General features: G+C 44.8%; 1 protein-coding gene across 2 annotated transcripts; it reads right to left on the minus strand.

Annotated features, from left to right (window-relative positions):
* Positions 1–6,185: 6,185 nt before the first annotated feature.
* On the minus strand, positions 6,186–56,245 carry nucks1a (nuclear casein kinase and cyclin-dependent kinase substrate 1a). 2 transcript variants are annotated; one of them, XM_086011155.1, is made up of 8 exons: positions 56,114–56,245; positions 54,447–54,490; positions 41,221–41,326; positions 40,581–40,663; positions 38,894–39,037; positions 25,039–25,194; positions 11,947–12,102; positions 6,186–8,185 (listed from the first exon to the last, which is right to left on the minus strand). In XM_086011155.1, exons 1-8 carry the CDS (start codon positions 56,128–56,130, stop codon positions 7,944–7,946), a joined length of 948 nt encoding a protein of 315 aa, XP_085867281.1. In that variant the 5' UTR covers positions 56,131–56,245; the 3' UTR covers positions 6,186–7,943. The 2 variants fall into 2 exon arrangements, with proteins under 2 accessions (XP_085867281.1, XP_085867282.1); XM_086011156.1 differs by lacking the exon at positions 56,114–56,245 and having other exon boundaries at positions 54,424–54,448.
* Positions 56,246–72,089: the final 15,844 nt, after the last annotated feature.

A 72,089-nucleotide genomic window follows, 5' to 3' on the forward strand; every position in this document is an offset into this window, starting at 1 on the left:
TTTCTGCAGAAACCACAATGGGGCAGATTGATAGTTCGGAGGATAGCAAAAGGACTAGAATTAATTAGGTGGAAGCACGACGGTTCAAGATGTAGAGTTAAGCTCAAGAGTCCACTTGAATACTCGCACCACTTAAAAAGCCCATCGGAGACTAAAATTATAACAAAGTTAATTATATATAATCTTTTCTTGCATTCACTTTTCTCTGACTGCTCCGTTTGTTTCGCTGCATATCTCCTGATAGCTTCTTGGATGTGGAATTTGTTGTTTTTCCTCCACCCTCCATTAATAATGTTCCTTTACTCCCATTTCTCAATGTTTCTTGACTTCCATCTCTATTTCTGCAAAGGCACCTGCAGCAGTGCTGGTAAATGACACTTTACTAAATATCCTGTGTCAAGTAGTTTTTCCAGCTTTGGCAAGTCAAACAACAACTTGCATTTATACAGCACCTGTAACGTAGTAAAACGGCCCAAGGCACTTCACTGGCATTAGCAACCAAAATTTGACACCGAGCCACATAAGGAAATATTAGGGCCAAAAGCTTGGTCAAAGAACATCTTAAAAAGGAGGAAAGAGGCGGAGAGGTTTAGGGAGACAATTTCAGAGCTTAGGGCCCAGGCAGCTGAAGGCACGGCCGCCAATGGTGGAGCGATTCAAATCAGGGATGTGCAAGAGCTCAGATATCTCAAGGGTTGTAGGGCTGTTGGGGGTTACAGAGATCTGGAGGGGCGAGGCCATGGAGGGATTTGAAAACAAGTCAAATGCATTAGGCACCATGGCCCACTTGTAAGTAACGTTTTTTCTTTTCCCCCCATGACCTATAGTCTATTTCTTAGTTTTTTTTTTAGTGTAACTACTTCCAGCTCCACTTGTTCCTAATGACCAGTTCCTAGTTCATAGCAAATAAAGGATCTTTGTTAAAATTCAATTAATAGCTTTTAAGTGAGTTACCCAACTCACCTAGTGACAAACCTCACATTTCCCAGCACCAAGCATAAACAATGCCATTTTACTAACACATACTTTAATAACAAAAATAGAATTAAAAATGCATAGGGTAGGGAGAAAAACCCTTTTATAAAGCAGATCTTTAACACAATGTAAATGGGATGAATACACAAAATGAACCCCATTCATCATAAATGATCTCATCGTCAAAGACAAGTCCAAAATGCGGAGTACATTTAGATTTATAAAGCACAAAATAAAAAGACGAGGCGACATGTACAGTAATTAGCACTAAAATGCAAACGTGTTCCAACTTAACCCTTTGAGCAAAAACAAAATCAGTTTTAGCACAATTAAGAGCACCTGGTCATGTAAGCCCTCAAAAGGAGACAGTCCTGTTCCGAAATGACTAAAATATAAAACGCTGCCATGCTTGTGATATTCCTCCTTCCCCACCCCATCATTGACTTCCATGACAAACCAGTGCAAAGAAACAGGATGCTTAGGAATTCATGTTAATTAAGGCAGGCAAGCAGTTCACAACACTTTCCTCACTAAAACCATTTTCAAATGTGCACATGAACATTACCCAACACTGTTAGCAAGTGGATGGCAGCTACGTTATTGGCTGAATCCTTCCTCTGTGAATGTACAAAACCATTCCTGGGTGCACAACCCATTCAAACATAGTGACTTCAATAAATCACTCGTCTTTTTCAGATTACGTAAAAGTAATGGCTTTGCACAGACGCATAACACAACAATTGTTAAGGAATTTAAAAAGTTATTTGGCCCAGCCCTCGGCTCATGAAAATAGGACCTCGTGTAGTTAAAAGCCTGTTAATGGTGATGTTAAGCTAAAAATCTAAACCATCTCCATTAGCACAATCCTCTATTGCACAAAACTGTAGGGGTATTAAATTAAACACATTCAAAGCTACCTGTATAGTCACCTCTCCAATAACCAAATGCTTTCATTAACCATGTGCCAATTAACTGGCATCAGCTACATTTCAGTCAGGCATTTGCTCCTCAAATGTGCAGCATCACTTTTAGTGAAGCCTACAATTGAACGGATTTACATTTTGCCCTGATCCATTTTCTTTCAAGTGTTACATACATTATTGCCTTTACCTACTTGGCAGGTCAAATCCCACTTTAAGCAGCGTTTGCTCCTTTGGATACATGCATAGTAACAGCTGATTGTAAGTAACTGGTCCAACACAAAAACTACACAGTGCACGGCTGCCACAGTTCTGTGGAAAGTAGTTTTCTTAAAGCTGTAAGTTCCACAGCATCCAAGACGGCAAGGCCACAGGATTCTCTTTATAGGAGCACTCCCTTTATCCCAACATTCCCAAATCAGGAAACACCAGTAACGTACACGTCGAGCTCCGTTAGTTGCAACATGTTTTGGATCTACTCCAGATCTCAAAAGTCTGAAACCCTCGCGTACATTTTCACACGGTGGATAGAATCATCTGTGCCATTAAGTTGCTCAAGACTATGCACAAGTTTTTAATATAAAAGTTACCTATAAATTAATCCATTTATTTTGGAAAAACACAATCAGCCCCCATTACAAGGGATCACCGTGTTTACTTTGTTAGAAAGAAAGTCTTACTGTTTTTGTCTGAACTACACAAGCCACCCAGCCGATAATGGATTGATTGCAACACTGGCTCAAGAGCCATTTCTTCCACCACCTCACAGAAAGAACACGTTTTCGCCAATCCTATAAAGCAAGTGTTTCAACTCTAAAATACACCGGGTACTTTACAGTCCTGTAATATTCAGTGAAATTAGGCCCAGTATTATTGTACAACAGCCTTTCAGTGGCAACCTTGCAAAAAACCATAACCTACTATCCATTTTTCGTGATTTCCACAAAAGAAACTTGTGAAAATTGAATGAAACCATCCTATATTTTATGTATGCAACAAAATACTTGTTAGGAGTATAATGTGAAGATACAAAACCTGATGATACCAACAACCCCATCACAAGATAAGTTCTCAGTTTATGGTTATCTGAATCTCTCAGTACAGGAAACTCTTAACTGGCACCTAAATATCCGGTAATCTTTCTTAACCGGCAAAATTCAGGAGTAGGTTCAGGTAAGTTTTACTATATATTAGTGGCCATGCAACCGGGGCTCTTGTACATTGGTAAGTATACCTCTCTGTAATCCGGACTTTTTGATCAACCGGCACCACGCCGGTCCCATCGGTGCCGGATAAGAGAGAGTTTCCTGTATATTACCAATGTATTCAAGCCTATGAATTATCCTACATTGTTTTAGTGTCGCACACAGACTGTCATTGCAAATGATCTGGCTAATCAACGTGGGCTGCAGACGGATACAAAACTCGCTCACAAGGGTCTCAGAAATCAACATCAAGTAAATATTTGGCCCAAAATACATTTCCCCTAAAAACAAGAGGAAGATTGAAAAGCCTTTACCAGCATCTTTCTGCAAATGGCACCAAGGGAAAACAATCCTGGTTATGGACTTGAACACCTTTACCAGCCAATGCCATTCTCGGATATAGATAATTAAAAGCCACAAATTTAAGAAACCAGCAAAAAAGCATGGTCTTTCTCCCAATGAAATACTTGCCTTCTGATCAGAATAAGCAGTTTGTGGCAGTGGATCTCAAATTAGTTTCCGTGGAGGGGGGGGGGGGGGGGGAAACAATTAAAAAAAAAATTATTTTACCTTTTCTGGATGCTGTTTAAATTAAGATAGAAACCCACATAAGGGGCACCGCACCAGGCGAAAAAATGTTACTTTATCCTTTTTACATATAAAACACTAGATAAAAATTAAATGTTCAACACACACAACTGAGGGAAATTACTGCAGACAGTCCTGAGCAATAGAACCAGAGGATACAGCCTGTGTTTGAAGGGGGGTAAATTCAAAACTAACAATATTTAAGTGAGCAAGTGGCCAATCTATGGAACAGGCTCCCTAGGGAGATGGTAGAAGCAGACAGTATCGATTCATTCAAATGCATATTAGAGTGCTTTCAGAAAATAATTTCAGGTACAGTACAGGAGTAATTTGAGACATGACATATGGCAAGTGCAGCATGCTTGGGAGGAACAGGTGACTTCGGACCGATGGTTCTCTAGTCCTCCACCACTTGGGTTTTCCCTCCAATCATGTCTGGGTCTGTTGTAGACATTAATTGCTATGATTGGTCAACAACCCCATTACTGTATCATGCGACTACCAGGATGGTAGAAAGTAAACTAGATGGATCTTGGTCTTTTTCATCTAGCAATTCCTATGTGCCTATTCAAAGGGTTAAATCAATAACACTAAGATTACAGCAGTTTAAAATTGTCTTATCTGTCCATATTTTCTTTCTAAATGTACAGCCAATTCTCTTCAACATGCTTAGAAACAACGATTGCATCACACAGTGAACCGTACCATAAACTTTAACTCGGGTTTATTTTGTCCCCATTGCTCCAGGAATGTAGAGTTGTGAATCACCCAAACACCTGTCGTTTCAACAAAAACATCTGATTCCAATTCTGATATTTAGTTCATTGCAAAACTGAATCATTAATAAACTGAATCTTCAATAATCTATTAGAACAATATGCAGTGAAAAGAGTGGAAAAGTGGGGGTGGGGAAGGGGGAAAAGGGCAGGAGCATATAGACGAGACTAAACAGGAGCGGCTGGCTAACGTGGGAGATCCAAAATTAACCCCGTTTTTGGCAATTTCCACAGGCAGGAAATTAGAATGAAATGCAGCTGAATTCAAACATAGGCACTTACCATTTCCCCTTTTTTATCTTGCTGATATGAATGCAAATTCTCCAACATATGTCTCAAAGTCCCAAGAGATTACACCAGTTTTGTTCTTTATATCAGTACAGTTCTGGTCCATTGTTAATATGCAAGTAAATGGTTAATATAATTTAAACCTTGACACAATAATCATCATCAAGGGAGAAAGAGGGAAATCCCCTCAAGTAGTGCTAGTGGAACCAATGTAAGTTCACTTTTACAGAAGTTAAATAACTACTTCTCCTTGGAGGACACTACAGCAACTGCATGGTTTCATTTACATTATAGGAATGTCAAGCATGCCATTCACATTAGCTTCATCTAGATCACTTAAAGGGATTAAATTATATCCAATCCAATCAGGTTTCTGCCCTGCCACAGTACCAAAACGGCTCTCATCAAAGTCACAAATGACTTCCTTTGTGACTGTGACAAAGGTAAACTATCCCTCCTCGTCCTTCTAGACTAGTCTGCAGCCTTTGCAGCTCCTTAAAACCTACCTCTTTGACCGAGCTTTTGGTCACCTGCCCTAATTTCTCCTTATGTGGCTTGGTGTCAAATTTTTTTTGTCTTATAACACTCCTGTGAATCGCCTTGAGACGTTTTACTACATTAAAGGCATTATATAAATACAAGTTGTTATAGTTACAGACTCCAAGTCACCAGATCACTGTCTTTTTTTTTAAAGAAAAAGTAAAAACAATCTTGCAATATGTCATGAGAACGTTTCAGTTCAAAAGTACATTCCTCAATATACTGGGCAATGATACATTTCTCCCAATAACACTATTTCTGGCAAGACGCAACTGTTCAGTTGCTCACAATCTACTGCAAACAACAACATTTCATCATATATCTAAGAGTACAGATGGGCTCAGTCTATTTAGATGATACAATACTGTATTCACCTGAACTACAATAGATTGTTAAAAAATTATGAAACAAGTTGAGGCACTGAAATATTGACTGACCACTGGGTTAGAATGACGTTTTTTTAAAAAAATGTGGATAGGTTACACAGTCAAAGCTAATTACAACAACCACCCCCACCCACCACCAAATATATGTACTTTATAATCTTCCACAAAGTATTCGACAGCAACATACCCATGGCTGAAAAAAATTATGATCTCTGAAATGGAAATGGGAAGGGCGGGGGGGGGGGGGGGCGAAGAAATTGATATCTCAACATGTACCATGTAACAGAAAGCACCCGACAGCTGCAAACAGCATTCCAGGGATGATATAGGTCTAAAAATCCGTGATCTCACACATCCTATGTAATAGCATGCGCAAAGATTTTTTAAGCGCTGTTGCAAGCAACAGTTACATTTAAGTGCATTGCTCTGAACACATCGTTGTGTTTCAAAAATGCTCCTCCCTCCCACCCCTTTAACAGCCTCCAAAATAATTGCTCGAAGAAACCATTTTACACCAGCAGACATTTAATGTTCTGTAGCGAAAATAAAAACAAAAGAAATTGAAAGCCCACGTGAATCGGATGTTAACATCGTAAGAATTGGCTGTACAAGTTCTTTTTTTTTTGTAACTTACAAAGATATGGCTGCTTTGACAAAATGCTGATACAGAAACAATTGCGCAGTTTTTCAGGATTCCATCACATTCATTTTTAAACATTTCAATCTGCAAAAAAAAAATACAATTCAGTTCACAAGATCAGACCTGATGACTCGGCGATTTTTGGTGGTGTGCAGCTTTTTCTTTTCCCATCTGGCTTTCTTTGTTTTTCAATATCGTACCTCTAAAGTATTGACGGTAGAACTACCAATGACAAGTTTGTGATAGCTTTTCAGGATTACAGCATCCCACATCACCACTCATTTACTTGGAACAGCTTGACCGTACTATTTTAGATACAATCATCACTTGCAATGCAACATTTCCCATGTGTGAACGGGTTAGATTTGCAATACAAAAGATCGTGCCCATTGAAATCCCAGGGCGTTTATTAAAAAAAAAATCTAGGCTGACCCAAAAAGTTTAAGATATCTTAAAAATACAATATTCAATCAGTTTTTTTTTTAAACTTAACATATATAACACTAAAATAGTTGAAAGAGTGGACCAAATAAATCTTAAATTTGGACTGAAATAGTAGACTGGGGACGATTAATTTGTGATCATTTGATATTTAGTTATGCTGGAAGGATGCAACAGGGGTTCACATTTTCAATTAAAATGGATGGAATTGTTTTAAGACAACATTAGTTTTATCTACTTAACCGACTTATGATTCACATGTGAAAGACTACAATGCTATTGAGACAAATTTTAGAAACTGCTTAGATAATATACTGGGAGACATAGTAATCAGTTAGCATTGTTGTAAATGGCAGATGCTTTTCCTTAAAAGACACCAGAAACACTTTTATTTACTCTTAAGGTTACGATTCAAAATGGTTATAAGCAAAATCTACAACTATTTTTAAAATGAAGCTACATCTAAACTTCTAGGTCATTTGGCTACGTGTATGTACAGCACCTAAATTTTACAAGGCCGAGATAGTTAAGCTGATGTTTTATTTACAGGAGTCTTTGATCTTGTCCTTTGTTTAAAAAAAAACACTTTGCAGTCAAACATTTCAGACAAAGGAATCCACAGGAAGGATTCATTCAACACCGGAGACCAAGAAAATGTGCAGTTTTTTTTTTGCGAGTATGCAAAAGATGAATCGTTTGTTATATAAACTGTACTTGTACGTTACAAGTTTGCATCTGGGTTTGCCGTTTTGCACGCAACAATTCAATGCTGTAATGGAAAGATGGTAGAGTTAGTTTCCTGAAAGGATGAGATCAAATAGGCCGAAGGGTTTGCCTTCATCTGAACATACTGCGGGCATATTTTTTGCTGCTAAACTACTTTTGTAGTGTTTTTGTCAGATTTTTCACAGCTTCACTTGAAATTGCCATTATAAAAAAAGACAAAAATACTAGCAATTCGCACTAGGTTTGCAGTTCCTAACTTTGAAAAGATCAAAGCAACTCCCATAAAATACCAAGCCAAATTTAAATGATTTGATTCTGTTAATAACGTCTGCAGGACACAAAGGGACAGTCTCTAAAAAAAAACACACACAAGTCCTGTGTCTAAACCTTGTGAACCGAGCTGTCAGTGAAGTCATTTTCTAACTCTACTTATATAAAAAAATATCCCCTTGTATTGTTCAGTCATCCCCAGAATTAACTTCTTCCTCTTCCTCCTCCTCCTCCTCCTCCTCTTCTTCCTCCTCCTCCTCCTCCTCTTCTGGTTCTTCCTCCTCATTTGTTTCTGGTGGAGGACTCTTCTCCTTCTTTGACTCTTTAGCAGGGCTTTCGGGTGGTTGCCCCTTAGAAGGTGGTGATGCCTTTGTGGCAGCAACCCGCCCCTTTCCTTTGCCTTTTACCGGACTAGGAGTTGCAGGGGTGACTTAAAAAGTAAAAGATACACAAATCAGTAATTATATGAAAACATACTTCAGAATTGCACTACAACAAATCATCTTTTATGCTACAAAGATGACCATTTCAAAACAATTCAAGATTCAAATAGACAAGAGTACAATTAAAAAGTCAAAAGGAACGAGATATTTAAATGCAACTGTAAAAGAGATTACAACACTTGAACACTGCATAAAAAGCATAGGAAATCCATTTTTTTTTTTTTTTTTTTAGAGCATAAAAAAGACAGGTGAAACACTTCATTAGATACAGTAAGCAGCACGCTGGGCACTGAAAGGTCATAAATCAGCACCCGAGCCTTTCTAGACTTGGAAAACATTAGAAATCAAAACATCCACATATGATTGAAGTAGTAGTCAAATGAAGGAAACACTGAGGGAGCGGGGGAAATTGGTACTAAATTACTGATGCAGGTCACCACATTGCAGCAGACACCAAAACAGGAAGCTCCGTGTGTGCCAGGTCAGATAGAAGCACGAGGTAGGGAGTGAGGTTTATACCTGAATGTTGAACTACATTCAACAATGAAGCATAATCATATCGGAGGTAATTTAAAAAAAAATCGTCCACAGTTGTTAAACCACCACATAGAAATGAACTATGACAAAACATTATGGAAAACAGAGGCATGAAACTCGATGATGCAAGGCCAGCTTGGAGCACGGCAATGCAAAGGCACTGGCTTGATCCATCGAATGTCTCTGGTTGCAGCTGCATAGAACCGCACAGCTCTGAACAAAATGGTACTTCCATTCTGGGAGGTGGAGGCATGTAGTTGAAGTAAATATTGCAGCAGAATTCCCAAGACACATTAAACTCAAATTTTTAGTATAAACTTTGTAGATAGGCCAATTTTAAGACCCATCGACGTACCAAATAATGGCCATCCAAACCCAAAGCTTCAATAATAAATAAAAGCAGAAATTGCTGGAAATACTCAGGTCAGGCAGCATCTGTGGAGACACCCTATTTTTTCACATGGCAGCGGTTGATGATTCTGCCTTTCCCGTTTACACCGCTTCTAGACTTAGCTTTTGCTTCTTTACTAGTCCCATTACCATCTCTTTTTGCCGTGCACCATCATCCCTTTTGTCTTTTAATCTCTCCTGCCTTCTATCCCACCACAGACCTTCCTTTTTGTTCTTTCCTCCCCTGCCCCTGCACTTGCTTAAAAACCTGTTACATCTCTAACCTTTTCCAGTTCTGACAAAGGGTCATCGACCTGAAACGTTAACTCTGTTTCTCTCTCTCCCCACAGATGCTGTCTGACCTGCTGAGTATTTCCAGCATTTTCTCTTTTTACTTTGGATTTCCAGCATCCGCAGTATTTTGCTTTTGCCAAAGCTTCGATGGCTGCCTGCAATCTACAATGAGCTGTGTGATGATCACAAGAGGAATGCCTCCAAAATAAGGCCATGTAACAACAGGAGTGAAGGAGGGCCACATTTCTGACTGTTTTGCGATAATTTTTTTTTATTTTTTTAAAAAGGGAACCGTGTCCCTTTTCGCTTTCCATCCAATTTGAATGGCAGCCCAATTACTTGCATTTGGAAGTTGAAAAGGAAAAGCCAATAGCACGCAATAATTTTCAAAAACTTGTATGTAAAAATACAGCGTACTTAAAAGTTTTGCTAAAATTTAATGCTTGTTAATTTCTACAAAACTGTATAAATGCAGGAAACTCTCTCTTAACTGGCACCTAAATAACCAGAAACCTCTCTTAACCAGCAAAATTCAGGAGTAGGTCCCGGTAAGTTTTACTTTATATTAGTGGCCGTGTAACCGGGGTTCCTGAATCTGTGGCCGTGCAACAGGGGCTCCTGGATCTGTGGCTGTGTAACCGGGGTTCCTGAATCTGTGGCCATGCAACAGGGGCTCCTGGATCTGTGGCCGTGTAACCGGGGTTCCTGAATCTGTGGCCATGCAACAGGGACTCCTGGATCTGTGGCCGTGTAACCGGGGTTCCTGAATCTGTGGCCATGCAACAGGGACTCCTGGATCTGTGGCCGTGTAACCGGGGTTCCTGAATCTGTGGCCATGCAACAGGGACTCCTGGATCTGTGGCTGTGTAACCGGGGTTCCTGAATCTGTGGCCATGCAACAGGGGCTCCTGGATCTGTGGCCGTGTAACCGGGGTTCCTGAATCTGTGGCCATGCAACAGGGACTCCTGGATCTGTGGCCGTGTAACCGGGGTTCCTGAATCTGTGGCCGTGCAACAGGGACTCCTGGATCTGTGGCCGTGTAACCGGGGCTCCTGCACCTGTGGCCGTGCAACAGGGACTCCTGGATCTGTGGCCGTGTAACCGGGGCTCCTGCACCTGTGGCCGTGTACGGGGCTGTCGTATCTTACTAAGTATACCTCTCTGTAATCCGGACTTTTTGATCAACCGGCACCACGCCGGTCCCGGATAAAAGAGTTTCCTGTACATGCATAAATAAAGTAATACAGCTGGTCAAATGTTGAAAGGAGCCAAGAATTAGGTCATGGGAAATTTGCTCAAATTGGGTGAAAGTTAATTAAAAGTGCTTCAAAGATCATGGAGTGATAATGTCTCAAATACTGAGGTGCTGCATCAATTCTTGGCCGTGCAACTGCACAGTTGGACATTATTGGGCGCAACTATTTTTCCAAAGAAACCTAGTATCAAGATTTAAATTCTGTTGAAATCTGGAGAAGCATTACTGAGTAAGATTTTTAGTATTAGTGGATAGATAGACTACCGTAAATCCATCCCAAATTCCAATCCAGCAGAATTGAGGAAAGAGAAAAGAAAAAGGCTGCTTGCATGTTACAACTGTGTTTATTCTGAAGCTTTGTGACATGAATTCGGTGTTCATAAAAGTTTAGAACCTTTAAACACGCTTGAGCACACACCTGTAAAATACACAACAATCACATTAGAGATTCTTCGAATTCGTACTCCTTTCTCAAATTTAGTTTTTGTATCTTGACTACCCCTGCTAAAACATTAAAAAGGACGTTTGAGTAGGTGTTCTAAAACTTAGGGGGCGGATGCAAATCGATGAAAAGTCTTAAGAACATAAGAAATAGGAGCAGGAGTAGGCCATACGGCTCTGCCATTCAATAAGATCACGGCTGATCTTCTACCTCATCTCCACTTTCCTGCCCGATCCCTTGATTCCCTTAGTGGCCAAGAGTACAGGAATGAAAAACGATCGCAAATGCAAATAAAACCAGCAAATCACTTTCCCAGCAGAGCAGCTTAGCATGAATATTTTTAAACCACGAGAATGATTTCAACGGTGACCATTCACAACAAGCACCAATGCCCCAGGACACACCTGAATTAACTTGCAACCACTTTCTCTGTTGCAACCTTTTTCATCTCTCGTTGATCAATTTGATTGATACTCTGAGTCAGTCAATGTTCCTTTTAACTTTCCCTCATGGCTCCAAATACACCCGTCTTACACGTGTAGAAATGAAAACTTATCGCAGTTTCCTACGCCAATTCAGTTTTCCCCCTCAGAACCTAAAAACGGTGGAATCTCGTGCCTTGTCGAGTCATTCCTCCTTTCTCTAACCTGCATTCTTTTAAAAGCCCAGCTTAGCATCACCCAAGTACTTGATTTCCCTGGCCTTCTCTTTTACACTCGCGGTGGTGAACTACACTACGATCCTTTGCCTTTAACCTTGGTTTAACAAGGAGAACTTGAGCCGATCCCCTGCATGGTAACTTCTCCATCAACAGTAGCGTGCAGCTTACCTGTGGCGCTGAGCCTGGGCTTGGGCGTCTTCTTTTCTTTCTTTTCAGGTACTGTTTTAGTCTTCCTTCCCTTTTTGCTTTTCTTCAAAGAGCTCTCGTAGTCGCTGTCATCATCATCTTCCACATAAAAGTCTGCATCACTTCCAGAATCCCCTTCTATAATAATATTGAACAATTGTGAAATTCAGCCATACAACCATTACGCATTTTCATGTTGGTCCCAACTAAACACAATTCAGGATTTTTTTTTTTTTTTTAATAAAAACAGCGCTGTATTTTTTTTTAAACAAAGTTTAGGATTTTAAAAGCATTTTGTGCTCCTTCATAAACACGAACATGAAATTTGTGCTGATGCTTATTAAGCGCACACGGTGAGGCAAGCTATATGACATGACGGTAGAGCAGTTACAATACTAGACTGGAAACCCAGATTGTGAAGTCAAAGACCACCACGACAAGCGGCGAAACTGAATTCAGTACATCTACTAGTTTATTGACCATCACCAGAAAAATCTCAGATTGCCTAAAAACACAACTAGATTACGAATGCCTTTCAGGGACGGGAACCTGCAACTGCTACCTGGTCTGGCCTACACCTGATTCCAGTCCAATGTGGTTCGATGTTAATGCCGTCAAGGCAAGTAGCAATGGGCAACAAACCAATAAAAAAAGGTGCCTCAGCCGAGAAGACTCTAGTGTTATTTATTTAATAACACCTGGATACAAAATGTAGCCAAAGATTTCCTTCTATTTGCCAGTGTATCCGTGAACCAACTGCCCTAAACTCACACTAGAAATCAAACAGGACCATTGGATCTTTTCCAACATTAGAGACATAACAGCACACCCTGGGACTTTTTAATGCCTCTACAAGTCAAATCGCTCAAGAAACTTAAAAAAAAAAAAAAAAAATTTTTAGTTCCTGGGATGTGGGCATTTAAAACCCATCCGTAATTGCCCGCGAGAAGGTGGTGGTGAGCCGCCTTCTTGAACCGCTGCAGTCCGTGTGGTGAAGGTGCTCCCACAGTGCTTAATTATAGACTTTTGCAATTTCTCGACAACAGGCTAACTGGTCTATAATTCCCTGGTTTCCCCCTCTCACCATTCTTAAAAAGCAGAGTGACATGTGCAATTTTCCAATCTAAACGGACAGTTCCTGAATCTCGAGAATTTTGGAAGATTATAGTTAGGGCATCTGCAGTGTGCTCACCTACTTCCTTTAAACCCTGGGCTGGAAACCATCTGGTCCTGGGGATTTGTCACTCTTTAGTGCCATTATCTTCTTTATTACTGTTCATTTACTTACATTGGTTTTATTCAGTCCCTGTCCCCGATTCAATATTAGTTTCTTTGGGATTTCCAGCATGCTATTCTCTTCTACTGTAAATACTGATGTGATGCAAAGTAATTATTCAACAACGTTCGCCATTTCCACATGGTCATTGACAATATCGCCACTTTCAGTTTTTAAGGGGCCAACATTGCTCCTGATCACCCTCTTTTTCCTAATGTAACTGTAAAGTTCTGTGTGTTGATTTTGATATCCCTTGCAAGTTACTTCTCGTACTCCCTTTTTGTAGCTCTTGCTCTCTGTTTTGTGAACCTTTGCTGTTCTTTGCATCTTTCCCATTCGCCAGGATTGGTGCTATTTCTGGCACCTGTCAGAAAGGTAGTGAATTTCTTGAGTGTCCATACATTTTTGAATGCCCTTTCCTTTAGTTTTATGCTGTCCCTTACCTCTTTAGTTGTCCGCTGTCCCTTACCTCTTTAGTTGTCCGCTGTCCCTTACCTCTTTAGTTGTCCATGGCTGTTTTTTTGGGCAAGTAGAGCTCTTGCCCCTCAGGGGTATAAACTGGTTCTGTATCACCTTAAATTCTTTTTTGAACATCTCCCACTGATCTGCTGTCGTTTTACCCATTAACAGATTCACCCAGTTTACTGTGGACAGTCTCTGCCTCATCCCATTGAAGTCGGCCTTACCTAAAATCTAGAATCTTTTCAAAAGCTACGTTGAACTCGATCATGTTATGATTGCTATTGGATAAATGTTCACGCAGTTAGGCCGTTGACTAAATCTGGCTCAGGGCTCATTACTAAATCTAATATGGGTTGCCCCCTTGTTGCCTCTAGGACATATTGTTGTGTGTGTCCGGGATAGTTTTCTACAAGAAATTAACTACCTTTCTGACAGGTGCCCGTCTACTTTTCCCAATCTATATGAAAGTTAAAATCCTTCATTAAAACCACTCTGCCTTTGCTACCCGCTTATCTAATCTCTGCATTTATACAATCCAACACTTCACAGCTGCTACCAGGGGCCTATACACAACTCCCACTACACTCTAAGATCCTTTCCTATTTCTTAATTCAACCCATAAGGTCTCCACTGGCTGCTTACCTCTCTTTAAATCCTCTCTTATCATTGAAGTGATTTCAGTCCCGTGATCAGCTTTACTGATTCTATCGGAGTCAGAGTTTCACAGAAGGAATGGATTAAGTAGCCTCACTACTGTACAGCCCACACGGATGGTAAAATGGTCATCATTGTGGCCATATAGGTTTTGTATCCATAGTTGGGGTTAAAAAAGTTAACCCTCAAATCAGCAACAATCCTCTTAAGCTCTTGTTCCATCAATATTTTAATAAGCACTAACTGTTGAACATGCACCTTACACAATCACACCAAACAGGAATACCTAACGGAGCCTCCCTCAAAAATGCTTTTAATGCAATCAGTGCATGCCACTCGATGAATTGCTCGGTGAAGTTGAATGGCGATACTGTACAACTCGAGCATTTTTATGGCTACAACTCTTGCGTTATAAACTGGTTGGATTTTAAGCGTAGAATGTTACAACACAGAAACTGGGCCAAATGGCCCATTGAGTCTGCACTGGTACTATTCTTTGAGCCACCTACTCTAACCCTCTCCTGCTTGCTCCATATAGCCTTTTCTTTTCCTCTTCTATGAACAATCTGTACATATTTGCTTCAACTACATTGTGTGACAGAAAATTCCAATTCTAACCCTTTAATTCTTTTGGTGATCATCTTACATTTGTGTCCTCTCATTAGTGTCTCGCTGACCTAGTGAAAACAATCACTATTTACCTCATCATAACTCTTTACAAACCCGAAGACCTCCATCAGGTTACCCATAACCTTCTCAGCCCTGATTTAAAAAAGCTCTTCCTTCTCAAGTGTCTCTTCATAACTATAATCCCTCATTCCCGGTAACATTCCAGTAAATCTATGGTGCAAATTTTCTACTGCTTTTATCTCTTTCCTACCTATAACAGACTTAACTAAAATAAATGTTTTGCTACACATCCTTACACCTGCCATGCAACCAAGGGATAAATAAACTGAGTGATCAGATTCCAAAACAGGCCACGTGCCTCCGACCAGGTGCATTCCTTGCAGACGGGAATCTCAGCTGCCAATCAGCAGATTGAAGATTAGAGTAATTTAAGTAACAAAAATCAGCTAGAAGTTAACTTTCTGTAAGTGCTTGCAAACAATATGCTGGCCACGTTTTGCCTTTGGGAAACTTCCTGAACTTTTGCCGTCAAAATTAGTGGAGTCCAGATCAAGTATATTTAGCAAATGTACATGACATAGAAACATAGAAGATAGGAGCAGGAGTAGGCCATTCGGCCCCTCGAGCCTGCTCCGCCATTCAATGCGATCATGGCTGATCATCCAAATTCAGTACCCGGTCCCTGCTTTCTCCCCATATCTCTTGATCCCTTTAGCCTTAAGAAATATATCTAACTCCTTCTTGAATATATTTAATGAATTGGCCTCAACTGCCTTCTGTGGTAGAGAATTCCACAGGTTCACCAGTCTCTGGGTGAAGAAATTCCTCCTCATCTCAGTCTTAAATGGCTTACCCCTTATCCTTAGACTGTGACCCCTGGTTCTGGACTCCCCGACCATCGGGAACATCTGTCCTGCATCTAGTCTGTCCAGTCCTGTCAGAATTTTATAAGTTTCAATGAGATCCCCTCTCATTCTTCTAAACTCCAGCGAGTATAAGCCCCATCGACCCAATCTCTCCTCATACATCATTCCTGCCATCCCAGGTATCAGTCTGGTGAATCTTCGCTGCACTCCCTCCATGGCAAGAACGTCCTTCCTCAGATAAAGCGACCAAAACTGCACACAATACTCAAGGTGTGGTCTCACCAAGGCCCTGTACAACTGCAGCATGACTTTCGGACACCAACCAGCCAGATTCATCAAGAAAGGATAAACAACCACCACGTTTATTTTAGCCACCTCCAACTGTACCCCCAGAACTGCTTAAACTGCAAGTGAACCAACGTTCCTGCAAAGCTGCTCGGCCATCTGGAGGTCCCGCGCAGGTCGCTTACCAGCTTTTGAATGGGAAATTTTGAATGGGCCGTGCAGCCAAAAAAGAGAACACACATTGATTTGGACTGCAGGTGAAAGGAGTTCCCTCATGCTCCCCTTTTACTATCCAGCAATGCATCTGCACCCTTCTTAAAATCGGGTCACCAGAGGCTCTCCTGTCCTTTAACCGTCTATCTACACTGAAACAGAAACAAATTAAGACTTCAAATTATCCTGCATTTACTTTCCGTGACGTCCACCAAGTTTAAAACAAAAATTGTCTCCAGTCAGCTCACCGCGAGAAACAGGACAAAATAAAACACATGGTTTGATGAACATCTTAAAACTGAAAAAGGATACCAACGTCTATCTTCTATATATATATATTATTATATATATAAAATAAAATAAATTTTAAAAAAGGATAGTTCTGTCTGTCTGAGCATCACTCAAAAGTTATAGAGCGTACCTACACATGTTATATATCAAAAGAAAGCTTATGATTAGTGGAGTCTACTAGGTGTCTTTACTTTTTGGTCAGACAAAAATTGTTCGGACAGTAGACAAAAAACGGGGAAAAATCCGCTCATTAGCGGTTGACCAATCCCACCGCTCATTAGCGTTGAGTGATGAGATGGTTGACCAATCCTACAGTTCAGTGCCCTGATGGTTGACCAATCGGTGCGTCACGGGGGGGGGGGGGCATTTCATGGCGTTTGTGGGCGGGGCCTAATCCTTCAAACTGCCGTTACTGAGGTGAGTGGCGGCCATTACAGACCGGCCGGGCCTGAAGCTTAAAAAATTTCTCTCTCTCTCTCGCCGTGAGTGCGGGACCGGGAAAACCGGGGCTTTCACACGAGCCGTCCCCGACCGATATCGGACATGGGAGTCCGGAGCGAAAGGCGTTCCACTGCTGCCCGGCCAACCGGGTCCAAAGGCCGGCAGCGTTAACCATGAGGAACCCCGGACTCGCTTCAGAGCGATGGGCACCCGGACTCCCGGTGTCGGATATGCTCTGTTCTGGTACCGTGGTGAGTCAGAGGGAGAGGAGAGGGGCAGGGAGAGACAGGGGCAGGGAGAGAGAGGGGGAGGGAGAGAGGAGGTGGGTGAGGGAACTTCCCGCCGACCTCACAAAATGGCGGCCGCCCTTCTTCACCCGCAGTCTGTCTCTCTCTCTCCCCCAGACAAACTCATTATAATATATAAAAATTATTTCTACCTTTTTCATAACATCATGCCCTCAAAAAACCCTCGGCACTGCCGGGCACTCCAGCTAGTAATACTATATATGCTCACAGAACAGCAGTTAAAATTACCGAGCATTTAGACAACTGTTAACATAAGCCCTAAATAAGCTTACGTTATACTTTCCAATTAAACCAGCAGCAGGACTTACCTCAACAACGAGCGGTGCTGCTTTGGCTTGTGATATCTTACCCAGTCATTGGGGAATATATAGCAAGCAGAAAATATTGTACAGTATTTCTATTCTGCAGGCACTGTAGAAACCACTGCACAGGAGCAGGACTTGGTGCCACAGCATGTGGTCCCTAGCAGTATCTCACCTATTTCTTGATGTTGTTTTGCAATGTAACTACGCAGCATTACTTACATCCACAATGTCTTTGTTTTTCGCCCAACACAGAACATAGAATTACGCATCAATAAAACCACAAGATTTCATTTCATAGAAATTTACAGTACACAAGGAGGCCATTCGGCCCATCGTGTCCGTGCCGGCCGACAAAGAGCTCTCCAGCCTAATCCCACTTTCCAGCTCTTGGTCCGTAGCCCTGTAGGTTACGGCACTTCAAGTGCATATCCAAGTACTTTTTAAATGTGATCGAGGGTCTCTGCCTCTACCACCCTTTCAGGCAGTGAGTTCCAGACCCCCACCACCCTCTGGGTGAAAAAAGCTCTCCTCAAATCCCCTCTAATCCTCCTACCAATTACTTTAAATCTATGCCCCCTGGTTATTGACCCCTCTGCTAAGGGAAATCGGTCCTTCCTAGCCACTCTCTCTAGGCCACTCATAATTTTATACACCTCAATTAGGTCTCTCCCTCAGCCTCCTGTGTTCCAAAGAAAACAACCCCAGCCTATCCAGTTTTTCCTCATAGCTAAAATTCCCCAGCCCAGGCAACATCTTCGCAAATCTCCTCCGCACCCTCTCTAGTGCAATCACATCCTTCCTGTAATGTGGTGACCAGAACTGCACGCAGTATTCTAGCTGCGGCCTAACTAGTGTTTTATACAGTTCAAGCATAACCTCCCTGCTCTTATATTCTATGCCTCGGCTAATAAAGGAAAGTATCCTGTATGCCTTCTTAACCACCTTATCTACCTGTCCTGCTACCTTCAGGGATCTGTGGACATGCACTCCAAGGTCCCTCTGATCTTCTGCACTTCAGTGTCCTACCATTTAATGTGTATTATTTGCCTTGTTAGCTCTCCCCAAATGCATTACCTCACACTTCGCCAGATTGAATTCCATTTGCCACTGTTCTGCCCACCTGACCAGTCCACTGATATCTTCCTGCAGCTTCTTTCTTCATCAACCACCACAAGGCCAATTTTTGTATCATCTGCAAACTTCTTAATCATACGTCTTACATTCAAGTCCAAATCATTGATATATACCACAAAAAGCAAAGAACCCAGTACTGATATGTAGGCAAATCTCAGAGAAATGTGCAAATAATAGGGTAATAATAATGGGGGATTTCAACTTCCCCAATATTAACTGGGATAGTCAGAGTGTGAAAGGCAGAGAGGGTGTAGAATTCTTAAAGTGCATCCAGGAGAGCTTTTTGAGCCAGCATGTAGAAGGTCCTACAAGAGAGGGGGCAGTACTGGACCTAATTCTAGGGAATGTGGCCGGCCAAGTGGAAGAAGTGCTAGTAGGTGAGCACTTTAGTGACAGTGACCATAATATGGTGAGATTTAAGGTGGTCATGGAAAAGGACAGGGATGGGCCGGAAATAAAGGTTCTAAATTGGGGGAAGGCCGATTTTAATAGGATAAGGCAGGATCTGGCCAAAATGGACTGGGATCAGCTACTTGTAGGAAAATCCGCATCAGAGCAATGGGAGGCTTTCAGAAGGGAGATTGAGATCATACAATGGCAACATGTTCCCGTAAAGGTCAAGGGTGGTTCCAAAAACCACAGGGAACCTTGGATGTCAGGGGATATACGAGAATGGATTAGAAAAAAAAAGGAGGGCTTTTGGCAGATACAAAAGGCTAAAGACGGAGGAAGCCCTAGAGGAGTACAAAAAGTGCAGGGGGATACTTAAAAAAGAAATTAAGAGATCAAGGAGGGGTCATGAAATAACACTGGCGAGCAAAATAAAGGAAAATCCTAAGATGTTTTATAAGTATATTAAGGGTAAGAGGATAACTAGGGAAAAAATAGGGCCCATTAGGGACAAAAGTGGCAATGTGTGTGTGGAGCCGGAAGATGTAGGAGGGGTTCTAAATGAATTTTTTGCATCTGTTTTCACTATGGAGAGGGACGATGTAGACATAGAAATAGGGCGGGGGGACTGTGATATGCTCGAACATATTAACATCGAGAGGGAGGAGGTATTGGCGGTTTTAGCAGGCCTAAAAATGGATAAATCCCCAGGCCCGGATGAAATGTATCCCAGGCTGCTGTGTGAGGCAAAGGAAGAGGTTGCGGGGGCTCTAACACATATATTCAGAACCTCTCTGGCCACAGGGGATGTGCCAGAGGACTGGAGAACCGCTAATGTAGTACCATTATTCAAGAAGGGGAGTAGGGAAAAACCGGGGAACTACAGGCCAGTGAGCCTAACATCAGTGTTGGAAAATTATTGGAAAAAATTCTGAGGGACAAAATTAGTCTCCACTTGGAGAGGCAAGGATTAATCAGGGATAGTCAACATGGCTTTGTCAAGGGAAGATCATGTCTGACTAATTTGGTTGAATTTTTTGAGGGGGTGACTAGGTGTGTGGATGAGGGTAACGCAGTGGATGTGGTATACATGGATTTCAGTAAGGCCTTCGATAAAGTCCCGCACAGGAGACTGGTCAAGAATGGAATCCAGGGTGCCTTGGCACATTGGATACAAAACTGGCTTAGTGGCAGAAGGCAGAGGGTGATGGTCGAAGGTTGTTTTTGTGACTGGAAGCCTGTGGCCAGTGGGGTACCACAGGGATCGGTGCTGGGTCCCTTGCTGTTTGTGGTCTACATTAATGACTTGGATATGAATGTAAAAGGTATGATCAGTAAGTTCGCGGATGATACAAAAATTGGTAGGGTGGTAAATAGCGAGGAGGGTAGTCTCAGTCTGCAGGACGATATAGATGGGTTGGTCAGATGGGCGGAACAGTGGCAAATGGAATTTAACCCAGAAAAGTGCGAGGTGATGCACGTTGGGGGGACAAACAAGGCAAGGGAATACACAATGAATGGAAAGACCCTAGGCAAGACGGAGGGTCAGAGGGATCTGGGTGTGCAAGTACACAGATCCCTGAAGGCGGCGGAACAGGTGGATAAGGTGGTAAAAAAAGGCATATGGGATACTTATATTCTATGCCTCGGCTAATGAAGGCAAGAGCAAGGAGGTTATGATGGAGCTGTATAAAACACTGGTTAGGCCACAGCTGGAATACTGTGTGCAGTTCTGGTCGCCACACTACAGGAAGGATGTGATAGCGTTGGAGAGGGTGCAGAGGAGATTCACCAGGACTGGAGCGCTTCAGCTATGGAGAGAGACTGGGCAGATTGGGTTTGTTTTCCTTGGAGCAGAGGAGGCTGAGAGGGGACATGATTGAGGTGTACAAAATTATGAGGGGCATAGATAGGATGGATACTAAGGAGCTTTTTCCCTTAGTAGAAGGGTCAATAACTAGGGGGCATAGATTCAAGGTAAAGGGCGGGAGGTTTAGAGGGGATTTGAGAAAGAACTTTTTCACCCAGAGGGTGGTTGGAGTCTGGAACTCACTGCCGGAAAGGGTTGTGGAGGCTGGAACCCTCACAACATTCAAGAAGCATTTGGATGAGCACTTGAAATGCCATAGCATACAAGGCTACGGACCAAATGCTGGAATATGGGATTAGATTAGACAGGGCTTGATGGCCGGCGCGGACACAATGGGCCGAAGGGCCTCTATCCGTGCTGTATAACTCTATGAACCCTGCGGAACCCCACTGGAAACAGCCTTCCAGTCACAAAAACACCCTTCGACCATTACCCTTTGTTTCCTGTCTGAGCCAATTTTGGATCCAACTTGTCACTTTGCCTTGGATCCCATGGGCTTTTACTTTCGTGACCAGTCTGCCATGCAGGACCTTATCAAAAGCCTTGCTAAAATCCATAGAGACTATATCAAATGCATTACCCTCATTGACCCTCCTTGTTACCTCCTCAAAAAATTCAATCAAGTTAGTCAGACACGACCTTCCCTTATCAAATCCATGCTGACTGTCCCCGATTAATCCGTGTCTTTCTAAAATGAAGATTTATCCTGTCCCTTAGAATTTTTTCCAATAATTTTCCCACCACCGAGGTTAGGCTGACTGGCCAGTAATTACTCGGTCTATCCTTTCTCCCTTTTTAAACAACGGTGCCATGTTAGCAGTCCTCTGGCAACACACCTGTAGCCAGAGAGGATTGGAAAATGATGGTCAGAACCTCTGCTATTTCCTCTCTTACTTCTCTTAACAGTCTGGGATACATTTCATCCGGGCCTGGGCATTTATCCACTTTTAAAGCTGCTAAACCCCGGTCATATTTCCTCTCTCACTATGTTTATTTCATCTAATATTTCACATTACTCCTCCCTGATAGCAATGTCTGCATCATCCCTCTCTTTTGTGAAAACAGATGCAAAGTATTCATTAAGAACCATACCCATGTCTTCCGCTTCCACACACAGGTTACCTTTATGGTCCCTAATAGGCCCTACTCTCTTTAGTTATCCTCTTGCTCTTAATGTATTTATAAAACTTCTTTGGGTTTTCCTTGATTTTACTTGCCAATATTTTTTCATGCCCTCTCTTTGCTTTCCTATTTCCCTTCTTGATTTCCTCCCTGCATTTTCTGTACTCCTCTCAGCTTTCTACAGTATTGAGTCCTCGGTATCGGTCATAAGCTTCCCCTTTTTTTCTTTATCCTACCCTGTATGCCCCTCGATATCCAGGGAGCTCTAGATTTGTTAGTCCCACCTTTTTTCTTTAAGGGAACATACTTGCTCTGAACCCTCACTATCTCCTCCTTGAATGCCTCCCACTGCTCGGACACTGATTTACCGTCAAGCTTCTGTCTCCAGTCCACTTTGGCTAAATCACCTCAGCTTAGTAAAATTAGCTTTTCTCCAATTGGAGAACTTTTATCCCTGGTCCATTATTGTCCTTTTCCATAACTACCCTAAATCTAACTGAATTATGATCACTACCACCAATATGCTCTCCCACTGATACCCTTTCCACCTGCCCAGCTTCATTCCCTAAAACTAGGTGCAGAACCCTCTCTTGTTGGGCTTGCTACGTACTGGTTAAAAAACATTCTCCTGAATGCATTTTAAGAATTCTGCTCCCTCTATGCCTTTCACACTAATTTTATCCCAGTTACTATTAGGGAAGTTAAAATCCCCTACTATTACTGTCCTATTTTTGCACGCCTCATAAATTTGCCTACATATTTGCTCTTCTATCTCCCTCTGTTCGGGGGTCTTATAGTACACTCCCAGCAGAGTGATGGCCCCTTTTTGTTTTTCAGTTCAACCCATATGGCCTCATTTGATGATTCTTTTAAGAGATCCTCCCTCCTCAGCTGTAATTGATTCTTTAATCAATATTGCGACCCCCCCTTTTTTTTTTACCCCCCTATCTCGTCTGAAAACCCTGTAAACCAGGAATGTTGAGCTGCCATTCCTGCCCTTTTAGCCATGTCTCAGTAATAGCTTTAATATCATACTCCCACATGTCTGCGCCCTCAGCTCATCTGCTTTATTCCCTAGACTCCTTGTGTTAAAGTATATACCATTTAGCACTGCCAAACTCCCTTGATGTCTATTTTCTAGCCTTTGTTTCCTCTGTCTACCAAACTCGCTTACTAATTTTCTGCCTTCCATTTCCAGCTTTGTTTCTCTTCCTTCTGAATCCACTCTCAGGTTCCCATCCCCCTGCCAAGCTAGTTTAAACTCTCCCCAACAGCACTAGCAAACCCCGCCACGAGGATATTGGTTCCGGTCCTGTTGAGGTGCAACCCATCCGGCTTGTACAGGTCCCACCTCCTCCAGAAACAGTCCCAATGCCTCAGGAATCTAAAGCCCTCCCTCCTGCACCATCTCTCCAGCCGCGCATTCATCTGCTCGATCCTCCGGTTTCTGTACTCACTCGCATGTGGCACCGGGAGTAATCCGGAGATTACTACCTTTGAGGTCCTGCTTTTTAATCTCTTTCCTAGCTCCCTAAAATCTGCCTGCAGGACCGCATCCCTTTCGCTACCTTTCTCATAAGATGCCTCCGCCTCAATTACACATCAACAATTTAGACTCTAATTTACCGACATTACATAAACGCAAGCCTACAATTGCATGAACTAGTCAGGATTTTGCTCCTACCACAAAAATTACTTACTGCGCACTTGCATTTGGCTTCATTAGACTTACTATATCTATGCTGTACAATTCATTAAATGCAACCTTGCCTTTAAAAGAACTATTCCTAATTGGAACCCAAATATAAAATGATAGCAAGATCTATTCATTTCAATGAGGTTGCTTAACAGTATAACACAGAAGTAAGCGAGACAGCCTAAATTTATTTTGTTTTGCCCACTACTCTCAGTCACCATCCCTTCTTTTGCAGGTTATAATCCCACAGGCACCAGAAGTACTCTCTCATCCAACTGTCCGCTCCATGTGAGAGAGACTAGATGGTCGAAAACAAAAGTATTTCAACTTATGGAAGGAACCACAGCTAAGCTCAGTCCTACTTTCACCTGATGTCTACACACTGGCTAATGTTTCCTCTAAGCATCAATTGTAGCCACTGACTACCACGGTCAGCTAACTCAAGAGACCAGGGACGACCAGGTCTGAGAGACACAGCACCACCCCTCAGATAGTATAACTACTTATTCAACCACCAGAGGGCAGTGTACAATCTCACCATTCAACCACCAGAGGGCAGTGTACAATCTCACCTTTCAACCACCAGGGGGCAGTATACAATCTCACCATTCAACCACCAGGGGGCAGTGTACAATCTCACCTTTCAACCACCAGGGGGCAGTGTACAATCTCACCATTCAACCACCAGGGGGCAGTGTACAATCTCACCTTTCAACCACCAGGGGGCAGTGTACAATCTCACCATTCAACCACCAGGGGGCAGTGTACAATCTCACCATTCAACCACCAGAGGGCAGTGTACAATCTCACCATTCAACCACCAGAGGGCAGTGTACAATCTCACCTTTCAACCACCAGGGGGCAGTGTACAATCTCACCATTCAACCACCAGGGGGCAGTGTACAATCTCACCATTCAACCACCAGAGGGCAGTGCACAATCTCACCATTCAACCACCAGGGGGCAGTGTACAATCTCACCATTCAACCACCAGAGGGCAGTGCACAATCTCACCATTCAACCACCAGGGGGCAGTGTACAATCTCACCATTCAAAGAGGTCACAATGACAATCTTACCATGCGCACAAATACTATTGAAGTCTTCTAAAGGCACAAATCTTATCACTCACTTTCCTGAACAGCCTCTTCATCTTCTTCCTGCTCTTCTTCACTCCCTCCATCATCCAACAGGATTTCTCTCTGTTTGCTTGCAGCTTTAGATGCAGCTTGCCTTTTCTGACGACCGTCTTTCTGGCCTTTTTCATCTTCACTTTCATCATCCCCTGCTAAATGATGCAAATAGACACTGGATTTAATTTTAAAAATCACCGAAATCCACAGTGCTTATACTGGAAGACACCATTGACACTTGTGACGGTCAGTGCATTGACACCTTTTTGAAGTTGTGACAGTAACCTCACTCAATTGCCACAGGGGTGGTTGGTGTAGGACATGGAAAAAAATGACACTCAGTTAGGAGTGCTACTCTGAAGGTGGGTCACAGTAAAAGGACCCTTCCTCTGCAGTTAGCCATGTTCTACATGACCTTGGACAGTGACACAGCAAACAACCTTCAGACAGGCAGTGATTATTCTTTCGTATCAAGTAAACCCATGGTACACACCATGTGGTGATTTCTCCACCCCCCCACCAATCTTCTCCCCTCTTCAAGGTGCCACCTCTTGCAGGGATACTGCTCCAGAAACAGTCGCATATTGCCCTAGTGGCCATTCTTCAGGAGAGGACACGCACAGCAAGTATCGGCGGGCTATTCAAGCACGGAGAACATCACAGCTGAGCCCGATCTTTTCCTCACCTGTATTTTCAAACAGGTTATCAGGGCCGTAACACACGGTTGCGGGGGCCAACTGCAGCACAGGTTGACATCACAAGCATCGGGGAGTTTATATGCTGTGCTTTTATGTGCCCAACAGCCGCGTCACCACAACCCTTTTGGTGGTGGTGACCATTTTGAAGCCATCATTTGGAACTATAATATAAAGATGTCATCAGCAGTGCATTTATGAAGAAGTGAAACTGGTTAAAGTGCCAGCAACAAATTTATAAATCTGACAGTCAGTTTCTCAAGTGGCTGCATCCAGCACATTGCACAGGCGGTTAGGGCACGCTGGCTGTTACGGCACGCTACCAACACTCGTGGGTCAACTGCAAACAAAAACTGATTTTAAATGAGTGTGCTATTTCTGTAGCCAAAGATAAATAAATAAAAATACATTGATTGATTGGAACATTTTTACATGATTGCTATAATTAGTGATATTTATAGATCATCATAATCCTTAATCCCCATTTGTCAACCATGGCAATGTTTTGAAATTGGCTATCACAAAGAAGGCAGACAGGCATTGAAAACAGAGGCAAGAGCAAAATACTGTGGATGCTGGAAATCTGAAATAAAAAACATTAAAATGCTGAAAATCCTGGGCTTCTCTGGGGAATTACTCACTTTGCACCCTTGAAAGGCCACAGTGGAAATGGACTGAAAATGGAGGGTCTGTCAGACGTTGGGAAAATAAGTGTCATTCATTTAATGATCTCATGGCCCAGAGTAGTGACATTTAAAAAAAAATAAACTCTTCATACCATCCACTGCAATGTTCTCTTGTACAGCCCTTCCAGACAACTTAACAAGAACCCCTAAAAGTAACCAATGCACTGAGCTATTCTGGACTCCAGAAAGTCTTTACTGTTCATCTGCTCTCAATACATTCTCATTATTTATTCATATCTTCCACCATTTATTTTCCAGAAGAGTAAAAAAATCAAATGCAGCATTAAAGGCAGATTTTGCAACTGCTCATTCAGAAAGTCTGGCATATTGTTCCCCAGAGGTAAATGGTTTGGATGAACAACTTTTATTTTACAGAGCATCGTTGTACCCAGATCCTAGCACCAGCTCACTCACCTTTGTACATTTGCCCAGTTTTAATTTGGAGTTTTTTCCCTACTCAAAGCTACACGCAAATTATTTCCCAGAAATAATCCAGCGTTTTGTTGCCAGGTGGTATCGCATTGATTGGTAGAGGGGGGAATCGATGAACTCTGGATTTAAACCAATTGAGATCTTCAATTCTGCAAAAAAGTTATCTGGTTAAGGGATTTGATAGCAAGAAAAAATAAACCACACCATGTTCTAGCTTCCCACGTGGTTTAGAAAGGCATGGCAAACACAGGAAATTACCTGGCAACAAAATGCTGATCTCGGGAAACCAGTTAAAGGCAACCCTCAGGGTAAAGCTGCCTCCTCGGTAAAGGCCACCCAAGTCAGACAACCAAAAGCAAGGAGGGAGGATATAAAGGGAGTCAAATCTATGCAAGGAAGCGTCGTGTTTCAATAATCAGCTACGGAAACATCATAAAAGATGCAGAGGGCCAGCCATCGCAGTGAACATTAGAAAAAACTTTACACGCTGAAACAATCACTAATCCATCTCACGTGCCGTTGCCCATAGAGAGAACGGGATACGCTGTTCAATTGCTACGGTGGAGCGGTGTTTAACCCGACTTATCCCTCTAATGCCAGTGCTCTGAATAAGCACATAATGAGGTAAATTAGAGGCTATTTGCTGAATTAATTTTAAATCGGCAGCTGCTCTTCAATCCTCCCGACCTCCCAACCGGGCAGGGGGGGGGGGGAGCCATGTAATGAAGGTCAGAAGAAATGCCTAGCTTTATAAATTGTCCAGTTGTGATTTGCTGCTGTTTTATGAAGATGATGTTTGAGCCAATCAGGTGCAAGTGTGATGGAGCTGTGCGGAGATGCAAGAAAGAAAAAAAAATGAAGGTTATTTCCAAATAAATACTCTGGGATTAGAGCGTTGTTAACTGGAATTGCAGCATACCATCCCACAACAAAGAGAGAGAAAAGCCAAGTACTTGTGAAATCACGGAGATCTTCTAACTAGCAGTGTACTGCAGCAATGGGACTTGCAGATTACATGTTGGAAGTAAAAATAGAAATATACCTTAAAATGGGAAGATTTTAAATGAAGCAGAGGAACCTCGGTGTCAGATATACAGGTCATTATAAAAGGTAACGGCGCAAGTAAATAAGGCCATGAAAAGGCAAGCAGAATCATGATATGGGTTTTGCTCGTCGACAAGGCTAGAGGGCGCAAATTTAAAATAATCATTAAAATATTGAGGGGTTGGAACAACTTTCATTATACAGAGGATAGTCTGAACGTGGAATTCTCCGCCTTAAAACCAGTGCTGAAGTAGAGTCCACAAGTTCTCTTTAAAGGGAATGAAATATTTTTCAAAAAAGAGGAATATTAAAATTTACAGGGAGCAAGCAGCACAGTGAGATTAGACTAGGGGTGCCCACATGTAGGAAAACATCACTGCAGACACAAGGGACGAATTTTGTGCTGCAACATTGCCAAAAGAGTAATACATCATTCAAAGTAGTAATGGAAATGCCCAAACAAAAAAAAGGGTCATATGCAAAGAAAACATTTGACTAAAAAGCCAACTGAAAGCATTCCCCACACGGCTGTGTTTACTGGTCAACAGTAGCAGCAGGGGCAGAGAAAAGAGCGTGTGCAAAGGCACAAATGATTCTATTCCATTCTGAAAATGAAACCCATTATTATCCTTCAAATCATAGGCGTATTTGGTTTGAGCTGCCAGTCGCCTCATAATTTCAGACAGAGTGCACACAAACACGGAGAAAATGAGACCACCCCACTACATATTAGAAAGAACAGTGACTGAAACAAGTTTCAATGAAGCAACATCTCAGGAGTCAGGTGTCAACAAGCTGCATTAGTGTTGCTTAGTTAATGGGACACCCAACCTCTTGTGTTACTACCCTGTAACACAGACTAGTCTGTACCCTGGTTAAGAGGTTTTTTAAAATCACCATTACTGATAGCACAAAACGGTCTGGTGGCTTGCAAACATGATCAAAAACTAGGCAGAAGAAAAAGGTGCGCTATACAGCAAATGTAATTCAGTGAGGAAAATTGGTTTATGAAGTGAAATTGCACAAAATTGTCAAAAATGTTAGAGAATGGATGGGAGAAGCACTTTTAGTAGAAAGGCTTATATGGGGGGGGGGGGGGGGGGGGGGGGGGGGCGGGGAAAGCATCCACGTGGAGGATATTTGTATTGTTTCATGAACTATCCTCTCCAACAGGCTAATCCTTTCCAGTCCCCATCCTCTGATAAAGTTACTCAACTATCAAGTATGAAACCATCAGTGATTGTACATTATCTTGAAGAAACAAAAACACAGAATCTGTGTCCTTGATGCTAATCAGGAAGCATCTAAACTAAATATGGTGGGCATAACATCAAACTTTTAAATATGCCCCACAAATCAAGAGTTCACCCCCCCCCCCCCCCCCCCAAACATTATGTATGACTTCCTTCCCAACTGGTGAGGTGATTAATAGCAACGCTCTGAAACCAGAGGGAGCACATCGGTTCTGTCCCCTATGTTTGAAGTTTCAGATTTCAATCGTGTCGGGATGCTCTTGTACAAATCCTAGCTACTGTTTCACATCAGCATTACCAGAACAGTAGTATAGTGGTTATGTTACTGGGCTAGTAATCCAGAGGCCTGGACTAATGATCCGGAGACTTGAGTTCAAATCCCACCACGGCAGCTGGGGAATTTAAATTCAGTTAATTAAATAAATCTGAAATGAAACGATTGTTAAAAACCCATCTGGAAATCGGTCTGGCCAATGTGTGACTCCAGACCCACAGCAATGTACAGTTTAAACATGTTCGTCGCCTGTGAAATTACTCAAGGACAAAATCAGAAAGAGTGCAGGAGACTTTGGTTTATCTGGAGGTTATGTCCAGAATACTCGGTCTAACAGCAAAAATCAGGAGCCGTTTTCTGTAAGTTTTTTTAGTTCTCGTTGCTTTCCCCCCCCCCCCCGCCCCCCCCCCCAAAAGTCAGGCACTGCAAGGTCTGTAGCTATAGCAACAGCTTCAGCTAGAGACGCTTGCAGCTGCAGCCGACTGTTTTGAAGCTGACAGGGTTTGTTGATTCACACGGAGCTTTTCAGTTCCGTATCTCTCAACATTAACGCTGGTATGTCCGGCACTTTTGATGGTACGGCACCAGCTCGGTCCCGTCAGTGCCGGATATCAGAAAGTTTCCTGTATTGACTATATTTTATGTATTGTACAATATTCCTGCTATTCTGTTGATCACATGCCTATTTCTAAATTCTAGAATGAATATTGAACAATGCCCTCCCAATTCATATTGATAACACATTGAAGGTTTTAAAAATATATATTGTGGCTCAAGAAAGCAAGGATCAATGAGCGATGCAATGTCCCAGTCACAGTGTTCACACGGACCAACCATCGGTCTCAGAAGGTGGTTACCACAGCAATCACCTTGTGCTTCCTAGGGACCAATGACAGTAGCGATTGTTCAAAGTGGCACACTCAGAACAGTCATAATTACTACTAGCCAATGCTAGTTGATATTAACATATAAAACAGCCGTATGACTAGCACTGGTCAAAATTAGATTGCTCACAACAGAACACAAATCATTGAAGAAAAAATTAACAACGGCTTCTGGATTCACGCCATCAACTCAAAACAGTTGTAAACAAAAGCCGCAAGAGAACTCACTGCACACTTGGGATGCCGTCCACTATCTTGCCCCAAGTGTTAAAAGAATCTTCCAAAAAAAAATTCTGATGTGCTTGAGAGCATTTAATTGAAAAAAGAAATAAAGCAGGATCACAAGCACCAAGTCTGAAGGCAGTTAAAAAGGTACAGGAAGCTCTTCTTTATCCGGCACCGACAGGACTGGCGTGGTGCCAGTTGATCAAAAAGTCCGGATTACAGAGAGGTATACTTACCAAGGTACGAGAGCCCCCGTACACGGCCACAGATCCAGGAGTCCCTGTTGCATGGTAACAGGTGCAGGAGCCCCGGTTACACGGCCACAGATCCAGGAACCCCGGTTACACGGCCACTAATATGAAGTCAAACTTACCTGAACCTACTCCTGAATTTTGCCGGTTAAGAGAGATTTCCGGTTATTTAGGTGCCGGTGAAGAGAGTTTCCTGTAGCAGTGTATTGTACCAGCATATACGAGTAGTGACAGATTCCTACAGACTAATGGCTGTTTCCAGCCAAGTGAAAAGGCTCAAATTGAAACTTAAAAAAACTATGCATATATACATAGGTTTAAAAAAAAAAAATGGAATTAATGCTAGGATCTAGTTACTGGATAAGTACGACCCCTCCCTGATAATGTCCCAGGTATACAATTTTTTTCCAATGGTTTACAGAAACAAAACACAGAATCGGCGGGAATCGCGGGCTGAGCGGCTGTATAAAGGCCCCCGAGACCCAGGTAAGGCTTCAATGCGAGAATCGCGGGCTGAGCGGCTGTATAAAGGCCCCCGAGACCCAGGTAAGGCTTCAATGCGAGAATCGCGGGCTGAGCGGCTGTATAAAGGCTCCAGAGACCAGGTAAGGCCTCAGTGCGAGAATCGGCGGGAATCGCGGGCTGAGCGGCTGTATAAAGGCTCCCGAGACCCAGGTAAGGCTTCAGTGCGAGAATCAGCGGGAATCGCGGGCTGAGCGGCTTTATAAAGGCTCCCGAGACCCAGGTAAGGCCTCAGTGCGAGAATCAGCGGGAATCGCGGGCTGAGCGGCTGTATAAAGGCTCCCGAGACCCAGGTAAGGCTTCAGTGCGAGAATCGCGGGCTGAGCGGCTGTATAAAGGCTCCAGAGACCAGGTAAGGCCTCAGTGCGAGAATCGGCGGGAATCGCGGGCTGAGCGGCTGTATAAAGGCTCCCGAGACCCAGGTAAGGCTTCAGTGCGAGAATCGCGGGCTGAGCGGCTGTATAAAGGCTCCAGAGACCAGGTAAGGCCTCAGTGCGAGAATCGGCGGGAATCGCGGGCTGAGCGGCTGTATAAAGGCTCCCGAGACCCAGGTAAGGCTTCAGTGCGAGAATCGCGGGCTGAGCGGCTGTATAAAGGCTCCAGAGACCAGGTAAGGCCTCAGTGCGAGAATCGGCGGGAATCGCGGGCTGAGCGGCTTTATAAAGGCTCCCGAGACCCAGGTAAGGCGTACCAATCTCCAATCTTGGAACTCAGAGGGAAGGAGAGAGGTAAAAAGTAATCCAAGTGTGACGTCACCAGAAAGCAGGTAAGTGATTGGTTGGTATTTCTCTCTTTTTAAGCTTAAACTCTGTGGTTTATAGTTTCTAAGGTGCGATATTCATCATCTAGAATCGGGGCAGAGGGTATTTAAGAATAATATTAATAAATTTAATTAATTACATAGAATGGGAGATCAGGTGATGTGTTGCTGCTGCAATATGTGGGAGCTGGTGGACACCATTGATGCTCACGGTGATCACACTTACAGCAAGTGTTGGCTGCTCAAACACTGAGACACATCAGGGAGGGGGAGAGTTACCTGGACTCTGTATCAGGAGGTAGTCACACCAATTAGATTAATTAATTCAGATGTAGTCCGTGGCCAGGGTCAGGATGGTGTGACTAGAAGTGAGGCAGGTACGGGGATCCAGGAGGTAGTGTTGGAGGAGCCGCAGCCCTTGCTCTTGTCCAACAGGTTTGAGGCTCTTACTCCCTGTGAGAATGGGAACGGGGACTGCGGGGAGGATGAGCAACCCGGCCACAGCACCGTGGAGCCATTCAAGTGGGGGGAGACAAAAGAAATGTTGTAGTGGTAGGGGATAGTATCGTTAGGGGGATAGATAAAGAGTTCTTTGCAGCCGAGAGGGAGAGTCCCGAAGGCTGTGTTGCCTGCCCGGTGCCAGGGTTAAGGACATCTCCTCTGGGCTGGAGAGAAACTTGGAGTGGGAGGATCCAGTCGTCGTGGTCCATGTTGGTACCAACGACATAGATAGGACAAGGAAGGAGGTTCTGCTGAGGGAGTTTGAGCAGCTAGGGGCCAAATTAAAAAGCAGAACCACAAGGGTAATAATCTCTGGATTACTACCTGGGCCACGTGCAAATTTGGCTAGGGTAAATAAAATTAGAGAGTTAAATGCGTGGCTCAAAGACTGGTGTGGGAGAAATGGGTTTTGCTTCCTGGGACACTGGCATCAGTACTGGGACAGGAGAGAGCTGTTCCGTTGGGACGGACTTCACTTGGCCAGTGCTGGGACTAGAGTCCTGGCGAATCGAATAACTAGGGCTGTAGAGAGGGCTTTAAACTAATTAGTGGGGGGGGGAGGTTTTAAGAGAGCGAAAAATAAAAATGACAGCGGAGAAGGCAATAGAGCAAGGTAGCAGTGGGGGAATTAAAAACCAGAGCGTGTCAGGAAGGGACAGAATGTATAATGATAAAGGTAAAGTAGTAAAAGGGGTAAAAGCAGGAATAAATTGTCAGAAAACATATTTGAAAGTTCTTTATCTGAATGCACGCAGCATTCGTAACAAAACTGACGAGTTGACGGTACAAATAACTACACATGGGTATGATCGGGTGGCCATTACGGAAACATGGCTGCAAGATAATCATGACTGGGAACTAAACATACAAGGGTATTTGACAATTAGGAAGGACAGACAGGAAGGAAAGGGAGGTGGGGTTGCTATGTTAATCAAGGATGGAATCACTGCAATAGTCAGAAATGATATTGGGTCAAAGGATCAGGATAGTGAAATAGTTTGGGTGGAGATAAGGAATAATAAAGGGAAAAAAGTCACTAGTGGGCGTAGTCTATAGGCCTCCTAACAGTTGCAACTCTGTTGGTCAGAGTATAAATCAGGAAATAGTTGGGGCTTGTAATAAGGGAACAGCTATAATCATGGGGGATTTTAACTTTCATATTGACTGGACTAATCAAATTGGGCATGGCAGCCTTGAGGAAGAGTTCATAGAGTGTATTAGGGACGGGTTCCTTGAGCAGTGTGTAACTGAACCAACCAGGGGGCAGGCAATCTTAGATCTGGTCCTGTGTAATGAAACAGGATTAATAAAAAATGTCCTAGTAAAGGATCCCCTTGGAATGAGTGACCATAATATGGTTGAATTCCAAATTCAGTTTGAGGATGAGAGAGTTGGATCTCAAACCAGCATACTGAGCTTAAATAAAGGAGACTATGAAGGTATGAGAGTAGAATTGACTAAAGTGGACTGGGAAAACAGATTAAAGTGTAAGACGGTACAAGAGGAGATATTTCACATCTTTCAAGATAAATATATTCCACTGAGGAAAAAGGGGAATAAAAGAAAAGACAGCCATCCGTTGCTTAGTAAAGTAATAAAGGATAGTATCCGACTGAAAACAAGGGCATACAAAGCAGCCAAATCTAGTGGGAGGATAGAAGATTGGGAAGCATTTAAAAGCCAGCAAACAATAACTAAAAGATTAATTAAGAAAGGGAAGATAGATTATGAAAGTAAACTAGCAAAAAATATAAAAACAGATAGCAAGAGTTTCTACAGCTAGATAAAAAGAAAAAGGGTGGCTAAAGTGAACGTTGGTCCCTTAGAGGATGGGACCGGGAAACTAGTGGTGGGGAACATGGAGATGGCAAAGACGCTGAACATATATTTTGTATCAGTCTTTACAGTAGAGGACACTAAAAATATCCCAACACTGGACAAACGGGGCAATGGAGGGGGGGGGGGGAGCTAAACACGATTAAAATCACTAAGGAGATGGTACTCAGTAAAATAATGGGACTTAAGGCGGATAAATCCCCCGGACCTGATGGCCTACATCCTAGGGTCTTGAGAGAAGTGGCGGTAGGGATTGTGGATGCATTGGTGATTATTTTCCAGAACTCCCTGGACTCAGGAAAGGTCCCGGCAGATTGGAAAACTGCTAATGTAACACCCTTACTTAAGAAGGGAAGTAGACAAAAAGCTGGAAACTATAGACCAGTTAGCCTAACATCTGTGGTTGGCAAAATGTTGGAGTCCATTATTAAGGAAACAGTAACAGAGCATTTGGATAAACATAATTTAATAGGACAGAGTCAGCATGGTGTTATGAAGGGGAAGTCATGTTTGACAAATTTGCTCGAATTCTTTGAGGATGTAACATACATACAGGGTGGATAAAGGGGAACCAGTGGATGTAGTGTATTTGGACTTCCAAAAGGCATTTGACAAGATTCCACACAAAAGATTACTCATCAAGATAAGAAATCACGGGATTGGGGGTAATACACTGGCATGGGTGGAAGATTGGCTATCTAACAGAAAACAAAGAGTTGAGATAAATGGTTCATTCTCGGGCTGGCAATCAGTAACTAGTGGTGTTCCGCAGGGGTCAGTGCTGGGACCCCAACTCTTTACAATCTATATTAACGATTTGGAGGAAGGGACCGAGTGCAACATATCCAAGTTTGCCGACGATACAAAGATGGGAGGGAAAGCAGCGAGTGAGGAGGACATAAAAAACCTGCAAAAGGACATAGACAGGCTAAGTGAGTGGGCAGAGATTTGGCAGATGCAATATAATGTTGGAAAGTGTGAGGTTATGCACTTTGGCAGAAAAAAATCAAAGAGCAAGTTATTATCTAAATGAAGAGAAACTGCAAAGTGCTACAGTACAAAGGGATCTGGGGGTTCTGGTGCATGAAACACAAAAAGTTAGTATGCAGGTGCAGCAGGTGATCAGGAAGGCCAATGGAATCTTGGCTTTTATTGCAAGGGGGATGGAGTATAAAAACAGGGAAGTCTTGCTGCAGTTATACAGGGTATTGGTGAGGCCACACCTGGAATACTGCGTGCAGTTTTGGTTTCCATATTTAAGAAAAGATATACTTGCTCTCGAGGCGGTTCGGAGAAGGTTCACTCGGTTGATTCCGGAGATGAGGGGGTTGACGTATGAGGAAAGGTTGAGTAGGTTGGGACTCTACTCATTGGAGTTCAGAAGAATGAGAGGCGATCTTATCGAAACATATAAGATTGTGAGGGGGCTTGATCGGGTGGATGCGGTGAGGATGTTTCCACTGATGGGCGAGACTAGAACTAGGGGGCATAATCTAAGAATAAGGGGCTGCCCTTTCAAAACTGAGATGAGGAGAAACTTCTTCACTCGGAGGGTAGTAAATCTATGGAATTTGCTACCCCAGAGAGCTACGGAAGCTGCAACATTAAATAAATTTAAAATGGAGATAGACAGTTTCCTAGCAGATAAGGAATTAGGGGTTACGGGGAGAGGGCAGGGAAGTGGACGTGAGTCTAGATTCGGATCAGCCATGATCCTATTGAATGGCGGAGCAGGCCCGAGGGGCCGTATGGCCTACTCCTGCTCCTACTTATGTTCTTATGTAAAACTCAGTTCTGAAGTGCTCCGTCACGTGGTGTGCAAGGAGAAAAGCAGATACTGCAGCTTAACCACCTCTGCTTCCTAGCACTGGGTTTATTTTCATATGCATCAGCAGTCAAACAAAACTAGCATTTCCGCAGTTCTTATACAATGTTTTATTGCAACTGCTTATAAATCAAGACTGAAAATAAATTGAACTAATGGAGCCCAGTGCTAGAACGCGAGTGCACTTCTGGAAGATTCCAGGTTTGATCCTTCGCCTGCAGCGAGTTAATTAATCTCAACCACCAGGAGCACAATAATAGTCTTTGGTGTCCATGGGTTCGGAAGATTGAGGGCGGGGGCAAGAAATGAAATCAGGGAGGGGGTTCCTGCTCCAATCACTATCCATTAACCATTATCGGAGAGCACACGTGAACCTTGGCTGACGACAGCATCAGGCTTCACTGCAACATCCTTCACGATGTAACACTCAGTGTCTGAGCTTAGACAAAGCAAATGATTTCGCGGCTAACGTATCGGTGCCTGTGGATCCGTATCCACCTTCAGAATGGGAAGGCAAGAAAGGAGATAAAGTTAAGGGCATGATGGGGTGGGGTTGGGGCGGGGAAGATAGGGAGGAACGAGAAGAACATACATACCTGGGACACATCTACAGGTAAGTACTTACCATTCAGGAGTACTTACTATAATTACCTTCTTTAAAATAGAAGTTGTTTGGAGATTGGAGTTATCCTTTAAGCAGCAATTCCAGGAACCCAGAAAGAAGAAATCCCGCGTTGCCAAAAATTATTATATACACACAAAGTTATGAGTATGAATGATTTTTGTCATTTGACTAACTGCTTTGAAAACAATTCCATTTAAATACAATTATACTGGGGTACCTGTCCGGAAGGACACCCACATGGCCAGCTTCGAATTAACTAGATTTCCACCCAACGGTTACAAAACATCGTCTGAAGCAGCAATGTAAAAGAGCGATGATACAGTATAGCTCTGGCGTGGATTTTTCATAAACCAATGAATAGTAAGCTGAAACGACAGCCTGCGACCTGCCCCCAATTACAGACAACTGCTCCCCTGCACGTCTTCATTACTGTTCAATTACTGTGGACTATTCCGGTTTTCAATTGGAGCTCTGTGCGGCAGTGCAAAGCACAGTAGCACAATCCCAGAACACACACACGATCCCTGCTGAATTATCAAACTTAGCACTTCAGAGAGTGTGCGCGCGTGGGTGAACCAAAAAAAAAAAGTGCGGTCACTAGGCTGTTCTCAAACATCCCATCTACGAGCCAACAGTGGCACTGGCAAAGACAGTGGGAGCTCCACCCTAATGGTTACAGGTGTATGGCCAGAAACTGAAAGGAAGAAAAAAACTATCCATTTGATAGTCCGCATGACAGCTTAATGTAGATGGCCTATACTCGTACTACCTTGCATAGTGAAACTGTTCCTTCTCCACCCCACCCAGATAGCTCTAGATCTACCTTATGGTGTTAGAGTGAGTCAGAGATCAAGAAGGTCCCAGATTTGGGACATGCCGAGGAACAGCTGACAGAGCTTTCCCACTCCTAATGATTGTCCGGTGACTTCTGTTGGAACGGCACGAGTATGGATGCAGGGCAAAGACAATGTTAAGCTTTGCGCAGGCTCCTGGCTCATCGTGAAGAATGGAACGGCTAACTGAGGAAAACAACATTAGACAGACAGTGACATTGTAGTTCTGACAAAGTTTCTAAACTGCCCAGATGGTCTTGATTTTCAGAGTTAAATGCACTTACAGACAATTGAGTGGATACAGAGAGAGTGTTTCCACTTGTGGGGAAGAGCATAACTAGAGGCCATCAATATAAGATAGTCACCAAGATATCCAATAGGGAATTCAGATGAAACCTCTTTACCCAGAGAGTGGTGAGAATGTGGAACTCGCTACCACAGGGAGCGGTTGAAGTGAATAGTATAGATGCATTTAAGGGGAGGCTGGACAAACATACGAGGGAGAAGGGAATAGAGGGTTACGCTGATAGATTTAGATGAGGAAAGACAGGAGGAGGCTCGAGTGGAGCATAAACGCCAGCATGGACTGGTTGGGCCGAATGGCCTGTTTCTGGGCCGTATATCCTATGGAATGTAATCCTATGTAGATCTCGGCTCGGATCCCTTGATCTGTCTGGAGTTTGTTATTTTGGCCAGCGTCCTAAGACTAGGTACAGGAATAAAATCAGTGAGGGTTTCTGCTCTTGATAACTACACAGTAAGCCTCTACTAGAAGGTTCACGTCAGGCGAGGGCAGGATGAGGGTTAACGACAGTCAGGGTAGAGCTTTTACAAACAAACAAATCTGGGCTAAGCCTTCAACTAACTAACCTTGCTCTACATACAAGGTTGTATTTTTGTATAATAAGCTGTTGCCTGTGCAATATAAATAAATCGTACAAGTTCAGACATCATGGAAAGTGCCCTGCCTTCCACCAAAAGCCTTTCCACACCTTCTTAGCCCAATCTGAACTTCCCAAGAACCACAACTGATGGGCATTCCACGACACAAACCACCTGCGGCCCTTTCCCCAGATTTCGGAGATGTCCTTTTCAGCTTTCGTTCCTCCCTCCTTTCGTCTCTTCGCGAGTTCTCAGTCACCGTCACCAACATCAATCTCGATCACTACCCATTTCCTCCTCATCTCAAAACACAAGATGTAACTCACCTTCAGCTGCTTTCCTGGGCTTTTTCGGTGTTCTTTTCTCCTTCTTCTCTGCTTTAGTCTTTTTTCCTTTTTTGCCCTTTTTCTTGGAAGCCTCATAATCACTGTCGCCATGGTCCAAATCGTCCTCACTTCCCATGTCCTCATCTGAAAGTAAATTACAGAACATTCTTACGAAAGCAAACTAGACTGAGCATCACTTCAGGAACTAAACCTGCAGATGGTTCATGACAGCCAGGTAGAGAATAGCAAATCGGGTAATCGAACACCGAAACCGCGACAATGTCTCAGCCTCATCACTAAACGGAGCACAGATCAATGGTGGTGATTATTATTTCTACAGCGGTAGGTGGAGGGGACGGAGAAGGTAAAAGGAACAGCAAAGATTGACAGAACACCTTCTGCCCTGCAGCGACACCTCTGTCGAAGTTCACAGGCCAAAACAATCCACTAACGCCGAGGCCGATGGCAGGAGCAAATCATTTCTAAACTAACCAAGCTGGAACCGGCGAGCTGGGAAAGTGTTCTACATTCAGTACATCAACCAATATTCTGCCTCCCCCTGGCCACCAGGAAGTGCAATACCACCCCAAAATGATACCGCCATCCCCACCCCACCCTTGTTGCTGATCTGGAACCAAGCAGAGTCGGGAAAATGAAACCTTGTATCTCTTCACCGTGCAGTAAGTGTTCCAAAATGCACCACTGCCACTTGTTATTTAAAAAATCGGGTTAAAATCACTCAAGACTGTGCGCAATACACATCCACAAGGCTTGAAAAATAGTCTGAGAAACCACACAAAGAAAACCAATAGCAGAACAAGCATGCACAGGAACAATCAATCAGCCAGAGAGAAACCGAGACGCTTGTATATATAATAAAAGGAATAAAAACAAGACCAAGAGAAAAAAATACATGTAACCACTCGCACAGAAAACTACTGCTGTCATATCCTATTTTGCGACCGTTTAACATTTATAATTGACTTCCATGATTTTCTGCTGGTGACCAAGTTATCCCAATGATCTCAAAACAAAAAAAATTGTAGCAAATCCTGTAAGTTTTACTGTGCTTGAATTTCAAGCAGAGAGGGGCACGAGAGTTCGGATCTACAAGAAAGCAGTCCCCTAATGTAAGCTCACCACTATGTTTTGGCACTAAACACCTTTCGTGAAAGTTATATTCTCAAGATTTCAGATTACGGCGTTTCCCATTTGCTAAACTTCTACAGACTAGAAATTCCTACCCGCTGGAATTCTGTATCGAAATGAGGTAAGTAGCTGAGAGTCAGGAAACTGCATGCAACAATTTTTGAGCGCCAGGTGAAAAAGTCACATCTCATTTTATCTCTTCCTTTTGCCAGCTTTTTAAAACGGTTTATTTTTCTTCAAGTTCCTTCAGTTTTGCTGTTAAAAACCACCAGCTAAGGATGACAGACTGTCTTAGTTTGACATTGTTGTTGTTCCATTGATTGGCTGGTGGGACACTAGTGTGTTCAAAGACTTTCTTTCCCCCGCAGAAGTCCCATCACCAGCTGACCAGATTCATTATAACATGTGGGCATAATAGCCGCCAGGAATAATCAAAACCTACAAATGCAGAGCTGTGAGACATACAACTACACTTACATGAGGTTGCTTCCTTCGATCTGACCTTTAACCTGTACCATACAGTTTAATGTAAACCCACCAGGTGAATGGGATGTCTCCTTCTTGGACAGTGCAATGGCAGCCTTCAGGTCCTTCTCATACAGCTTGTCGTCCGATTCCTCACTGCCAAATAAATGAGAATACATGCCAAGATTTCTTACATATGTACACAGAGAGAGATATAAATAGCTGTAACTTTTCCCAACTTTGACAATGATGCATTGTGACAACAAAATAAATCCTTGGTTCTGGTAATGAACCCAAGATGAATGGGGTTTCAAACTGCCAATACCCAATTGCTACTTGTTCATGTAATCCACCTATTCAACTTGAAGATAGTCTCTTTCATGGTCATTAAGGTCAAGGGTGAACAGCCGACAAACCAGCCGAGACGCTGATGCCTTCATCTTGCTTTCTGGAGTTGAATTTAAACTTGTGCCTCAGAGCAGAGTCAACGTGTTTAACAACAGCACTGCTGCCCAACATCAAGGAACCACAAACCACGGCCTAACATTTTCTATACCTGAAAAGAATCTGACCTGAAGTCAGAAATTAACGGCAGTCTTCTACACCAAGCAATGTACCCACACGATGCAATCCTTCAGAAATTTATCAAAAACGTACAAGGTAATCCTTTAAAACCAAAACATGGACATTGAAGAGTTCCCGTAAAATGTTACCTTTCATCTCGAGCATTTTTTGCAGACTTTCGTTTGTTTTTTCCTTCCCTGGGAGATGCTCTTGCTCTCTTAGCCGGGGGGGGCGAATCTCTTCCATAAGCTTCATCTGCAAGCAAAGATTCTGATTAATATTGGTATTTCTCCAATTCCCTACATCCACTATGACAAACCAAATGATGCAGTTTACCAGGCTGGGGGAAGAAAGAGGATATCCTATTATTCAAGAACATGAGACAACACCCAAAGATTGGTAGCCAGTGCAACGCAACTAGGGTTCAGATCCAATTAGTTCCTACCCAAAACATTTTATGAATATGCCATAGAAGCAAGCAAATATGGTAAAGATGACACATGGGTAGAAATGAAGTATTCAGAAAGCAAACTTGTGCAGTCTGCAATAACAAACTGCCATCACGAGATGGCTTGTTGCATCACTAGTTTTCTTTTCCATAGTCTCCGCTATACCAACAGCATCCTGGTGTCTTTAACTTTTAAAAATAAGTGTCTAATGATGCATGGAGGTGGGAACTGCTACAGGTCCCAATCACAATGTTAGCAGCTCAGTCTTACAGCACCTGCTGGTTACCGAGTTCCAGAAACACTTGAAAATGATCAGAAAAACAAATAAAGGGATTGAGGCTAAGAGGGGGGTCAGATATGAAGATAAATTAATTTGATGCAGAAGAGAAGCAAGAGGGAAGAGAGAGCAACTGGGACAGAGTTGCAGTCAGTTGCCAGGCCAACTAAGGTGGGTTGAATCAAACGTGTGATTACATTACTGTAAACCATACATGAGCAAGTTAAACCACAATCAGTAGGGCCTCAAGATCACTCCAAGGACTGTTTAATGTTCATGACTGCGCTGTCATTTAATAATACTGTTTACAAACAAGGATTAACAATTACATCCTAATCAACACATTGTCGCCACACCAATGTTCTTGTTAAGCTGCAGTGGTCTGGAGGTCCCGTGCAGGCCGCTCAGTAGCTTTTAAACAGAAAAACCGCACTGCGTGGAACTCTGAAAGGGGTCACACACCCAAAATAAAATTAGAGGGAACATTGCCCCACACCCTGATTAATTTTCACTTTACCATTCTTCTCTTGAAGGCATCGACTCCGCTGGGGTATGACTCCGCAGGGAGCAAAGCCACTTGTAACCTCATGACCTACAAGTCAGGACAATAAGTACTGGCAGGCTATTCAACCAAGAGGATATCACAACCATACACGATCCTGTCCTTGTACGACGCCCACATGTGTACACTACCAACACGGTGACTGGACAGCAATCAGAATCAAGGATCCTGACCAATGTTTCCCTCCTCACCCATGGACTCTTCTTCGGCAGTCCCTCGGAACCGAGGATGACTTGCTTCCACATTAAAAAGGAGTTCGCAGGTGACTGGTGAGTCCAATGCGGGACCTACAGTCTCTGTCACAGGTGGGGCAGACGGTGATTGAAGGGGCGGGTGGGTGGGGTGCTTGGGTTGACGTGCGCTCTTTGCGCTTGGCTTCCGCTTGCTCCTGGCGAAGAGACTCGAGGTCAACTGTCGCATGGCAGCACAAATCTGCTCGAGATCAGCCAACATGGTAAAAACCAGGTATGCAACCAGAGAACCTCTTGGTCTAATGTAGTCCAATAGAAATAATGGTGAGGCTATCAGCACTCACCGTTATTATGAAGCAAATCAGACAGCAACTTCTGGCGTTCACTCAAGTGCAGTAAAGACAGAAAGCAGAGAGTAGGGATAAAGGGTAGCACGGTGGCATAGTGGTTAGCACTGTTGCCTCACAGCGCCAGGGACCCGGGTTCGAATCCGGCCTCGGGCGACTGTCTGTGTGGAGTTTGCACATTCTCCCCGTGTTTGCGTGGGTTTTCTCCGGGTGCTCCGGTTTCCTTCCACAGTCCAAAGATGTGCGGGTTAGGTTGATTGGCTATGATAAATTGACCCTTAGTGTTAGGGGGATTAAATACGTGGGGTTACGGGTATAGGGTGGGATATGTGTTGGTGTAGGGGTTACTGGGATCGGGTGGGATATGTGTCGGTGCAGGCTCGATGGGCCGAAATGGCCTCTATCTGCACTGTGGGGTTTCTGTGATTTCTGTGATTCACAGTGGCAGAAGGTGGGTAGTGGTTTTCCACAAGGATCAGTGCTGTGACCACTGTTCACAATTTATATTAACGATTTAGATTTTGGAATCAAACAATTTCTAAATTTGCAGATGACACCAAATTGGGGGGATAGTCAGACGACTGCAACAAATTACAGGAAGACATTAATAAACTTGCAGAATGAGCATATAATTGGCAAATGAAGTTCAACACAGATAAATGTGAGGTATTACATTTTGGTAGGAAGAATAGGGAGGTCACTTATTGCTTGGAGGATGAAAGTCTAGGTGGAGTAGAGGTGCAAAGGGATCTCGGAGTACAAGTACACAAATCACTAAAAGTTGCGACACAGGTTAACAAGGCCATAAAAAAAAGCAAACCAGGCACCAGGGTTTAATTCTAGAGGGATAGAATTGAAAAGTAGTGAAGTTATGCTAAGCTTGTATTGAGCCTTGGTTAGACCACACTTGGAGTACTGCGTACAATTCTGATCGCCATATTATAAAAAGGGCATAGAGGCACTGGAGAGGGTGCAGAGATTTACAAGGATGATACCAGAAATGCGAGGGTAGACCGATCAGGAAAGGATGAACAGGCTGGGTCTCTTTTTGCTTGAACAAAGGCTGAGGGGTGACCTAATAGAGGGCTTTAAAATTATGAAAGGTTTTGACAGAGTGGATACAGGGAGAGTGTTTCCACTTGTGGGGAAGAGCAAAACTAGAGGCCATCAATATAAGATAGTCACCAAGAAATCAAATAGGGAATTCAGAAGAAACTTCTTTACCCAGAGAGTGGTGAGAACATGGAACTCGCTACCACAGGGAGTAGTTGAGGCAAATAGTATAGATGCATTTAAGGGGAGGCTAGCTAAGCATATGAGGGAGAAGGGAATAGAGGGTTACGCTGATAGAGTTAGATGAGGAAAGACGGGAGGAGGCTCGAGTGGAGCATAAACACCGCATGGACTGGTTGGGCCGAATGGCCTGTTTCTGTGCCGTATATCCTATGTAAAAATGCGGAAATTACAGACTTGTGCATTGAGTGGTGCTGGAGTTTTGCTAAGTGGGAGAAAAATCATTTAAGTGTATTTTGTGAATTTTAGTGTGTTAAGTCGTCAATTATTTGAAGTAAGTTTAATTTTTTAAGGGTTTTTTAAACTCTTGGGCAGTTTAAACCGGAAGTAGAATCCGGGTATAAAAGGGGAGGGGCTAGTGCAGTCCACGGAGTGCCTTGTGCATTGAGTGGTGCTGGAGTTTTGCTAAGTGGGAGAGTTCGGATAAGTGGGAGGTGAGGGTGTGTTTTTTGCTCTGTTTTGTTCCCCACTCCCAGGCTTGGACAACACTGCGGAGGCGGAGCAGCGAGACGAGTCAACCAAACAGGCCCCACAGACAGTATTCAAGGAGGAGGTTGGTGATCAGCTGGTTGGTTGGTTTTCTTCCTTCTCTTCTCTTTTATACCTTTAAGTTGGTAAGTCCTTTGAATAGTGGTGTGACATTATCATCTATATCCGGGCAGGGTCTTCATAACAAATAATAAGAAATTTAATTAATTATATAGAATGGAGCAGGTGATGTGTTACTGTTGCGAGATGTGGGAGCCGGTGGTCCCCATTGAGGCTCACGGTGATTACATCTGCGACAAGTGTTTGCTGCTAGAGGAACTCAAGTTCCATGTTATGGAGCTTGAGACCGAGCTTCAGACACTGCGACACATCAGGGAGGGGGAGAAGTTCCTGGACTCTATGTTTCAGGAGATGGTCACACCTATGAAGTTAATTACTGCAGATGTAGTCCGTGGTCAGGGACAGGACGGTGTGACTACGAGTGAGGAAGGTACAGGGATCCAGGATGTAGTGTTGAAGGAGACGCAGCCCTTGTTCTTGTCCAGCAGGATCGAGGTTCTTACTCCCTGTGAGGGCGGGAGCGGGGACTGCAGGGAGGATGAGCAACCTGGCCACAGCACCGTGGTACAGGGGGCCATTCAAGTGGAGGGAGTAAAAAGAAATGTTGTAGTGGTAGGGGATAGTATCATTAGGGGGATAGATAGGGTTCTCTGCAGTCAAGAGCGGGAGTCCCGAAACCTATGTTGCCTGCCCGGTGCCAGGGTTAAGGACATCTCTTCTGGGCTGGAAAGAAACTTGGAGTGGGAGGGGGAGGATCCAGTTGTCGTGGTCCATGTTGGTACAAACGACATAGATAGGAGAAGGAAGACGGTTCTGTTAAAGGAGTATGAGCAGCTAGGGGTCAAATTAAAAAACAGAACCTCAAGGGTAATAATCTCTGGGTTATTACCTGAGCCACGAGCGAATATGGCTAGGATAAATAAAATTAAAGAGTTAAATGCGTGGCTCAAAGACTGGTGTGGGAGAAATGGGTTTTGCTTCTTGGGACACTGGCACCAATACTGGGACAGGAGGGAGCTGTTCCGTTGGGACGGACTCCACTTGGCCAGTGCTGGGACTAGAGTCCTGGCGAATCATATAACTAGGGCTGTAGAGAGGGCTTTAAACTAATTAGTGGGGGGGAGGTTTCTAGAGAGCAAATAATAGAAATAACAACAGAGAAGGTCATAGACTTAGGTAGCAGTGGGGGAATTAAAAAACAGAATGTCAGGAAGGGACAGAAGGTATGGAGCAAAAAGTAAAGTACTAAAAAGGGAAAAAACAGGAACTAAGTGTTACAAAACATATTTGAAAGTTCTTTATCTGAATGCACGTAGCATTCGTAACAAAATGAATGAGTTAACGGCACAAATAACGACATATGGGTATGATCTTGTGGCCATTACAGAAACATGGCTGCAGGGTGACCATGACTGGGAATTAAACATACCAGGTTATTTAACAATCAGGAAGGACAGGCAGGAAGGGAGAGGAGGTGGGGTGGCTATGTTAATAAAGGGAGGAATCACTATAATACAGAGAAATGATATTGGGTCAAAGGAGCAGGATAGTGAAACAGTTTGGGTGGAGATAAGGAATAATAAGGGGAAAAAACACTAGTGGGTGTAGTCTATAGGCCTCCGAACAGTTGCAACTCTGTTGGACGGAGTATTAATCAGGAAATAGTTGAGGCTTGTAATAAGGGAACAGCTATAATTATGGGGGATTTTAATTATCATATTAACTGGACAAATCAAATTGGGCAGAGCAGCCTTGAGGATGAGTTCATTGAGTGTATTAGGGATGGGTTTCTTGAGCAGTATGTAACTGAACCGACCAGGGGGCAAGCAACCTTAGATTTGGTCCTGTGTAATGAGACAGGATTAATTAAAAATGTCCTAGTAAAGGATCCCCTTGGAATGAGTGACCATAACATGGTTGAGTTCCATATTCAATTAGAGGGTGAGAAGGTTGGATCTCAAACAAGCGTGCTGAGATTGAATAAAGGAGACTATGAAGGTATGAGAGCGGAATTGATTAGAGTGGACTGGGAAAATAGATTAAAGGGTAAGACGGTACATGATCAGTGGTGTACATTTAAGGAGTTATTTTACAACTTCCAAAAAATATATATTCCACTGAGGAAAAAAGGGTGTAAAAGAAAAGATAGCCATCCGTGGCTAAGTAAAGTAATTAAGGATAGTATCCGACTAAAAACAAGGGCATATAAGGTAGCCAAATCTAGTGGGAGGATGGAAGATTGGGAAGTCTTTAAAAGACAGCAAAAAATAACTAAAAGATTGATTAAGGGAAGATAATGAAAGTAAATTAGCAAAAAATATAAAAACAGACAGTAAAAGTTTCTATAGTTATATAAAAAGAAAAAAAGGTGGCTAAAGTAAATGTTGGTCCCTTAGAGGATGAGACCGGGAAATTAATGGTGGGAAACATGGAGATGGCAAAAACACTGAACAATTATTTTGTATCAGTCTTTACAGTAGAGGACACTAAGAATATCCCAACACTGGACAAACAGGGGGCTCTAGGCGGGGGGGGGGGAGGAACTAAATACGATTAAAATCACTAAGGAAGTGGTACTTGGTAAAATAATGGGACTCAAGGCGGATAAATCCCCTGGACCTGATGGCTTGCATCCTAGTGTCTTGAGGGAAGTAGCGGTGGGGATTGTGGATGCATTGGTAATAATTTTCCAAAACTCACTGGACTCAGCACAGGTCCCGGCAGATTGGAAAACTGCTAATGTAACACCCTTATTTAAAAAGGGTAGTAGGCAGAAGGCTGGAAACTATAGACCTGTTAGCCTAACATCTGTGGTTGGTAAAATGTTAGAGTCCATTATTAAGGAGACAATAACAGGACATTTGGATAAACATAATTTAATAGGACAAACTCAGCATGGTTTCATGAAGGGGAAGTCATGTTTGACAAATTTGCTGGAGTTTTTTGAGGAAGTAACATACAGGGTGGATAAAGGGGAACCAGTGGACGTAGTGTATTTAGACTTCCAAAAGGCATTTGACAAGGTGCCACACAAAAGATTATTGCTCAAGATAAAAAATCACGGGATTGGGGGTAATATTCTGGCGTGGGTGGAGGATTGGCTCTCTAACAGAAAGCAGAGAGTTGGGATAAATTGTTCGTTCTCAGATTGGCAACCAGTAACTAGTGGTGTTCCGCAGGGGTCAGTGCTGGGTCCCTAACTCTTTACAATCTATATTAACGATTTGGAGGAGGGGACCGAGTGTAACATATCAAAGTTTGCAGATGATACAAAGATGGGACGGAAAGTAGTGAGTGAGGAGGACATAAAAAACCTGCAAAGGGACATAGACAGGCTAAGTAAGTGGGCAGAGATTTGGCAGATGGAATACAATACTGGAAAGTGTGAGGTTATGCACTTTGGCAGGAAAAATCGTAGAGCAAGTTATTATCTTAATGGCAAGAAACTGGAAAGTATTGTAGTACAAAGGGATTTGGGGGTCCTGGTGCACGAAACTCAAAACGTTAGTATGCAGGTGCAGCAAGTGATCAAGAAGGCCAATGGAATGTTGGCTTTTATTGCTAGGGGGATGGAATATCAAAACAGGGAGGTATTGCTGCAGTTGTACAAAGGTATTGGTGAGGCCGCACCTGGAATACTGCATACAGTTTTGGTGTCCAGACTTAAAAGACATACTTGCTCTCGAGTCAGTACAAAGAAGGTTCACTCGGTTAATCCCGGGGATGAGGGGGTGGTCATATGAGGAGAGGTTGAGTAGATTGGGACTCTACTCATTGGAGTTCAGAAGAATGAGAGGCGATCTTATTGAAACATATAAGATTGTGAAGGGGCTTGATCGGGTGGATGCGGTGAGGATGTTCCCAATGATGGGTGAAACTAGAACTAGGGGGCATAATCTTAAAATAAGGGGCTGCTCTTTCAAAACTGAGATTAGGAAAAACTTCTTCACTCAGAGGGTGGTAGGTTTGTGGAATTTGCTGCCCCAGAAAGCTGTGGAAGCTACATCATTAAATAAATTTGAAACAGAAATAGATAGTATCCTAGAAGTAAAGGGAATTAAGGGTTACGGGGAGCGGGCAGGAAATTGGACACGAGTCTAGGTTCGGAATGGTCATGGCCCTGTGGGTAGCGGAGTGGGCCCAGGGGCCGTGTAGCCTGGTTCTGCTCCTATGTTCTAATTCTGTTAGATTTCAGGAGATGGTTTTATTCCTGTTCCTGGCTGGGGTGGAGATCGCCTTTACAGAAGGTAAGTACTGTAGAAAATATAGGGACAGAGTGATCTCCTGGAAGAATTTCAATCGCCTAGATGGGTCGGAGAGGAATTTCCCAGATTTTTTTCTCCCAAATTGGCCATTGGGTCTTTATCTGGTTTTTCGCCTCTCCCGGGAGATCACATGGGTTCGGGTGGATGCACAGTGATAGAAGATTTGAGGTTAGGATCAGATCAGCCATGATCTTATTGAATGGTGGAGCAGGCTCGAGGGGCCGATTGGCCTACTCCTGCTCCTATTTCTTATGTTCTTATTTGCCCTGCTCCTCCACAAGCTTAGCTACACTAGAACCTCGCTGAAAGATTCTACCCACCAATGTTCCCTCTAATTTTGTTTTTTTAACGCCGTGATAAGTTTTCATTACTGCCAAATAACCTCTGCCCCCGTGGAGTCTCACTCCTTCAAAATTTAAATTATTGTTGGAGATTTTTTTAAAACTTTTTCTTTGTTTCTTATCTTTCTCTTAATCCCATCTTTCTTTCCCTCTCAGTATCACCTTCAGTGCATGATTTTACATTGAATTCAATATTCCAATATAGATTCTGTGTGTCTCAGTGAGAATTCTTCAATCTGATTGGTTGAAGAGACATGTTGTTGCTTTCCCTGCTCGCACACAACACAGATCCCCTGTAGAGGGCAAACCGCTGGAAAGGAGCTCTAATAACCGTAAATTGCCACTCAAAAGCCCGCAAAAAGTCTGTGGGCAGCTGCAAGCTAACGAACGTCGAGTGCCGTGCCTCGGCCGCTGACCGCAAAATCTGGGCCATTATCTACTACTGTACTGTACTGAGTCACCAGTGCACTTCAAATTAGAAATCAATACGCAATACAAGCAATGTTTCCCGTGAGCTGTGCTTTGTTCCGTGCGGCCCGTTTCTTTTAATGCGCGGTCCCTTTAAATTTCTGCGCATGAGTGGTATTTACAGTGCAAAAGCCGGTGAGTGGCCTGCGCGGGGCCATTCCCGTTACTGCAAAGCCGCACGAGGGAACACTGAATACAAGATAACAAAAACAGTTCAGATGTGAAAACCCATCCAAGTCCCAAGATGCATTACTGCCTTGAATCAGTCCTCTAACTCAAAATACTCACACCAAATGAAAAAAACTTAACCAGAAGAACTTTAGATGCATACAGACCAATCGAGCTGGATAGTAATAAAGATCAAAATAAGCATGCATATGTTTGCTCTGAACAGAAGTCTTTAAAATAAAAGCATATTCACAACCCCAAAAAGAGAAAGATAGATCAGCACTACAATTCATTTTATATAAATGCACAATCTAAGAGCTCAGCTAGTAAAATATTAGATTCATTGAAGAAATGACAAACAGCGTTGGCAATATCCTATACAGATACTGTTTTGCCAGTGCCATTTTGAAAGCAGGTTTGTCATTAATCTTCATTCTACTTAGCCTGCTTTACTCCCATTGATGGAAAACCCAGTCAAACAGAACACTCACATAACTATAATAAAGGCAGAGATTGCTTTACAAAGAGACATTGGAACAATCACGATTGCTATTGGCTAAGAAGACTGCCAAAAAAATAAGCACGGTCATCTGATTACTACTGGCCAACAGAATATTCAATTGTTTTTACATCAGTACGTAGGTGGATATTACAGGGATCCATAGTAGTACTCTCACCTCTAAGTAGGTTGTGGGTTAAGGTCATAACCTAGTCTGACACTTCAGTGCAGTAGTGAGGGAGTGCTGCATTGTCACAGGTGCTATTTTTCAGATAAAACATTAACACCCGAACAGGCAGTTTAAGTAAATAAAAACCCATGCCACTGTTCAGAGAAGAGCAGGGGAGTTCTTCTGATATCTTGGCCAACATTGATTCCTCAAGCAACACTAAAAATAGATTACCCGGTCATTTACCTCATTGCTGTTTGTGGGACCTTGCTGTATGCAAATTGGCTACCAGGTTTTACTACATTACAACAGTGATTACGCCAAGTACTTTGGGGTGTCGAGAGGATATGAAAGGCATTATATAAATTTACAAATAAAATGATGTTTACAATGGTCCACATGGGAGTTGTACACTGCAGAACTTCAGTCTGCTCTTCCAGAATTTGTCACGGTGTGTGTGTGTGAGAGAGAGAGAGAGAGAGAGAGAGAGAGTGTGAGAGAGACACCAATGAACAAGTCAACAAGATAAACTAACTTCTTGCCACATCACAAAAAACTGTGGCCATATATTTGCTTTTAAAACCTATGGAAATTACTCAATTACTATAAGATCAGCTTCAAGATCAATTTAACATTGTGCATATTTGGATCTTTGACCCTCAACTTCCTGTGGGCAATCTCAGTTAAAGTTCTTCTTTAAAAAAAAAATCTAAAAGCTCCAGTGAGGGCAGTTTGTACGTTCACTGTCTAGTGTAAAATTATGCCATGCAAACCAAGATGCTCTCAGGTTCTACTCCCTGTAGCTACAGTTATTTGCCGCAGGGGGGAGTGGCAGTAAGAGTACCATGTATTTGCCTGTGACATTGAGCTGGGGAGGGCAGAGAGAGGGAAAGAATAAAAAAACCAAAAAGAATCCTGCTGTAAGTACGTATGTAGACGGCAAATAAAAACAGGACTGTGCTTGGCTGCGACACTCGCCATCGAGTTCATCATGTCCATGAGACCCGATTCCCACCATACTGCTGACCACCCAAACTTTCCTTCCCAGTCCCCATGTTAGCGGATATTGTTACCGGTTCCCTCTCCTCGGGAACTGTCTCCCTCCCCTCCAAATATGCCATCATCACCCCTCTCCTCAAAAAACCCACCCTTGGCCCTTTTGTCATTGCAAGCTACCGCCCCATCTTCAAGCTCTTTTCCCCTACCAAAGTCCTTGAACATGTTGTCGCCTCCCAAATTCAAGCCCATCTTTCCCGCAACTCCATGTTTGAATCCTTCAAATCTGGTTTCCAACGCTGCCACAGTACTGAATCAACCTCATCAATGCCACAAATGACATCCTATGTGACTGTGACAGAGTTAGAATATCCCTCCTCATCCTTCTCGACCAGTCTGTGGCCGTTGACACAGTTGACCACACCATCCTCCTCCAACGGCTCTCCTCCGTCGTCCTGCTGCGTGGGACTGCCCTTGTCGGATTCCATCCTCATCTATCCATTCGTAGCCAGATAATTACCTGCAATGGCTTCTCTTCCCGCTCCTGCATCGTTACTTCTGGGGTCATCCAAGGGTCTATCCTCGGCACTATTCTATTTCTCATCTACATGCTACCCCTCGACGACATCATCCAAAAACACGTCAGGTTCCACGTGTACACCGGCGAGACACAGCTCTACCTCACCACCGCCTCTCTCGACATGTACACTGTATGATTTGTCACACTGCTTGCCCTGCATCCAGTGCTGGTGTCGTATTTGATCCAGAGATGAGTGTCCGACCACATACAGGAAACTTTGGTTTGTCCGGAGGTTAACTGTCCGGAATGCTCGAGCCACCGGCAAAAAGCAGGAGCCGTTTCGTTAGTTTTTTTTTCTTTTCGTTGCTTTTTTTTCCCAACCAGTCAGGCTCTGCAAGGTCTCGCTGAAGCTGTTGCTAAGCTAGAGACGCTTGCAAGGTACGGCCGACTGTTTAGAAGCTGTTGCTAAGCAACAGGGTTTGTTGCCAGATACGGAGCTCCAAATCTCCGTATGTTTCAACATTAGCGCTGGTTTGTCCGGCAGTTTTGATGGGACGGCAACAGCTCGGTCCCGTCGGTGCCGGATAGCACAAAGTTTCCTGTATCTGCTCCATCACCAAGTCTGCCTACTTCGACCTCCATAACATTGCCAGTCTCCACCCCTGCCTCCACTCACCAGGTGCTGAAACCCACATCCATGCCTTTGTTACCTCTCGACTTGACTATACCAATGCTCTCTTGGCCAGCTTCCCATCTTCCACCCTCCATAAATTTGAGCTCATCCAAAACTCTGCTGCCCGTGTCCTAACTCGCACCAAGTCCCGTTCACCCATCGCCCCCTGCGCTCACTGCCCCGTGTCCTAACTCGCACCAAGTCCCGTTCACCCATCGCCCCCTGTGCTCACTGCCCCGTGTCCTAACTCGCACCAAGTCCCATTCACCCATCGCCCCCTGCCCCGTGTCCTAACTCGCACCGAGTCCCGTTCACCCATCACCCCCTGTGCTCACTGCCCCGTGTCCTAACTCGCACCAAGTCCCGTTCACCCATCACCCCCTGTGCTCACTGCCCCGTGTCCTAACTCGCACCAAGTCCCATTCACCCATCGCCCCCTGCGCTCACTGCCCCGTGTCCTAACTCGCACCGAGTCCCGTTCACCCATCACCCCCTGTGCTCACTGCCCCGTGTCCTAACTCGCACCAAGTCCCATTCACCCATCGCCCCCTGCGCTCACTGCCCCGTGTCCTAACTCGCACCGAGTCCCGTTCACCCATCACCCCCTGTGCTCACTGCCCCGTGTCCTAACTCGCACCAAGTCCCGTTCACCCATCACCCCTGTGCTCACTGCCCCGTGTCCTAACTCGTACCGAGTCCCGTTCACCCATCACCCCCTGTGCTCACTGCCCCGTGTCCTAACTCGCACCAAGTCCCGTTCACCCATCACCCCTGTGCTCACTGCCCTGTGTCCTAACTCGTACCGAGTCCCGTTCACCCATCACCCCGGTGCTCGCTGCCCCGTGTCCTAACTCGCACCAAGTCCCGTTCGCCCATCACCCCGGTGCTCGCTGCCCTGTGTCCTAACTCGCACCAAGTCCCGTTCACCCATCACCCCGCTGACCTACATTAGCTCCTGGTCCGGGTACTCCTCGATTTTAAAATTTTCATCCTTGTTTTCAAATCCCCCCATGGCCTAGCCCCGATCTATTCTGTAACCTCCTCCAGCCCTACAACCAATGTTCCCCTTAAGCTGCTCGGCGCTCCAGCCGGCTTTTACATAGAAAAACTGTGCATGTGTGGTATTTTGAATGGGCCGTGTGCCCGCCGCCCCCCAAAAGAATTACAGGGAACATTACCGCCAACCCTCCGCTCCTCCAATTCTGGCCTCTTGCGCATCCCCGATTGTAAATGCTCCACCACTGGCGGCTGTGCCTTCAGCAGCCAAGGCCCTAAGCTCTGCAATTCCCTCCCTAAACCTCTCCACCTCTCTACCACTCTCTCTCCGCCATTAAGACACTCCTTAAAACCTACCTCTTTGACCACCTGTCCCAATATCTCCTTATGTGGTTCGGTGTCAAACTTTATTTGATAACGTTTCCATGAAGCTCCTTGGGACGTTTTACCATGCTAAAGGCGTTATATAAATGCAAGTTGTTGTTGAGTGGATGGTGCCATGAAAACATACTACAATATGAATTAGCGCCTTCAAGAAATTAGGGATGATTCTGTATTTAAATTCACAAGACAAGCTACTTAAAATTACCTGATTTCATGCATAGTACATACCATCAGAATCTTCAAACTGTGAGTAGTCAATGACCTTCCTATTCCTGAAAAAAATAATGGAAAATATTAGTTACTGCAAGTCCACTTACTACCAAAATGCCTAGAATTGGGATGACATTTTAAGATTAAAGGCACATTTTGGAAACATTAATAACTGCACAAACTTCCACCACTTCAATAAAAACTAACAATAACTTTAGATTTTTGCAAAGATCCAGTTCTGGTACTCTCATACATCCTAGCTTTGTTGTGCAATAATATTTGCACAGGAACAGGTCAAGTGCCCGTCTTGGATTGTGGGGAGGTGGGGGAAAAGACTGGTATTGGGGATGAGAAAAACCAAGAGTAAACATAAAAAGGAAACTGGTGGCAGTTTAAACTCAAAATCTTCTATTTGCATGCTGAATTATTCTAGAACAATTCTAGTCACTTGAAATGCCCAAAAATATGACCTAAAAAGATTATCCTGCCAAAAATTAAACTGTCACTGCCAGATTTAAAGTAACATTTGATAGCTCATTTTGAGAGGGAAAAAAAGTTATGTTTCTTGTCTGTATTCTGGATCCACCATCTTGAAACGAAATGCACCTGGATCTAGGGCTGTACATCCTATCCTCACTCCCCCCACACTCTGCTCATTTCCAATCAGACATAGAGCTCAAACCCCAAAGAGACTACAGTTACAAATTTAATTTGCTTTCATTTAAACAAAAGTCTGCCATGATTGCATTTCCTCAGGAACCTTGTTAAGTGTACTAGTGAGTGCCATCACTTGACTTTAAAGACTTAAGTTTCCTATTTACTTCACAAGGGATTGAGAACAACAGTATGTGGAATGCAGTCACAGCATGAGCCCACTTGTCCCTCCAACTTCCCAGAAACCACATGTCTTTTACAGGACACAGTTCAAAATGGAGACGCAGATACTGACTTTGCTCAATAAATATCATACAAGGAATAATACTCCCACTTATTGAATTAAAAAGAATCCCACCAATTTTATTTAAAATACGTACTGATATGCGTACGTAATTACACTCTGCATACACCAAAAGGTTCACATCAAAACATGGAAAGTGTGATCATGGTATCAATTCCCTTAATGAACATAAACGATTAAATTCAAACAATTGTAATTAGATCTTTGGCTGCTCTGGTCAACTAAAAGCACAAACGCTTGCAAACAGTACAATTAGACTCTCCCCCCACCAACACCAAAAAAAAAGGAAAAATTCATAAAATTTGTAATTCCAGGACAAGCCAAATGTCAGGAGCTTGCACAGTTCGGTGCAAACTGAATACAGGACATGGCACTTCAGCAACTGTACAAATGCCATTCACATTTCCATTAATTAAAACATTAGGGGGTTTGAGACGGTGGGAGACGCACTTTGGGGTTTTAATCCAGGGATGAAAATGAAGGTTGCAATCGTGTCTCTATATTGTTGCCTTAAACTGCAAAAAAAAAACGCATTTAGGGAGATTGCTGCAACACACCACACACAAAAAAAAGAGATTGAGGGGGGTGGGGGAGGAAGCATTGGCATTTTGTTTTTTTGGAAACGCAGTCCCGCTTTAAGAAAACAATACCTGCGTGAGAGAGATTAAAAATAATCGCAATGCCTCTCCAGCGAGCAGACATTAATTTAAATGCACTACATACGAACCTGACAGGTCTCGACATCTCTTCGGCGGGAACGAAAAGGGTTTTCCAAGAATTAAAACCAGAGATTTTTTGAGAGATGTTTTCTCTCTCTCGGTCTCTCTCTCGCTCTCTTTCACCACCCACCCCCCCCCCCCAAAACCTCGTTAAAAAAAAATCAGCCCCCCTCCAAAAAAAAATAAAAATGTCGCAGGCCTCAGGCTTCAGCGTACGCAAACGGCCAATTGCGAGAGAAAAAAAACACACACAACCCCCTTTTTCTTTTTTTTAAACCATATAATTTTAGGGGGGGAAATAATCCGCCGCGGGGTTTTTTTGGGGAGGAGGGTTGTAAAAAAAAAAGCCGCGGGTCCCCGAAGGGTTGGTTTTTTTTTCAAAAAAAATTAGAAGATAAAAATTTGACTGAATTTCCCCCCCTCGGTGGTAATGGGGAAAATGGGCAACTGGAGATAAAAGAGCGAAAAAAACACACACCCCGCGCGCACCCCGCAACCTAGCCTGCTCCGACACCGCCCACACCCCACGCTGATTGGACGGCCCAGCCTCGGCCGCCTTCCCATTGGTCGGTTTGAAAAATAACCGGCCCGCCGATTGGTCGGTCCCACCTGCCTGTCATAGCCAAGCCCCGCCTCCCCCCAATCGCGCTCGGTCACAGCACGTTCGGTTGCGCCTCTCCCCCCGCCGTCCGTCGATGGGAGGAAATAAAAAAAACACCACCCCAAACTCGGATCGGCAGATTCGTTACGCCTGTGTCTCTGTCGTTCTCTCTTTCTTTCTTTCTGGGGGCAAGAGAGACTGAAGGACGAGCCGACTCACTCCCCCCGGGGGCGTTATTGTTTTTTTTTAATGCTGATTATTGAAATTTGTCTTTTCCGGCGGACCAACTCGCAGACATTTGGTAGCGGCAGATTCGCCAGGCGCGCTTGACAATTAAAGGCTCCGTCAGCTCGCCAGCGGCCTGGTTTATTTTCGGCTCTCATGGAGATTAATTTTTTTTAATTGTGTTTTTTTCCCTCCACACCCGGCCCAAGTGGAATCGTTAAAATTTGGCGGCAAAATATATAAATAAAAAAAATTCTCCTCCACCATCTTGGTGTGCAAAGGACAGGAAGCTCCAGACATTTAAAGGGCCATGCATTAAAGCCTTGCACTTTAATCTAAACTACATTCCCCAGCCTTTGCCAGATTTTAAAAATATATATATAAGCATTGTACAATTTAAATTTAGGACGCGACTGCAGGCAGCCAACCAACCAACCAACCAGCGCCTTTCACGACCACCGGACGTCTCAAAGCGCTTTACAGCCAATGAAGTACTTTTTGAAGTGTAGTCACTGTTGTAATGTGGGAAACGCGCCAGCCAATTTGCGCACAGTAAGCTCCCACAAACAGCAATGCGCTGATGACCAGATAATTTTTTTTTTATGTTGGTTGAGGGATAAATATTGGCCCAGGACACCGGGGATAACTCCCCCTGCTCTTCTTCAAAATAGTGCCGTGGGATCGTTTACGTCCACCTGAGAGAGCAGACGGGGCCTCGCTTTAATGTCTCATCCGAAAGACGGCACCTCCGACAGTGCGGCGCTCCCTCAGCACTGCACTGGGAATGTCAGCCTAGATTTTTGTGCTCAAGTCCCTGGAGTGGGACTCGAACCCACAACCTTCATGACTCAGAGGCGAGGGTGCTACCCACTTAGCCACGGCTGGCACAGAAACTGGGTAGAAGCGTTGTGCGTTGGCGGCAGCCACTCCGTTTAAAATAACACAATCAAAGTTTCACCCACGCCAAATTGGCCGGCGAGTTGCAATCACCGTGGTTGCCAATCTGTTCCAACCAATAAGGTGTTTTTGCGATCTTCCTGTAAATTTGCATGAAGTAAATACTTGGTTGGGCCTCCAGGGCAATCCTGGAGGGTTGGCAATCCGAGGTTGGCGGTATGGTGGTCACCGGGTTATGGAGGTTTTTGTTAATTTCTTTAGCCAATCCACGTCCCTCATTTATGTAGGGTTACCTTCTTTTGCCAAGTCAAAAACCTGATGGGGACAGATTAATAATGGCTTTAAATTTTGATTGCTTTAACCCCATGTTTTAATGATCAGTTTTCATTTTTGAAATTTCTGAACACCACTGAAGTACTAAATACAGTATTCTTGGCTTTCCCAGAAAGTTTAGTGCATTTACTAGTAAAAAGAGAAAATGTACAGACATAAAGGGGTTTCTGCAAATTCCAGGCTATTATCAAGATGGTGTACTCTTTTTGAGCAACCCATAAACAAATAGACTGTAACTAATAAAACATTAAATGAAACTTAACAAATTAAATTGAAATTTGGTTGGCCGGGGTGATGATGCACTCCAGACCCTGCGGTGCCCACCGGTTGCAGAAGGCCTCGAGCATGCCGGCGGACACCGCGTGCTCCATCTCCAGGGTCAACCAGGCGCAAACATGGCCCCGGAAGAGAGACAGACAGTCGCGCCGAATGACCCCCTCGACTGCCCGCTGCCTGGACCAGTTGATGGCCACTTTGGCCAGGCCCAGGAGCAGTCCCACGAGGAGGTCCCCCTGACCCGCTCGCTCCCCTCCGCACCAGGTGACCAAAGATCAGGAGCGTGGGACTGAAGTGCAGCCAAAAATCTAGGAGCAGCCCCTTCAACCTCTCACACTCCATATATACATTGCACACGGACTCCTCCAGGCCGCAGAAAATGCAGGCAGCCTGGGAGTCCGTGAACCTACTTAAAACTTTATTGCACGGGTCTGCTCCGTGCAACACCCTCCAAGCCAAGTCCCCAATAGATAAGGGGAGGACTCCCGCGTAGAGAGCCCTCCATTGGTGACCGCCGCTTCCGCCGGACGGCAAGATGGTGCGCCAAGGCGTGTCATCTGTGGTAAACCACTTTTACCGTTCACTATCGTTACACTATAGTTATCACTGTTAGATCGTTTCCCTATAGTTATCACTGTTCACATTGTTGTATCACTGTACGAGGTCGCCTCTTGTCACGCTGCTATACCCGGGCTGACCACTGCCGACTCCGCCCATGGCTCCGCCTACCTGCCCGGGTATAAAGGTGGTCGACTGGCTGGTATTCCTCCTTCTTGGATCCGATCACCCACGAGGGTGGGCTCTGTTATTTAGTCAATAAAAACCTATAGTTACTTTCTTAACTCGTCGCTTTTCATTGGACGAATTGATAGGTATATCAATTTTATTGACTAAATTTTAAAATGTCGTCACTTGAGCAGCCAAACAACCAGTCAACGGAGCAGCCAAACGACCAGCCAGACGCCCAGCTACAACAGCCACAGCAGCCGGCTTGGCTGCGAGCCCTCAAACCACCGTACCTGGATCTAAACCCACAAGCAACAAACGCAGCCCTCGACTTCAAACACTGGCTGTGCTGCTTCGAATCCTACCTGGAAGAATCCGGCGTCCCTCAGAGATCCAAACTAAGAGTTCTGACCGCCCAAGCGAGCCCTAAAGTATACGCACTCATCCAGGACATTACTACTTACGAGGCCGCTATCAACCTACTGAAACAGCAGTACCGGAGCCCGGTAAATTCCATGTATGCCAGACACCTCCTAAGATCCCGCCCGCAACAGCCAGGAGAGTCTGTAGCTGAATTTTTACGGGCGCTACGAACACTCGGCAGGGACTGTGACTTTAAAGCAGTATCGGCTGCAGAAAACACTGAAGATAACATCCGCGATGCCTTCGTGAAAGGCGTTCGGTCCGACGACTCACGGCAGAGACTGCTGGAATCAAAGGACCTCGACCTGAACACAGCTGCAGCCTTGGCCTACTCCCTAGAAGTGACCCAGCGGGACCTCGAGGTGTATTCCAGGTACAGCTCGCGACTCTGGGACTCGGGCCCGACCCCGACCGCAATACCCCTCGTAGCGCCGCCCCCGGGACCTACCTCAGCGTCGGCGTCCCGGACCCGATCGGGACCGCCACCCCCGGTACCAGCTGCGACTTCGGACCCCCGCGACCGGGCCGCCGGCTGCTTCTTCTGTGGGCAGGCGAAACACCCGAGGTCGCGCTGCCCAGCCAAAAACGCGACGTGCTCCAGCTGCCTGAAGAAAGGCCACTTCGCGAAGGCCTGCAGAGGGAGAGCAGCAGAGGCCAGCAGTGCCTCATGCGAACTGTGGGGGCGGCCATCTTTTATCAAGGCCACAGATGAGCAACGGGGGCGGCCATCTTTGATCCAGGCAACCGACGCCAGCAGTGCCTCATGTGGGTTGTGGGGGCAGCCATCTTCTCCGCCATTTTGCCCCACCTCGTGGGCGCCTCCACTTTACCCACCACGCTCGACCGCCACCTTACCTCCAGACCTGACGGCCGCTTCACCTACAGACTACAGCGACCCGCTCAGCCACACACTAGCCTCCGTCACACTAGACCAAGCTCGCCCGCATCAGCTGTCCAAGTCAATGATGGACATCAAAGTAGACGGCCACGCCACGACCTGCCTGTTCGACAGCGGAAGCACGGAGAGCTTCATACATCCAGACACGGTGAGCCACTACTCCCTCACTGTCCAGCCAACGCGCAACCGGATCTCGATGGCATCAAGGTCCCACGCCACAGACATCAGCGGCTACTGTGTTGTGACCCTGTCGGTTAAGGGCACGGAGTATAAAAACTTTAAACTCCTCGTCCTGCCCCAGCTATGCGCTGCCGTCCTACTAGGGCTGGATTTTCAATCCCACCTCCAAAGCGTCACTCTAGCATACGGTGGACCCCTCCCCCCGCTCACAGTCGACAACCAGCAGCCTTTAAATCGCCCACCGCGTAACACCTGCGGCCTATCCACCCTCAAGGTCCCGCCACCTTCCCTGTTCGCTAACCTCACCCCCGACTGCAAACCCGTCGCTACCAAGAGCAGGCGGTACAGCGCCGGGGACAGAGCTTTCATTAGCTCTGAGGTGCAGCGTCTCCTGAAGGAGGGCATCATCGAGGGGAGCAGCAGCCCCTGGCGTGCCCAGGTTGTAGTCGTTAAGACCGGCAATAAAAACCGCCTGGTCATCGACTACAGCCAAACCATAAACCGGTACACCCAGCTGGACGCATACCCCCTTCCCCGCATATCTGATATGGTCAATCAGATTGCTCAATACCGGGTATTCTCTACCATCGACCTTAAGTCGGCCTACCACCAACTCCCTATCCGCCCCGAGGACCGCCAGTATACCGCCTTCGAGGCGAATGGCCGCCTCTACCACTTCCTTAGGGTCCCCTTCGGCGTCACCAACGGGGTTTCGGTCTTCCAAAGGGAGATGGACCGGATGGTTGACCAGAACGGGCTGCAAGCCACGTTCCCCTATCTAGATAACGTCACCATCTGCGGCCGCGACCGGCAAGACCATGACGCTAATCTGGAAAGATTCCTCCGTACGGCCCAACGGCTGAACCTCACCTACAATAAGGAGAAATGTGTGTTTAACACCTCGCGCCTTGCCATCCTCGGCTGCGTAGTAGAGAACGGAATCATCGGCCCCGATCCCGAAAGAATGCGTCCCCTCATGGAGCTACCCCTTCCCCACTGTCCAAAGGCGCTGAAGAGAACCCTGGGGCTCTTCGCCTACTATGCCCAATGGGTGCCGAATTATGCGGACAAAGCCAGACCCCTCATGAAGTCCACCTCCTTCCCCCTTACGGAAGAAGCGCGCGCGGCCTTCTCCCTCATCAGGGGAGACATTGCTAAGGCCACTATGCACGCAGTGGATGAGTCCATCCCCTTCCAAGTGGAGAGCGATGCATCCGACTTCGCCCTAGCCGCTACCCTCAACCAGGAGGGGAGACCGGTGGCCTTCTTCTCAAGGACCCTACAGGGCCCTGAGATCCGACACTCTTTGGTCGAGAAGGAGGCCCAGGCGATTGTGGAGGCGGTACGCCGCTGGAGGCATTACCTCGCAGGCAAGCGATTTACCCTCCTCACCGACCAGCGTTCGGTCGCTTTTATGTTTAATAACAAGCTGAGGGGTAAAATCAAGAACGACAAGATCTTGAGGTGGAGAATCGAGCTATCCACCTACGATTATGATATCTTGTACCGGCCTGGTAAGCTGAACGAACCCCCTGACGCTCTATCGCGAATTACATGCGCCAACGCGCAAATTGATAGACTTCAGACCCTCCACAACGACCTCTGCCACCCCGGGGTCACCAGGCTTTACCACTTCATTAAGGCCCGCAACCTGCCCTACTCCATCGAGGAGGTCAGGACCATGACCAGGAACTGCCAGACCTGTGCCGAGTGCAAACCGCACTTCTTTAGGCCGGACAGAGCAAGCCTGATCAAGGCCACCCGCCCCTTCGAGCGCTTGAGCATCGATTTTAAGGGGCCCCTCCCGTCCTCTGACCGTAATGTGTACTTCCTCAACATTGTTGATGAGTACTCCCGTTTCCCCTTTGCCTTCCCCTGCCCAGACATGACCAGCACCACGGTCGTTAAATGCCTGAACGACCTCTTTGCCTTGTTCGGGTTCCCAAACTATATACATAGTGACCGGGGCGCCTCCTTCATGAGCGAGGAACTCCGTCAGTTCCTACTAGCGAGAGGCATCGCCACTAGCAGGACCACCAGCTACAACCCCCGAGGGAACGGCCAGGTGGAAAGAGAGAACGCGACGGTATGGAAGGCCGTCCTCTTAGCCTTAAAGTCTAAGGGCCTCCCAACCTCTCGCTGGCAGGAGGTCCTCCCGGCGGCGCTGCATTCCACCCGGTCACTACTTTGCACTGCCATTAACGCCACCCCCCATGAACGAATGTTTGTTTTCCCCAGGAAGTCGACTACGGGAACCACGCTACCAACCTGGCTGACCTCTCCGGGGCCTGTCTTGCTGCGAAAGCACATGAGGGCCCATAAAACGGACCCCCTGGTCGAGAGGGTGAACCTCCTGCACGCCAACCCCCAGTACGCCTACGTGGCATACCCAGACGGGCGGGAGGACACAGTCTCCTTACGAGACCTCGCACCCTCGGGCACTCCGGAGACACCACCGCTACCCCCCCCCACCACCCCCCCAATTCCAGCCCAGGTAGACGGTACGCTGGAACCCCAACAGCCTTCGCCTACCTCGCAGATGCCAGCATTAACACCGGAGAACGCAACACCGCCGCTGCGACGATCAGACAGGCTTACGAGGCCTCCGGACAGACTGACATACCAGAACTGGTAGTACACTTCACCCCGCCGGACTCAAATCTAAACAAGGGGTGAATGTGGTAAACCACTTTTACCGTTCACTATCGTTACACTATAGTTATCACTGTTAGATCGTTTCCCTATAGTTATCACTGTTCACATTGTTGTATCACTGTACGAGGTCGCCTCTTGTCACGCTGCTATACCCGGGCTGACCACTGCCGACTCCGCCCATGGCTCCGCCTACCTGCCCGGGTATAAAGGTGGTCGACTGGCTGGTATTCCTCCTTCTTGGATCCGATCACCCACGAGGGTGGGCTCTGTTATTTAGTCAATAAAAACCTATAGTTACTTTCTTAACTCGTCGCTTTTCATTGGACGAATTGATAGGTATATCATCATCAAGATGGTGCAACACAATAAAACTTTTTAAATGCACAGTTAAGCAGTTTTTAGAATAAAGAGGCTGAAAGTGACACTTAGAACAGTATGCGTTTGGATACAAGATTCAGCTTGCAGATCAGATTGTCACAATGGGGGAAATCTCAGATCAGGAATCTCTTTAATTTTCCCCCTAAAGTATTAACATTTCACTCTATGTGTATACACCAACATATATTTGGTGTAGCAGCACACAGACAGATGCCATATGATCCCCAGTCTGTCTTCATATGAAGAGACACAGCTCTAACCATTCCTCCCGCGCTGAATTTAAGTGTATTTTAAAATGTGTGTTGTGAACTAGTAAACCTCAGGTTAACCACATTTAAGGTCATCCACAACTTAAGACTAAGAAAACAAACCCACTGTAATAAAATCTTATGAGACAGTTGCAGTTCAGACATGGGTTCAAATGTTAATGTATATATACTGATCTGGTCTACAGCTATAGAGCAGTTGGTATCTCAGTCTGCAACCTGACAAATCTGCTATATCAATGCTTGTGTATTAAAAAAAAGAAAAAAATCAAAATCAGAAATTCCACTAACTCTAAAAGCTACACATTTTCTATTAAAGAACATCACAATCTGAAAATTACTAAAAAGTGATGTGCAGCACACGTGATTTGTACCATTAAAACCCAGGGTTCAGAGTCACATTAGGGCATAAAAATATGTAGGCATTATCACAAAAGGAATAGGGGCTTACACAAACTATTTACATTTTCATAACAAAATACCACGTGAACTGCACTTCACTCCCCAAATCCCGGTGAGCCTGACATCGGTAGTGGGGAAAATGCTAGTGTCCATTATAAAAGATGTAAGAGCAGAGCACTTGGAAAACAGTGACAGGATCGGACAAAGTCAACATGGATTTACAAAAGGTAAATCGTGCTTGACTAATCTACTGGAATTTTTTGAGGATGTAACTGGTAGAATAGATAAGGGAGAACCTGTGAATGTGGTGTATTTGGACTTTCAAAAGGCTTTCGATAAGGTCCCGCATAAGAGATTAGCGTGTAAAGTTAAGGCACGTGGGATTGGGGGCAAGGTATTGACTTGGATAGAGAACTGGTTGGCAGACAGAAAGCAAAGAGTTGGAATAAACGGCTCTTTTTCCGAGTGGCAGGTAGTGACTAGTGGGGTACAGCAGGGATCGGTCCTTGGACCCCAGCTATTCACAATATATATTAATGATCTAGACGAGGGAACTAGATGTAATATCTCCAAGTTTGCAGACGACACAAAGCTGGGTGGGCGTGTGTGCTGTGAGGAGGATGCAGAGAAACTCCAGTATGATTTGGACAGGTTGGGTGATCGGGCAGAAGCATGGCAGATGCAATATAACGTGGATAAATGCGAGGTTATCCACTTTGGTGTCAAAAACAGGAAAGCAGATTATTATCTGAATGGCAATAGATGGGAGAAGGGGAAGTGCAACAAGACCTGGGTGTCCTTGTGCACCAGTCGCTGAAGGTAAGCATGCAGGTGCAGCAGGCGGTTAAGAAGGCAAATGGTATGTTGGCCTTCGTAGCGAGAGGGTTTGAGTACAGGAACAAGGATGTCTTGCTGCAGTTGTACAGGGCCTTGGTGAGACCACATCTTGAGTATTGTGTGCAGTTTTGGTCACCTTATCTGAGGAAGGATGTTCTTGCCATGGAGGGAGTGCAGCGAAGATTCACCAGGCTGATACCTGGGATGGCAGGAATGACGTATGAGGAGAGATTGGGTCGATTGGGCTTATATTCACTGGAGTTTAGAAGAATGAGAGGGGATTTCATTGAAACTTAGAAAATTCTAACAGGACTAGACAGACTAAATGCAGAAAGGATGTTCCCGATGGCCGGGGAGTCCAGAACCAGGGGTCACAGTCTAAGGATAAGGGGTAAGCCATTTAGGACAGAGATGAGGAGGAATTTCTTCACCCAGAGAGTGGTGAACCTGTGGAATTCTCTACCACAGAAGGCAGTAGAGGCCAATTCATTAAATATATTCAAGAAGGAGTTGGATATATTTCTTAAGGCTAAAGTGATCAAGGGTGTAGGGGGTGGCGTGTGGCACGTACGCCCAGTCAGTTATGCCCCTGACTGCCTGTGAGCGGTTCGAATCGCTCCCACACCTCTGGGTTCTAGACACCGGACTTAGGTACAGGCAGCGATACAGAAAATCGAGTAGACAAGTGGTTTGGTGTAATAAAACCAAGGTTTTATTAAAACAGAAAATAAAACACAGTCTTAAGAGAATTACTGGTAGAAAATACAGGCATAAACAATAATTATACTTATACAGGGAATGGGGAACACACGGCACATCGAGGGAAAAACAATTACATTAACAATCCCCTTATCCTTATCCCACCCCCTATACCTAACTAGATTAAGCTATGAGGGGCCAGGAATTCATGCTCACCAATCCAAAGCCTGTTGCTTTAACAGTTGCGAGTTTTGAGGTTTGGTCTCCTGTCCTTTGGGGTACCCCGTCGCCACGTGGTCTCAGGGCGCGGTGCTGGAGCTGTTGCTGCGACACACCTTCCCTCTCCTCATCTACCATCGTCGTCTCGTCATGATGGGTTCTCTTCTTCTTCTCCCTCGGGCGGTCGGTGGCGGTAACGTTGCATTTGTGGGGCGGTTGGCAGTCTTCACCGCTTAGATTTTTCTACCCATTCTTTGAACGCCGGTATATTCGTTGCGGCGTGGACACCTGCGTTTAACGCCAGCTTATTCACAGTGTTTAATTGCCAACTTATTCTCACTGTCCATACATATACTTTCTTCCCCAAGCGCCAGCTTATAACTAGGCACTCGGTCTTTACCAATGCATCTTCTGCTGCCCTTCTCTGCTCTTGTCGGGTCTTTACCTTTTTCTTCGTCTCGCCTTGTCTCGTCTCATTTCGTCTGCCCCTTTTCGTGGCCCGTGTGTCCTGTATGACTTTGGACTCGGGTCTCGTTCCCCCTCCTGCGATTGGTATGGATGTCCTTGGTTGCAAAATTAATGCGGGGAGCGAGAAGAGAACCCGCCACAAGGCCAGGGCACGAGTATGAGCAGCAGCAGCCCAAGACCAAACAAGAGGTCAGAGTCAAGAGAGCCAAGAGAGCGATTGCTACTGATGGGCCTACAGTTATACCTGTTCTTCCACTCCTTATCTGCGCGCCAAATCAGGTCAGTCCATTGTTTAACTTTTGGCGGGCTGTTTTAAATGATTATACCAATCTAAGTTAACTGGCTTTAGATGGCCGTTTATCGCACCTAATGGCCCGATGTCCGGGTTGTATTGTCATTAATGCATTTTAATCGGCCTGTCCAGCCTTGGTGGCTCCCTTGAGCTGTTTCCGATTATTTATGCGGACAAACTAATGGCCTTATGCTTAGGCCTAACTGGGTTTGATCTGATGTAATGCATATTCAGTGTTTGCCTAGCTGTCTGGCTTTTCAAACACAAAGTCCTTTTCACAGAAATGCATTTTAAGTTTCGATTTCCCAAAGCTGCCTGCTTGTGCTGCAGAAAATCTTACAGGCTTTTGGTCACGAGGTGCGGATGCCATCTTTTTGGGTACCCTTTTTAAATTGTCCATACAGGGTCCCTTTTATTAATAACCTTGGGGGAATGTGGGAATTTTGAGAACCTTACAAGGGATATGGAGAGAAGGCAGGAACGGGGTACTGAATTTGGATGATCAGCCATGATCTCACTGAATGGCGGAGCAGGCTCAAGGGGCCGAATGGCCTACTCCTGCTCCTATCTTCTATGTTTCTATAATATTCAGATGTAAATCAAAAACCTTAACCGTAGAAATTCATATACATCGCTCCACAAATTCAGTTCATTAACCTCCCGTGGTTAAATCCCTGTGAGTGTCAGCCATGCCTCAGTGGGCAGCACTCTCGCATCTGAGTCAGAAGGTTGTAGGTTCGAGTCCCACTCCAGAGACTGGAGCACAAAAATGTAGGCTGACACTCCAGTGCGGTGCTGAGGGAGTGCTACACTGTCGGAGGTGCCGTCTTTCGGATGAGATGTTAAATTGAGGCTCCGTCTGTTCTCTCAGGTGAATGTAACAAATCCCATGGCACTATTTCGAAGAAGAGCAGGGGAGTTGTCCCTGGTGTCCTGGCCAATATTTATCCCTCAACAAAACAGATTAACTGGTCATTATCACATTGCTGTTTGTGGGAGTTTGCTGTGTGCAAATTGGCTGCTGCGTTTCTTACATTACAAATGCGACTACCTTTCAAAAAAGTACTTTATTGGCTGTAAAGCGCTTTGGGACGTCCGGTGGTCGTGAAAGGCGCTATATAAATGCAAGTCTTTCTTTTTTTTCTTTCCCAGTCTGATCGTGACTGCGGCGGGGGGGGGCGGGGGTGCGGGGTGAGCAAAATTTCATTTCCACCCTCTTTTGTAAAGAAAGACTTGCATTTATATAGCGCCTTTCACAAGCCAATGAAGTACTTTTGAAGTGTAGTCACTGTTGTAATGTAGGAAACGCGGCAGCCAATTTGCGCACAGCAAGCTCCCACAAACAGCAACGTGATCATTTTTTTTGCTCTTGTTCGAAATAACGCCATGGGATCTTTTATGTCCACTTGAGAGAGCAGTTTAACATTTCATCCAAAAGACGGCACCTCCGACAATGCAGTTCTCCCTCAGCACTGCACTGGAGCATCAGCCTAGATTTTTGTGCTCAAGTCTCTGGAGCGGGTCTTGAGCCCACAATCTTCTGACTCAGAGGCGAGAGTGCAACCAACCGAGCCATGGCTGACATTCCAGTCAATTATAAACTGGTTAATATGCTAAGAAGTGTAAGAACTGCAGAGTGCATACATTAGTCACTGCATTTCATTGTGCTTTGAGACATTCACAACCTAGGTTTTACCATATATACAGCGTGGCAGCTTTAATGCCTCTCCTACGTCGTGGTATTGAAGGGGTGGGAAGCAGGTTTGCCGTCTATTCTGCTAGCTGAGGAAGATGGGGACAAAAACGTAGCCAAAGTAAAGGTGAAAATTGGTAACATATAAACCTAGGTGAGAATTTAAAACACTGAGCTTTAACTATTTAAAATTTTGAGACTGTCTTTTCTTTCTCTCCTTTTTTGTCTCCCCCATAACTTTTTTTTTTACATAGAAGAGTTGATTTTCCTTTTCTCTCACTTTTTCCGCCCCCCATTGCAGGATACAAATTGTAGCCTTGAGCTTGCTGGGTAACCTGCTCCCAGGATTCTTATGGTGTAGCTCCGAAAGCCCCAATCGAAGGTGCATGTGAGCTTCTCGGAAAATGCAGCAGGCCGTCTTTTTTGGGGAACTGCCCAGTCTATGTCAGTGGCTCCTCCTAGTGATGTGGCTGAGCAGAGCGAAGGATTAAATCTAGGCCTTGGTTGCGAACAGCTGCCTCTGCCGTTTCCTCCCACTCGCCTTGATGGGAGCGCCTGAATCTGATCATTGCTTGTCATGTGGCAGGGTTGAGTTCAGGGTAGCACAGGTGCAAATTTGCATTACACCACACTATAACTCTGTGGCACCCGTCTACCCCAGTTTTAAATTGTTTGCCAATATCCCCATCAATTAGAGCTACTGTTACAGTTTAAATTATTATAAGCTATAAAATTCCCCATTAAAACAGGTCACAAGGCCAGGCTGATCTGTCTACATATCCTTAAAGGCAACAACAACTTGTATTTATATAGCGTCTTTAACTAGTAAAATGTCCCGTGGCACTTTACAGCAGCGTAATGAGACAAAAATTGACACCAAGCCAAAGCAGGAAACATTAGGGCAGTTGACAAAAAGCTTTGTAGAAGAGGAAGGTTTTAAAGAGGGTCTTAAAGGAGGACAGAGAGATGGAGCGGTTTAGGGAGGGAATTCCAGAGCTTAGAGCCCAGACAGCTGAAGGCACGGCTGCCAGTGGCAGTGTGAAGGAAGGCGGCGGGGTGGAGGGGGGTTAAGTGGTGGAGGAGATGGACAAGAAGTCAGAGTTGGAGGAATGCAAAGTTCTGAGAGGGTTGTAGGGCTGGAGCAGGTTACAGAACTAGGAAGGGGCAAGGTCATGGAGGGATTTGAACATGAGGATGTTAATTTTAAAATTGAGGGAATTGGATAAATACTTGAAGGAGAAAAAATTGCAGGGATATGGGGAGAGAGCAGGGGAGTGGGACTAACTGGATTGCTCTTCGAAAGAGCCGGCACAGACTTGATGGGCTGAATGACCTCCTTCTGTGCTGTACTATTCTATGATTCTATGAGGCGTTCAGGAACTGGGAGCTAATGTAGGTCACAGAGCACAGGGTGATGGGGATACGGGCAGCAAGTTTAGGAGGAGCTCAAGTTCATGAAGGGTGAAAGATGGGAGGCCAAGCGAGCACTGGAATAGTCGAGTATTAAGGTCACAAAAGCATGGATGAGGGTTTATGCAGCTTAAGGGCTGAGGCAAGGGTAGAGAAGGGCGATATTATGGAGATGGAGGTGGCAGACGACACGTAACATCGCTGTTGATATAAATGCTATGAATGCATCTGGGCTTCACCATAAAACCCCATATCCAAAAATATTTTGATCAGTTTAGAAGCATCAATCCCACAAATTAATTCCAAATCTCCTTAACAGGGCACTTCCATTTCATTGCTGAGCATTTTTCAGGGGAAAAAAAGCATCTTTCTTCTATAATCCTTACATTTTAGCAACCTGTTTTTAAAGTTCTTACCAATTATTGCCCTTCTGTTGAAGATCTTCTTTTTATACTCACCCCTTTTCATGCTACAGTACAGAGCTTCAAGCACGTTAGGCAGTTTGGATTCAGCAGCTGTCTAAATCCTGCTGTTGTCAGAAGAGTCACCACATTTCTGGTTTCAGAGACGGAGTCTTTCTTCGCTTTTGACCAACAATAAAAACTTTTAAAAAAGTTAATGTAGTCACACACTGGAAATTGTATTGCAAGGTAGAGGAAATCTACTTACTCTCATACTCTTTCACGTTCCCTGATATTATGGTGGAGACAGATGCATGGGGCTTTGAGGACGTGTTGGGTAGGATTTTGACCTGGGTAAAGTATCAAGGGAACTTATCTATCCCTTTATTATATTTTTCATAATATTAGTCGTTTCCTATGATCATTTCCAGACTCAACTCACCCAAATGTGTGTTTTTCCAACTTTCTGCTTGTGTTTGGCACCATTTCCTCTACGAGTTGAGAAAAAAATGCTATCTAAACAGGATCTAAATCACAAACTAAACGTTAAGTTTATTAAAAAGTTCAAGATTAATGTCATAGATGGGGCCTCAGCTATTTACAATCTATATTAATGACCTAGATGAAGCGACCGAGTGTAATGTATCCAAGTTTGCTGATGATACAAAGCTTGGTGGGACATTAAGCTGTGAGGAGAACACAAAGGCCGCGATTTTGCCGGCGCTCAGAGGGTGGGTTTGTGTTGTGTATGTACCTTTAAGAGAGAACTGATTTTATACTGTAGTACCGGCAATGACCACACCTGTATATAAAGCCGTAGCAGGCTTCTGTACTTTCAGTTCCAGCATACCCTCTGTTCAGTAAACACTTGTTATTATTGTTCGCCTCCAGTCCGTGTGTTATTGATACGCGGACACTACACTGGCGACGAGCAGGTTCGAACTCACCTGCAGTACTGCATCACCTCACGGGGATCCATCCCTGAAAAGAAGCTTCTTGGAGGTCAAAGTCAGAGCAACAGGCGTCGACCGCGGGCAACCGCCCAGTGATCCATCGGAGTTCAGAGAATCGCAGGGGAGGCTGTAGAAAGCTGGGCTTGGCTCCCCAGTCAAGGTGTTCCAGCAAATCGTGCTGGTAGCAGGTAGTGCGCTGACCCTTCAGGACTGCGGCGGGCTCGAGCTCGATCGAGCGGCTCTGCAAAGGGGCCGTGCAGCATCGTCGGGAGGAAAAGAGAGAGAGAGAGGGTGGCGCGCACAGGGCGTGGTCGGTGCTCAGGAACCGGGCAGCGTAGAGAAAATAAAACGAGGGGAAGGAAAAGAGAGACGTGCCGAAGCCGCGGGGCGCCGCGATTACCCTTTAGAATGCTAGGAGCAGCGTTGGTAGCAAGGGGAAGAAGGAAAAGCGCGGGAGGCGCCATTTTATTCCATTGGGGAAGAAGGAAAAGCGCGGGAGGCGCCATTTTAAACCACCCAAGATGCCGAAGAGTGGCAGTATCACTGCTTTCGACAACAAAATAGAAGACTGGACCACGTATGTGGAAAGAATTGAAGTGTACTGCAAGGCAAATGAGGTGGCCGATGGAAAGAAGGCGTCGGTATTATTAAATTTGATGGGCGCGAGAACGTACGGCCTATTGCAGAATTTAATTACCCCAGCTAAACCAATGGAGAAAAGTTTTGAAGAGATTGTCAATATCTCACAAGAA

Source organism: Somniosus microcephalus, chromosome 18 (genome assembly GCF_052327205.1).
Source record: "Somniosus microcephalus isolate GS21.2 chromosome 18, FLI_Smic_1.0, whole genome shotgun sequence".
Lineage (NCBI taxonomy): Eukaryota > Metazoa > Chordata > Chondrichthyes > Squaliformes > Somniosidae > Somniosus > Somniosus microcephalus.

Excerpts from the sequence above, each read along its gene's own strand:
- nucks1a (XM_086011155.1), bottom strand. Across the intron at positions 40,664-41,220 it reads AAAAATGCTCGAGATGAAAG|TGAGGAATCGGACGACAAGC; the intron begins GTAACATTTTAC and ends TTTATTTGGCAG. Across the intron at positions 8,186-11,946 it reads GCCCAGGCTCAGCGCCACAG|TCACCCCTGCAACTCCTAGT; the intron begins GTAAGCTGCACG and ends TTACTTTTTAAG.